Source organism: Mytilus edulis, chromosome 1, assembly GCF_963676685.1.
Source record: "Mytilus edulis chromosome 1, xbMytEdul2.2, whole genome shotgun sequence".
Classification (NCBI taxonomy): Eukaryota; Metazoa; Mollusca; class Bivalvia; order Mytilida; family Mytilidae; genus Mytilus; species Mytilus edulis.
Window position 1 is genome coordinate 63,891,402 of NC_092344.1, and position 72,089 is coordinate 63,963,490.

Sequence of the window (72,089 nt, forward strand, 5' to 3'; positions counted from 1 at the left end):
GTGTTTACATCAGTGTTTACAGGCACCTTTCTTTTCGCCCCTTTTCTATTTTTGATATTTTAATCAAAAATTAAAAAAATCAAACTTTCAAAAAGTGAAATAATCAAAATTGCACGTTAGGTTTAGTATTTTAAAAGTTGATCAAATTCCTAAACTATTAAATTTATAAACGATATTTAGAATTTTAATATTTTAATAATTTGGTTAAAATTTCAAAATTTCAAAACTTTTACACAATTTGAAATTTTGATATTTTAAAACTTTGATCAAAATTCCAAAAATCTAAAATTTCAAAACTTTGAATTGATAAGTGTTACACGGACCACGAATGCGCATGTCGTATCTATTTATTTTTAGTTTAGTTAAACTGATACTATCATTTAATTTACTATTCATTCTTAAATAGGGAATAGAAATACAGTCTTCATGATGTTCTTCCAATCTACAGTAGAACTCTTGCAAAAGTATGGCATCCGCTTGGTTGTGATGGATGTACAAGTACACAGACACGTTCAGTCAGAATTGGGACTTTAAAGCCGACGCCTGTTGTAAAAAAATGTGTCATTTTCTTTACAAATTAAGAACCATTGAGACAGCTCTGAGACAGGTCAGTAGGTAGCTTGTTGCAAGGCAAACCTACTGTTCCTATCAAGAATATCTTCATTGTCAAGTGGCAGTCAAAATATTTCCATAGATTTTTTTTCAGTTGAATACATGTAATCTTTTTCTTAACTTGAACACCTTGATTATAAGCGCTGCTTTCAGCACAGTTTGTTGTTTCGTGGCGACTGGTTTTGATTAGTGGAGGAAACACAATGATCCCCAATTTGATAAAAATATTATTGTTGTAAAACAGATGACCAAAACAAATACTCTGAATCTAGATTTTGCCCATTCCTTGTAGTGTTAAAAATAAAACATCAAATGCGTCTTTACATGTACTCTTTTAATTGTTTTTTTGTTTGTTTTTGTATCATAATAATCTACTTACTCTGAACTTGGACCTACATACCTACATAAAAACAGTGGCCATACCGTAATAAACTTATTACAAACAACAAAAAGGTCAAACACATGTAAATGTGGTTGAGTTCAACCCAGCAAACAAAATAACGTTAGAATAACGTTGGTATAACGTAAACTTTATGTTATATTTACGTTACTGAGAGACGTTTATTTTACGTCATTTTGTAGACTCCGATCAACGTGGAAGTAACGTTAAAAGTAACATTACAAGAAACATAAATCAAACGTTATAGTAACATTTCTTAGAATGTATTTTTTTTTACAGAAGACTAACGTGGTGGTTACGTTTTTGAGAACGTTTATTTTTTTTTATGTAAAACTAACATTAAAGATACATCTTTTTATAACGTTATTAATTTATGGAAGACTAACGTTTGATAAGTATTTCTTACAACGTTGTTTTTTTACAGAAGACTAACGTGGTGCTAATGTTTTTTTTAAGGCAGCAACCATTTGATTTTCTGGGGGCGAGGCTATGTTTTTTTTTTCTGGACAATCTATTTTTTTCGCGACAAGTCGAAAACAATTTTTTTCTTTTAATTTTAGCATTACATATAGTGGCAGCTGAGGGTGAAACAAACAATTTCTTTTCCCCAGAATCAAAAACAAAATATTGTTTTCTCCAAAAACTGGAAACAAACTTTTTTTTCCAAAAAAAACCATAGCCCCCCCCCCCCCCAGAAAATCAAATGGTTGCTGCCTAACAATGTTTGTTTTTACTCAAAACTAATGTCAAAGTTACATTTCTGATAACGTTATTTATTTACAGAAGACTAACGTTAGAATTATATTTTTTACAACATTATTTATTTACGTAACATTAACGTTAGAGTAACACTTCTGATAACGTTATTCATTTACTGAAGACCCACATTAGTGAAATGTTTAAAAAAAAAATCATTTACTTGCGTTTACCATAAATCAATTCCTGTCTTGTGAAATCTTAATGTTTTATGTTATTCCTGAAATTCTGTATAGATGGATATTGCAGATGTTTGTTTCTGTTTTATTCATTCACAACTAGTTTAGTGAATAGACATCTATGTTGTTGAAGACTATATGCTATATTATGTTCCCATCTAAATATAATTTGACTACTTTTGTTCATCGAGTTGCTGTTGCATTGATGTATACCTCACGTCTAAAAGAGAGGCGGGAGATACCTATGGGATAGTTAAACTAGAATAGTCGAAAAATAGCTGACAGTGCTTAAGGCACACTTAAAATTAAAGGGTCATCTTTTAATCTCAAGATTTACTTAAATGGTATTCCAATACAATTAAATGCACTCTTCTTTTTTTACCCTGCCTCTCAGCTCTTCCTTACTAGTATTTCCATTGAAAATGTAAATCATTTTGACATTACTGTTGGTTGTAAAACTTCAGATTCAGATAATAGAATACTTCAAACAAATGCATAAAGATGTGTTTTCATATTTAATTTGATCATAATTATATTATGTATATATATTATACATTATCATATATTATTTATCATTTATATAATTTGTATCATTAAAGAGTCATTTAAAGAGTCACTCAGAGTCTGATATATCCTCTCTTCTTCTTGAAGCTGGTTTCTAAAAAAACACAATAAAAAATAAATAAAGGCAATAATAATGCAAATTTTAAAATGAATTTATACATAATGAAAATAAATGTAAGTTTATTGATTTAATTAAACGAACCAACTTTAAACATGTAGTAGGCATGATTGTTTTATTAGTTGTTATTGGTTTTGAACAAGCTGATGAGTTAAGCCCTTTTCAACTGATTTTTATAGTTTGTTCTTATGTTGTACTATAACACCACTGTCCCAGGTTAGGGGGAGGGTTTGGCGACAACAAACTTAGGTTAACCCCGTCACATTCTCTATGTGCCTGTCCCAAGTCAGAAGTAATTTAGTGGTTGTTGTTTGTTGCTGTATATCATATTTGTTTTTTCATTCATTGTGTTGTACTTAAATCAAGCCGTTAGTTTTCGCGTTTGAATTGTTTAACATTTTGTCATTTCGGGGCTGACTATGCGGTATGGGTTTTGCTCATTGTTGAAGGTCATACAGTGACCTTTATTTGTAAACTTCTATGTCATTTGGTCTCTGGTGGAGAGTTGTCTCATTGACAATCATACCACATCTTCTTATTTGAATATAAAAGCAGTTAACTTTATGAATAAAAACAAATTGTTTAAATTGAATATTTTAATTTAGGTCTTGGACACACACTTTGGCTTCAAGTATCTTAAATAACTCCTCTCTACTTTCTGTTCTGATGACACTTACTGCAAGCAATAAAAAATGTCTACATTTGTAATATAGTATGGCAAATCTCATTTTGAAAAGGTTCATTTAAACATAAAATAGAATACATGTAGAAGAAAATAGAAATCCAACTTGTAGGCAAAATGCGGAAACAGGATCTGTTTTTTTTTTATCTATCAAAAATGAATACTCTGTTTTAGGTTTTGTTACAAACATCTTTCTTATAGATAGTTTTAACATGCAAGCTCATAATGTCATGCAGAGACGCATTTTTCCATTATAATTCAGCAAATCTTAACCTGATGAAGATTTTTACCCATGTCAGATTTGCTCTAAATGCTTTAGTTTCAGAGATATAAGCCACAAACTGCATTTTACCCCCTATGTTCTATTTTTAGCCATTTCAGTCATGTTGGTTGGCAGACAGGGTCATCGGACACATTTTTTTAACTAGATACCCCAATGATGATTGTGGCCAAGTTTTCAGAGGAGAAGATTTTTGTAATAGTTAACGGACGACGGACGCCAAGTGATGAGAAAATCTCACTTGGCTCTTTGGGCCAGATGAGTTAAAAATGTTGACAACTCTGTTATGTCTGAGCGTTGTTCATATCAAGGTAAACGTTGACAATTCATATGAAGTTATTTTTTTGCTTTTTAAAACCGTAAAAACACAGGATTGTTAGCTACCATTGGTACAAAGAAGATGTTTCTGTTGATTGATGCACCACTAGTTATTCTTCCAAGATTTCTGTACGAGTGCGGTAATTATTTGATGCCACAAACAGTTTATAATAAAATATATAACAATTTACCTTGTATTTAGGTCCTCCCGGCATATGAAGAGCATGCTTTAACACCTCAATCATGCAATCTTCTATTTCCTGTCTTTTGCAGTTATGCAACTTAAAACATGCTCCTGAAATAAAAAATGATATTTTCATACAAGAGTACACACGCTAAAATGTCTCGCCTGCTTTACTGACCATTGACTTTATGACGAAAGTAAAAAAGACAAAGGTTGTACAACAAGTATCACATAAACTTAACATGTTTAAAGATTCATGACAATAAGGTCAAGGTCAGATTAATCCTGTCAGACAGACATGTACACCTTACAATTATTCCATGCACCATATGTAGCTGACCTATTGCTTATGGTAATTAAAAACAGACCAAAACACAAAAACTTAACATTTACCAATGAACTATAAAAATGAGGTCAAAGGCAGATGATACCTGCCAGACTGACATGTACCCCTTACAATCATTCCATCCACAACATCTAGTTGACCTACTGCTTATAGTATCTGAGAAACGGACCTAATCATTCAACTTTATCCTTGATCACTGATACATGAAATGAGGTCAAGGTCTGGTGAAAAACATAAATCCTTAAAGACCTTTTTTTCTTCTCTGTTCATGTTTCATTCTGTCAGGTAGTTCAGGATACAAAAGCTGGATGGATGGAAGGGCCCACAATATACTGTCTACTTCAGAAAGGGGGAATAAACAAGTATTTTGATCTACACCCATAATATATTTGTATCTGGAACAGCCCTAATGATTATGTACTTACTTATAAGAACTCTGTACAAGTTGTGGTCATGAAAGACCTTTTTCCCCTTTTTTCCCCTCAAGCTGTACAAAGATAGTATATTGTTAGTCACTGTTTTCTTCAGATTCTGAATATTTCTCACTGTTTCTAGACATGTCGCTCCTCCAAAAGCAATAAGGAAAGATGCCTATTATGGAGAAAAAAGAGCAATTTTATTTGGTGTCTTCCTCGAATGCCAACATTTTATATGTTATCTATTCCTGGAACGCCAACAAAAATATTTCTATAGATGTTTATTTAAGAACAATAGGTGTTTTCATAACTATTTAAATCATTTTACAAGTATTTAAATGTAAAAAATAATTAGAGAATTTGATAAAAATGCAACATTTTATCACTTTTTGATAAGAAGAAAGTAGATTTTTGAGGTTAAAATTATCATGAATATTCAAAAAATATTAAAGAAAATAAAAACGTTTTTTATTACTTTTCATTAAAAAAAAATAATTTAGGAATGGAAAGGTTTATTAATATAAGACATGTTTAAATTTTTTTTTAAAAGTCTACTTAAATACGATTATTTCAAACTAGAGAGGATATAAAATATTTATTTAAATCCATATCATTTTAAATATTTTATTAGTTAGTATGAACTACTTATAATATGATTTTTTCACAATTAGTTAAACTTTACACTTGTAATAGACTCTTAAATGTGGAAATTGCTTGTATAGAATATTCAACAATAGTTATCAGATCACATATAAAGATTTGTGCTTTTGGTCAATCTTCTTATATGTTTACTTATGTTATATGTATTGTTTTCTGTATATAAAAATAGAAGATGTGGTATGATTGCCAATGAGACAACTCTCCACAAGAGACCAAAATGACACAGAAATAAACAACTATAGGTCATCGTTCTCTGTCTACAAACAAATAAATACTGTTCAAAATTTTCTCCTTTTTATGCTATGAAAAAGTATGAGAATATCCTCCATAACTCTACAAAATGTCAAGTCCATAAAATAGGGTAATAAGAATTCTGATGAATTGCTAACATAACAAACACCTGAACAATATATTATAAATGACTTACAATAAATAAAAAAGGGTGTAATATTAAACCCAAGAAAAATATCCTGAACAACTGAACAAAGTAAACATAGTAATCTAACATTACATACAAAGTTTCGAGAAATTCAACATAAGGATATGACAGTACACACAACCATAAAAATATTGGAAAAAAGTATCCAAGTCCAAAAACTTTGTGATGCAATAAATTTCGAAGTTTTCTTTTTAGAGAAGAGCATACTGGTTTAAGCAGTTACAGCAAAAAATGATTTTCAACAACTTTACAAACATGAATGTGATTTAGCTACCTGTAATACCTTTCTGTTTAATTAGTATAATTGTTTTGATAAGCATGCACTTTTGTTGTGATAACTACTTGCACCTATTCCTCGAACGCCAACATAATTTTACAGGTAAATTGTCGGTAGATCAAAGGATGTTGGCATTCAAGGAATAAACCTTTTATTTATATGAGAATAAAAAGGGAAAAAAATATCTTTATTGAATACAAGGATGATCAAAGAAATGTTTCTTCAAACAACTCATATTACTGCTAAAGGAGATAGTTCTATACAAAAACAAACAAACATTAATTAACAATTTTAAATATTGAGGTAGTATCATGAAGTTTTTTTACACTTTATAAATTACCACAATATTTTATCATGCAAGACATATTATTCCCCAGTTTTTCTAAAAAAAAATTACTGTCCTAATGTTATGTAGAAAAAGGATTCAAAATGGGAAATTGAAGCAAATTTCAAAAGGGGAATAATCTAATTATACCTTAAGATCAGTGGGTTCCAATATTATTTCAAAAATTAATTAGGGGATATCCAATAAGGGATCATAAATTTATTCTTAAGAGAAAGCTCAGAGCTTTTCAAGATTGCTCTTTTCAGCAGTTCATGCAACACCAATTAAATCCATAGCACTTCTATCGATAAACAAAGTATTAAAAGCATTGTGGAGTTATCACAATTTATTTATTTTAATAAGAAATATTTCAATATGACTGAGTTGTAAAAGCATACTAACTTTACTCAAAATCCAAAATATTGCCAAATAAAGAGTATTTTACCTTAATACAATTAAAATAGTTCATTTTCAAATACAATGTATGAGGCCGGCGAAGAATTTTATAATTAAACTATATAGAGTTTTTTTTATTAGGCGATGTTCTAATCTTTTCTGATATAAATATTGTGTATGAATTTGACAGGAAATTATATAAAGACAATTTAATCAAAATAATTTATCCAACTTGCCAAAAGTAGTTTAATGCATGCAGAAGAAGTGAATTATTATAATTATACCAGTTTCTTAAAAATGAATTTAATATCAATAAAAATATGACAGAAAATCTATCTCCATGTATATTATTCCTTCAAAAAATCACTCTCTTACCAATTTCTTTCTGTACTGCTTCTCCTCCAATTTAATTCCCCATTGGATAAAATCCTCAAGGGTATTTACTGGAGAGGGAAGCAAGTCTTCTATTTCATCATCTACTGCTGCTCCGGAAATGAGGGCAAGCTCTGCCTGGATGTTTTCTTGATTCTTTACCACATGTTTAAGGGTGCTCAATACTATCCGTTCAAAACCTGGAGCAATATAATTTGTATTACTAAAAAGGTTAAAAGTTTTATCCAGCCAAGAAAAGCCCCAAGCCCCCCTCCCATGAAAAAATCAAAAAGAAAACAAGAATGTGCCCATAGTACACGGATGCCCCACTCGCACTATCATTTTCTATGTTCAGTTGACCGTGAAATTGGGGTAAAAAATCTAATTTGGCATTTAAATTAGAAAGATCATATCATAGGGAACATGTGTACTAAGTTTCAAGTTGATTGGACTTCAACTTTATTAAAAACTACCTTGACCAAAAACTTTAACCTGAAGCGGGACAGACAGACGAACGAACGGATGCACAGACCAGAAAACATAATGCCCCTAAAATAAAATGGCGGCAGGGGTAGGAGTCATGAAATATTGTGTAGAGACTAAAAGTATTATAAAGAAGTTATAAGTGGTGTTATAACACAATGATTGGTTATTTTGTGAGAAACATTGATCAAACTAATGATCCAACTACATTATGAAGAATTTTTTCGGGTATGAATACTAATAAACGAAAAACAACAGATACTCCTTCCCCAAACAAACCAAACAAGATGGCTGATATGAACGAATCAGGTTCAAAACAGTACTCTTTACCTCCAACACTAATGCAAGCATGTACTAATCAATATTCAACACAGTATACACCGAACTTAAATGATACTCCGCTATCTAGTAATGTTATTTCTTCATCTAGACAAATACTTTATGGAGCAGACAATGGCTATGCATTTACCCCATATCACTTACAAGCTCCACATACAACACCAGCTCAGATGGGACATCAGACACCGTCAGTGCCAATCCCTATGCACCCTATATCAACTCCACCTCATCCTGATTTATTAATGTTTATGCATGAAGTCAGAGAAAAGTTACAAAAACTTGACATTTTGGAAGATATATATATTATCAAGGCTAGTAGATATGGAAGAACATTGTAATAACCTGGACAGTGAAATTTGTGGCATCAAAACTGAGTTAAAAGCCCAAACATCAAATATTGTGTCATTAGACAAGGGTCTTGGTGGTCTACATTCAAAACTACAAGAAATAGAAACACAAAATATAACATTAACTGATGAAAATTATAAACTGCAGGAAAAAATCATTGATCAGCAAACAAGGTCTATGAGAGACAATCTTATATTTAAAGGCATTTATGATGATCATAATCCAACAGAAAACACAGAAGAAACAGTAAAAGACTTTATTAAAAGAGAACTGGGACTTGAAAGTAAAGATATAAATTTTCATGTTGTGCACAGGCTTAGGCCCAGACAGGACAGAGGTCCACGCAATATACTTGCAAAATTTGAAAGGAGAAAAGACAGAAATAGAGTTCTGGAAGCAGCAAAAAAAGAACTTAAACAAAAACCTCAATATTATGTACATGAACAATTTCCAGTAGAAATAATAGAAAGGAGGCGTGAACTTATACCAATTCTGAAAGATGCTCGTGAAAAGGGACATGAAGCAGTATTGGTAGAGGATAAATTGTTTATCAATAAAAGGCGTTTCGATCCACGTCAATGTGTGCCTCAGATAAATCCACAACATCAACAAGGACCCCGACAACCACCAACTGATCATGGACCTCAACAGCCACCATCTGACCAACACATTCCGATGTCTGTACCTGGGAACAACAACAGGACCATGTCGAAGAATCCTATAGAGTCTATACCACCACAGAACACCACAGGACACTAGGACAGGCGTACAAGAGGACAAAGGAAACGAAACAATATTGTATTGAATGAAAATAAACACTTATCTGGACTGAATGTTTATTATCTTAATGTATGTGGTTTACAGTCTAAACTAAAATTTACTGAATTTTCAAATATCTTTCAAACATATGATGTATTAGTTTTTGTTGAAACTAAATTAGATGATTTAGATATAATTGATCTTCCTGATGGTTTTTCATATGTAACAAAGAATAGAAAGGGTGCAACTAAAAAGTCAGGTGGAATTGTAATTATATACAAAAATATTTTGAAACAGTTTATCAGTTTAATTGAAAGTGAAAGTCAATATGTACAGTGGTTTAAATTTCAAAAATGTCTACTAAACTGTGAAAAAGATGTTTTATTTGGTGCTGTTTATATACCACCGGAAAATTCTAAATATGCAAATACTGATGCATTTGAAGAAATTGAAATTGAATTATTGACATTTGCTGATAAATTTGATTCATATGTCTCTCTTATTGGAGATTTTAATGCAAAAACGGGAACACGAGATGATTTTATTGTTCCTGATGAGTCATTGATTGGTATTTTTGAGTTAGAAAGTGATGATGAAATTTTGTCATACATGTTAGATTATGAACAATTGAAGCTTCAAAATATACCGTTATCCCGAATGTCAGAGTGTCATTGCAATATTAATAATTATGGTCATAAGCTGTTGGATATGTGTAAAAAACTCAATGTTTATATAGCTAACTCCAGACTTGGTTCTGATATAGGTATTGGAAGTACTACATGTAAAGATATCAGTGTTATTGATTATTTGCTTTTATCATCCAAATTGTTCTCTATAGTAGATGAATTTGAGATACTTGATTTTGTACCACTTTTTTCTGATGTTCACAATGCAATACACATTGTTTTTAAATCAGTATTACCACATGATCAAATTACACATGATACATCACAAAACTCAACTTCAATCAAGTGGAACGACAATAACAGAAACGAATTTGTATATACATTTCACAATAGTCAAGATCAGCTGACCAATATAATGAATGACCTTGAAAACATACACACACGTGATACATGCACTCAACAAGACATAGACAACATCACCGGAGAAATAAATGAGCTTTTCCAAAATACTGCAAAGGCGACTCTTTCAAAGCCGCACTACAAATCACGAAAGAAACCGAACTCAAAACCCTGGTACACAAATAAATGTCTCACTTCGAGAAAAAAATTTCATAAAGCCAGAAAACGATATAACATTCATAAAAATGAAGTAACACGCAACCAACTACTAGAGACAAGTAAATCATACAAGATGGTTACAAACCAAGCATACAAAAACTATCAATTTGACTTTGAACAAAAATTGAGAAATACGTCAAAAAAACAAGAGAAAGAGTTTTGGAAAATTTTGAATAAATTTGTTAAAAATAAAGATGAGAAATCTGAAATATCTGTAGAAACATTACATGATTATTTTAAATCCATGAATGAAAATAATGTACATGATGAAATTTATATAGATATTGATGTTAATAATTTACCACCAGATATAGAAGAATTGTTAAATTCTCCAATAACAGTAGAAGAAATAAAATGTGCTGTAAAAAAATTAAAGAATAATAAATCTGCTGGATATGATAATATATTAAATGAATATATTAAATGTACATTAGATGATATGATTAATGTGTATGTAATGTTATTTAACATTGTGTTAGACACTGGTATTATACCAGAATGTTGGACCAAAGGAATAATGGTTCCAATTTTCAAGAACAAGGGTTCCAAATCTGACCCGAATTCTTACAGAGGTATTACTCTCAATTCATGTCTTAGTAAAACATTCACTGCTGTGCTCAATAATAGATTGAATAAATTGTCAGATGAAATAGGCTTAATTACAGGAGCACAGGCTGGGTTCAGAAAAGGGTTTTCTACTATGGATAATATTTTTATTTTACATTCACTTATTTCTCTATATTTTTCATTTGGTAAAAAATTATTTTGCTCGTTCATTGATTTCAAAAGTGCATTTGATGCAGTTTGGAGAGCTGGACTTTGGCAAAAGATGCTACAATATAATATTCAAGGCAAAATATTGAGAGTTATACATAATATGTATCAGAATATCCAGACATGTATTAGAATGGGAAAGGATATTTCTGCATTTTTTAGTTGTAATATAGGAGTGAAACAAGGGGAGAATTTATCCCCCTTTCTGTTTTCTCTCTTTTTGAATGATTTGGAGAAATTTTTACTAGATAATGATGTTAAAGACCTTGAAAATATATCTGATAAATGCAAAGAGACCTTATTATGTTATGTAAAAATATTTATAATATTATATGCAGATGACACAGTTATTTTATCTGAGTCAGAGGAGGATCTGCAACATGCATTGAAAGTTTTTGAGCAATATTGTAATGAGTGGAAACTCACAGTTAATACAAGTAAAACTAAAATTGTAATTTTCAGCAAAAAGAAATTCAAGGTTAAAGCAGATTTTGAAATCTATGGTAAAAATATTGATGTATTAGACTCGTATACTTATCTCGGTATTGTATTTAATTATAACGGCTCTTTTTGTTCAGCTAGAAAGAAATTATTGGAACAGTCCAATAAAGCACTGTATGCACTATATAGAAAGATAAGAAATATTGCAATACCCGTAGATATACAGCTAAAGCTTTTTGATTGTCTTATTCTACCTATAATGATTTACTCTAGTGAAGTATGGGGATTTGAAAATAAACAGGGATTGGAACGGATGCACTTGCAGTTTTGTAAAAATATTCTGCACGTGAGGAAAAGTACGCCAAATTTTATGGTTTACGGGGAACTGGGTCGTTATCCCATTGATATTACTATTAAGCTACGTATGGTTATGTTTTGGAATGATATGCTCTCAAGTGAGAATAAATTATCTAATACATTATATAGACTTATGATACAACTTCACCAGAGTAAACCCACACATTTTAAATGGGTTACGTACATTAAATCCATTTTTGATGAATGTGGTCTTACTTTTATATGGAATGATCAAATACCTATGAATAGAGAAATATTGAAATCTCTTGTCAAACAAAAACTTGTTGATCAGTTTATACAACAATGGTTTTCTGTAATTAATAATTCTTCTAGAGGAGAATTCTATGGTAAATTCAAAAGTATATTTGAATTAGAACCCTATCTACTTCGATTGGGAAAGACTGATAGATTGTATATGGCTAAATTTAGATGCTCAAATCTTAAATTCCCAATTGAAACGGGAAGATGGAAAAATATTTTAAAAGAAAATAGGATATGTCATCTATGTAATCAAAATATTGGCGACGAATATCACTATTTGTGTGTTTGTTCACATCCTAGTGTATCACTTCTTAGACAAAATCTTGTACCTAATTATTACCTACAATATCCTTCAAGGCAAAAATTGATCGGTTTACTTTCATTTTGCAACATAAAGGTGTATAGGAAAGTATGTACTTTCCTTAGAAAGATTACTTATTTTTTGTAGATGCAATTTTTATACATTTATATATATTTATGTACTCACAATCGCTGAACAATACGAAAGAATTCTGTATATATGTAATCCTCTAAACTCAATAGGTAATATATATAATGTATATGTCTCAATGTCATGAAAATCACGTGCTATTATCGTACACTACTCTGCTGTCGATTTATATGTATACTTTATTATGTTTTGACCTCTTGTACACGTTTGTGTCTGAGGAAATAAAATATTTTGTCTTTGTCTTGTCTTGTCCTACTACTATCGTAGGTGGGGCATAAAAAAGAAAAGAAAAAAGGAATGTTAGTCAGACTTGCCTGATATGGATTGTATAAGGTTCATCATAATAAATGGACAAATATGGCTGTATTTTCAACTCAAAAACTATTCTGTGTACAGACTTACCTGTGCTGTTTGGAAAGTTTTTATGCCTAGCATCCACTAGATATATAAAAGTTATATGCATTTTGGGTTTAAGAAAGATAAAATCTTTCTTGGTTTTTGATGGGCATTTTTTTTCCTTTCTGCAGAAGGTGTAAAAATAAACAAACACCTGAATTACTTTGATACTGTCCACTCACTGACTCAGATAAACTCTTTAACTCACCTATAGATGTGATGATACCTGTTGTCCATGTCAATTAAGGACAATCAAAACAATACAAACCGGTTTTTTACCTGAGGGAGCATCTCATAGTTGTACCACAACTCAGTTAATTTTCACGCCTTTTGCATGAATGAAAAAAAATGCCCATCAAAATCTAAAAGAGATTTCATCTTTCTGAAACACAAAATGCATTTAACTTTATTATATCTAGTGGATGCCAGGCATTAAAACTTTTCGAACTCCACAGGTAAGTCTGTACTCAGAGTAATTTTTGGCATGTAAATACAGCCATTGTCCGTTTGTTATGATGAACCTTAAACCAAATATTGAAAACTGCTATGAGAATAAGATGCCAAAAAACAGTTGACTAGTTAACCTTATTAAGAATTTCTTATTTAACATATCAAAAAAACAACTTGTAAGAAATGCAGGGGCCTTGGTGGCCGAGTTGTCTAAGTAGTCCAACTACTGTATCAATAGCCTGTCAACACTAAAGTTGTGAGTTCCAATCCAGCACGTGGCAGGTGTGCTCGACTCCAATCTTAATTGACTAGGATTGTCAGTTTTCCTACCTTAGGTCGGTGGTTCTCTCCGGCTTCCTCCACCAATAAAAACTGACAGCCACGAAATAGCACAATAGTGCTGAAAGATGCGTTAAACACCAATCAATCAATCAATCAATGTAAGAAATGCAAACTTTTCAAATTCAGTGGACATTGGGATAGGCAGGATAAATTCGATGTAAAGGAAATGCTACAAAGCTACTACAACTTTATACACATTATCACAGACTTATCATAAATAGAAGAAGACTTAGGCATAAAACTTACGCCAAATCAACCAATACTGTATATAATATGTAGTTTTTAGAACTACCAATTAAGTATATTTTTGAGATAAAAACCATAATTTTACACGGATGAATGTTCATTAAATTTCTATATTCATGTGTGGGACAGAAAAAAGTATCAAGGCTGGTTTTTTTTTTGCAGAAATTACCTGCATTTCTTTCAATATTACTTACTGCTTGTGTTTTCTGGTAAATTTAATTGACCTTCCTCTTGTAGATCTGGGAGTATGTGGATTCTCCGTCTTTCTTTCCTTCCTATGACAGATATTAACATTTTAAGATGAAATGCACTTTTTAAATATTTGTTGGATCAAATTAAAAACTTATAAACTAAAACTATAAAAAAAAAACAACCTACAATTTCAAGGCTTTATAAAAATACATGTGTTTCGATCAACTTGATCAACACATCTTTTTAGTACCTACCCAAGACTTTTTTCATTGTGGAACAAGCAATATTAAAATCAATCAGACTATTTCAACTGTAAAAGCTATGCAATTAATATTTTTTTAAATCATTTGCCTGCCTGTGGACCCTCATTTTTATTCAGAATGTTCGTGGGAACACAGATATAATTTTTTTCATCTTTGTAGAATATATAGTAGGTGTTACTTTTTTTGGTTTGTATAGAAGTGAAAGCAATATATATTATCCCAACATTAACAAATAAAAAAATCCTTTTATATAATTTGTTGATACAGAGATATACTTTAACTTGCATATAATTTAAAGTAAAATGCAAATGTTGATATTAAAATGACAGTAATTTAACATGTAAAGTATGCAAAACACCATAAATCAATGAATCATGACTGATGGTTCAGGGCCAAATCATCTCCATGAAAAATGTGTGCAGTGGCGGATCCAGCCATTTTAAAAAGGGGGGTTCCCAACCCAGAGTAAAGGAGGGGTTCCAACTATATGCTCCCATTCAAATGCATTGATCGGCCAAATAAAAAGGGGGTTCCAACACCCGGAACCCCCCCCCCCCCCCCTGGATCCGCCACTGGTGTGCATCTCTATATACCCACCCTCTTTAAGACAGGGGTTGAATTACCATGCAACATAATATTCTTTATAAACATACTTTCTAAGTTTTCCAATGCATATCAACTTAACTATTTTAGCTGACTTCATAAGAATAAGCAGGATATTAACTATAAAATAAAAGGTAGATCGGGTGTCTTTTTCTGAGCATCCCTTCTGGGCATGTTGCAAAAATACTTTTTTGTTTTAAAAATATTTTACCAAGTAGCATTCAATATACAACAAAATACCTAAACTTGAAATTTAAAGATTAAACTATCAAAAAATTAAGTGTCGTAAAGTATATTTAAAATTTCCAGAAAAAAATCCTTTTAAAATCAAGGGCAGATAATTAGACTGAATTTGATAGGACAATTTGTGTTTTGGGATTTTTCAAGAAAATAAGACTGTGACCCCCATCTTTATTTGATATTTCGGAAGTATTAATGAAAAGCAATTCTCTCATCGAATTTTAGCCAATTCTATCGTTTAATGTTTCCTCGATAAGGAAAAATTAAGTTTCCAGATTCCTCTATATAAACAATATAAAAATAACCCCAATTTTGTTAATTTCAATGTATTTTAACGAAAAAAACAAGATCCGTGACCCCCAGTTTTAGTATTGAAATTTGAAAGTACATTGACCCAGAAGTCTTTTACTGAACTTTAAGAAAAATCTATAGTTGAACATTTAGACACCCCAGCTACCTTAAAGGGAAACTTCGCAAAAAAATCAAAAATTGATATTATGTCCATTCTGTATAAAAATGCTCAAATTTATAGATATTAAAGTTTTATTCCGCTAAATAAGAGATCACCATCGATTTTAAATTTTGAGTATCAGTTCTCTACTCTCCGCCATCTTGTCACCTTCTCCGATGAAAAATCCCGATATGTCAATAAACCACAAAGGAACAAAACTACAGTAAACGATGTAGTCGTAATTGCGTGTCGATATCTTGTCAATCGTACGGTTGTTTTATCTGACTGACTAACTTGATACGGAAAATGGTCTTATATTTTTAAATAACCATATAGTCTGTTATTTTTAAACTGAAAATATTGTAATTAGTTAAAAAGTCAAAGTTCAAATCATAAAATGATAAATAAGTGTTCCGTGGAAATTGTTTTCGAAAATCTAATTCGTTCATAATTCTTTCAAGTAATAAACTTTATTTAAATAAATTCGGATCTTCCCTTATCTGATCACCAGCATGGCTAAAGGTATTACTCCCAAAGGTATTGGAAGGGGTGTAAGGTGACACGTCCAGGTATTCAATCGATTTCCTGTCCGGCGGGCTTGCAAGTTCATGCATCGTTTCACTTCTGTAGGTATTGATCAGTGTACACGACCGTTACTTATAACTTTCCATTTTGAACTATCAGGTGCATGTATAAAATACATTTTTGTCTTGCGTGTCCGAAAGTGATATAATATACTAGTCATTACTGAACTCATACGCTTGTTTATAAATAACATTTCTGGTGTAAAGAATATTATTTATAAAAAAAAAATAATACAAAAAAAAATAATTGAAGAAATACAAATCTATTTACATATTTTTCCAAGGTTTAATTTGGGAAAATGTAATATATACTCGTTGTCAATAGTTTAGGACAGATTGGAACATACCAGAATTATTGATCTAAAAAAATGTGCGCACTTGTCGACGATTCGTGTATACATACGCCTGGTAGAAAGTTACGGAACTATAGTCAGTAGCGCAATTTAAGATATGTATACATGTATACATTGAACATAAGAAAGAAACATACATTTTGTGTAAATTGTGGTAAAAGTTTTGTAAATAGACTAGTCCATGTATGCCAACAGTATGTAATCAACGAATTCGATAGACTATTGTATACCAAAAGAAGAAGAAGAAAAAAAAGAAACAATTTCAAGTTGATTTAAATACAGGTCAATTTATAACTTGCTTTGGTTCATCGAAGTTAAGAACATAGTAAACTCACAGATTTATATATCAATTAAATTGTTCTCGAATAAAGGACGAAATTCGTCATCATCACAATTGTTCCAACATTCATGTAAAATATATGCAACTGGACGTACACTAATAATCCCCAAGGAATGTGAATATTTTCTAGGAAAACTATTGAGTATCAATTTCGGGATTTATTTTCTTTCTTGATATTCAATGACAGCAATTTAAAGAATAAACTGCTTGTCGGATATTTGTCCGCTTTAGGGGTATTCTTGCAAGTTGAACAGACTTATAATAACATTCAAAAATAGGGAAAGATAACATTAAATTCGTTGTCTTTTAATTTTAAACATCGTTGATCAAATAGTTATTTAAGTATATATATACGTTGGGAGACGACGATTATTATAGTTGTCTCAGATTTTAATAAGGACGTTCCCCATTATGAATAAATTTGGTTAACGTTTATCACACTTGAAAAGAATATCTATTCGTAATTTTTCGATTCCATTACAAAAATATTTTTTTCTTTATTCGTACATATTATATTCCGCTTCGGTAGAGTTATCTTCAGATAGTTTCATATATTAATTAATACATGGCTTTCAAAAGTCTAAATGTAAGTGTTCTCGTACATTTTTTCGCCTAATAAAGACAAATAAAAATGATTTAGTAAAGCTATTTCTAATTTCTAAGTCCCTCTTTTTTATGAGACATAAATCAAGGACAAGACTTGTATATCATTTCATTCTGACATATGAATTAAGTTTCCCCGTCTTTAACCGAAAATTGTGTATTTCTTTGTAAATTAACTTATTTGAATTCAAATAAATAATAGCACCAAATATAATTAAATAATTCCACGGCGACCAATTTTTATTTGTCACCAACTTGAATATGTATTTTTAATGTGTGTATTAAATGCTACCACTGATCCGAATAGACAGTCACACCTGGCAAGGTGTGCCCTAGAGGCGTGGTTAAATACCGAAGTGCAAATAACAATTTACCTTTCAACAAGCCATCTACGAGTATTGCCACAGAACCGTGAATACACACATCGTATAAACCTAGCCATAGCAGAGATAGTAAAAGGTCAATAATAGTACACCATCATATTGTCTTTACAGATTATTGTACTTTAATTTGTTCACCTTATCAGTCCGAAAATGCATTTATTAAAAATAAATTTATAACTTTTTGTGTTGTCTACAAAAATTATTCGAATATATACGTTTAACATAGATAATTTATCTCACGAATGAGTACAACTGAACGTCTGTGCGTTTTATCTTCTTATTATCGGATGGTTATTAGATAAAGCATAAGTCATCGGCGCGCTTACGATTACGTTAACATATGATTAAAAACCAAGACTTTTAATGATTGTATTTTAAATCCCGGCATGCAAAAATCAGGAGAAAACGTCACGACCTACAGGAAGTAGTTGATATTTTTTCATTAATTATTGAATTTCTCCTTTATTACTGCACATATAGCGATAAAACTTTGTGAATATATATATTATGTCATAATGAACATATTTAAACCATAAGTAAAAAATCGTGAATTTTCCCTTTAAACTAAAACTAACTTGACTTAACCATGGTATTACACATTGTTTGAATTTCCATATTCAATTTTAAAAGAATTTGAGAGATTGTTTCCAGACTGCATTCTATGGCATTGTCAATGTGTTCTCCTCCTGAATGTGTATGAAATACTAGCCTTGTGATGTTAAGCAACTGACAATCAATTGAGTGCATGTTACACTGAATTAGACAAATACAAAATTAATAAATGCAGAATATATCATTGGTGTGATTTTAAGGTATTTACAAAAGAAACTGGGATACCATTACAATCTAAACCATTACATACATGTATCTTCCACACTCTGATAAAGATATTATGTTCTGTAAAATCTTACTTTCTGAATTTCCTAACGGCCCGATAGGTGTACTTTCATTGGCTATCCTGCTGATGATCTAAAAAAATAATAAAATCATTAGATTTATATCATGCATATCAGTTGTAAAAACTTTTAATACCTGAGAGTTCCCTGTCTGATAAAGAAAAAAAGAATAAATCCCTGACTTCAGATATTAATATTAAGAAAGAATAATGATTTTTGGGGAAAGACGGCTTCAAGCCGTCAATCCCCTATGGGGTTGACCAGAGTGATATTCCCTCACATCATTCATTTTGTTTTTATAGTGTGGAAAACCCCCAACTAATCTTACTTAGATTCAAGAGAAGGTGACCCAGAAATGTATAGTTTGACTTTAAACACTTTTTTACACATTTCCCTTCTGTTTCTCAAGAAATTATCATATCTTGAGCTCTCCTTTACACTATTTACGTTTCTTTTACAATCCGGAAAAATTAGTATGACGAGATATTCTAAATATATCCAACCTACATTGTATTTTATAGTGACGTCATTCTTGGAAGAAGCAGGGATATCCTTCACCAGTTCACTGGTTATTTAAATCATTCTTAGAGATCGTGCACTAATTACAAATTAGTATTTGTTAAATCTAAACATAATAATGTTTGCTGTAGATGATTCAAACATCAACATGCAATACTTTAATTTGTAGGTCAACAACTTTCAAAACATACAAAGATCGTGGGTTTACATGAGATAGGGGAAAGAAACGATTTTATTACTTTTTTCTGTAAAAAAATCTGTTTTGAGAATCTTCCTCCAATTCAGGAGCACCTCAATTGATGAGTAATTATCCCCTTAAATAAAAGTTAATGTATTTAAACACTTAAAATGTGACATTTCATTGGATTAGTAGTCTTCCATTAAAACTAAATTTTTGTGTACCTACATAATCATTGTAATGGTGAGAAAAAAAAATGTTGCATTTGTAGTTTTAACATATATTTATTCATGGAATTTACAAATATTTCAAATTTAGGATTTGGAAACAAGCTTCACACAGTTTACATCAATCATTTTTTTTTTTATTAGTACCTGTTTCCCTGTGATAAGAGTTCTAACTGGGAACTTTAACAATGGAAATTTAAATCTGAATAGATTTTTCAGTCTACACTTTCTTAAGAAAAAACTTTAAAATCCAAGAGTACTGTCACAAAAAATGGAAAATGACCCTAGCCTGCAGTTCAGTGGTACACAATCAAGATTTCAAAAAAGATTGTAGTTGTTGTGAAATGACAGAATTCAGTTGAATTTTAGATAATTAGCTATCAACTTTAATCAAATGTTTAGATTTAGAAGATGCAGATCTCTTCCATTGGTCCAAATTGAATCCTAAACTAAGGAAATGAAATTACATAAACAACAATTGATTTCAATATTGTCAACCTTTCTACATGTTCTAGCTGTTCTCTTTTTCATTCTTCATATGAAAACTATCAAAAGAGACCCCCCTTCCAAAAAAATAATTAAATAGAAACTAGGGCCGTCTTTCCCCTCAGAGCTATTCAGCTCTTTGATTAATCAAAATTATTTGAAGTTTATCAATCAGTTTGTGGTGGGTCAGAAGGAACTTAATATTAAATTTGGATAGATGGTTGATGTTTTAGAAAAATTGCCTGAACAATAATTTAAAACGATATTAACGCCTTATATGTTCTGTAAAATCTTACTTTCTGAATTTCCTAATGGCCTGATATATAGGTGTACTTTGGCTATCCTGCTGATGATCTAAAAAATAATAAAATCATCAGATTTATTTCATGCATATCAGTTGTGAACACATTTATATATATATTTTTTTGTTTCCTATCAAATATTACTTAGGGCTATTTCAGAAAAAATACATGGGGGGTTGGAAGGCACTTTAATTATTTTTGTATGGGTGGGGGCATGCAAAGTAAAATGCAATTATATGATGGCCATAAAAAAGTGCCTTCCAACATAACATAACTCTTTCGGTTGTTATATTGATCTACAAATCGAATAACAAATCAATTATAATGTGTGTCACCTCCATTCACTTGAAACATGTATGTAAATCTATCCCTGGATGTGGAGCTGCAATCATTCCTAAAATTCTGATTCAAAGCACAGTATCTATAATTTGTCTTTTGTACTCAATAAACAATGCTAAGGTTTGCTCAATTTAAAATAGAAATTCAACTAATTTAACTAAAAGTGTAAAACAAATGCAGGTCAAAACACGGTGTATATTCATAACGCTTCCTTTCCGATAGAATCGGCGTTTCTGCTCCCTTTCCGATACTTTAACGCTTCCTTTCGGAGTTCCGATGACGACACCCCTGGGGTTGAAGGCATAAAACTTTGCTCAGTGCTCGGAGCACAAAAATCATGCTCGAAACATGAAATCCAGCAATTTGATTGGTTAATTTTCAAGTCTGAGTACAAAAATCATGCTCGAAAGTTTTATGACCGTGAGGCCTGGAGCACGAGCTAAACATGAATAATGCAGCGGTCAAGAGGTAAGTTTAATAAAAATGTGTAGCTCACGGAACATTTGAATGTGTTGTCTTAGTCCAAGTTGATTTCATTAAAAACATAGTATGAAATCAGTTTAAACAGTTCCACAATATCAGCGTCGTTGACGATTACAGATAAAAAATACATTTCTTTCCTCAGAAATTATATTAAAGAGCATGAAGCATATTGATTCGCAAACTTTTCATTATATTTTAACTTATCAAATGATTTTACCTTGTGCCGCTAACCTGGAATCCAGGCTGAGCCATTTTGGCGTTTAATAGGAGCGGTGGAATACAAGGAGAAGACCTATTGGTGACCTTCTGCTGTTGTCTGTTCTTTGGTCGGGTTGTTGTCTCTATGACCCATTCCCCATTTCCAATTCTCAATTTTGTGCTTGATTACTTTTATATTGATTTTATATTTGGCATCTATTTTTCACAATTTATTTGACTAATCCTGTGTACCGGTATATAGTATGAGAACAGATTTACCAAGTACTGCGCAACAACACAGTGTATTGCACAACAGCAAGAAATCTTAACTTGAAAATAAATTCAAATCAATTTCATGTTTGTTGACTACCTACATTTATTCTGTGTCAGATCTTATAATGTGCCAAATATTTAATTACAGTCCAAATTCAGATCTGTTTCAAGTTTAAATATTGAACATATTTGTCCCAACTGTTCAGGGTTTGACCTCTGTGGTCGTATTCAGCTGCGCTCGGCGAAGCATATTTTTATTATTACTTTGTAAAGAAAATGGAAATTTCTAGTCTTGAAAACGCTGTCGGTTCAAGTGCACTCTCAATTATTGCAAGTACCATTTCCCCTAGCATCCAAAGCATCTACTGGAATGTATCGGTCAATGTGGATTTGTTTTTCTATATAATGTATCTTAAACCTCTAGATCTCTCTAAAATGATATGCATCAGTGTAAGTAAAAGTAGAAAAAAGATTCGATATCAATTATTACAACTTGAAAAAAGAATTTATTATGGAGCTCATGTTGTATTACTTTATGTTGATAAATTTTCAATAATGTGTGTTATCAACATTAGGGGTTGGTTATTAACAGGGATGCACTGATTATTTAATCGTGAGTTAAAAAAAATACGGAATTTCAATACCATCAATGTCTCAGGATTTGTAATTATCTTAGAATGTTTGCGTGGGTGTTATCACGACCGCGCTGAAATACGTCCATTATTCATAGTTCATTATTCAACAATTTGCCTTGATTAGGGACTGAAGGATTGCAGCAGTCCATTTCATTATTCAAAATAAGCTATTTCTCAATGTTCAAGCTTATGTCGATATTCAAATCCTTCGTTACTCCTCTAATATTCGTTGCGGAACATATTGACTATAAACATTTTTACTTTCGTAATAATCTTTCGAATGAGGTATGAGGTATATCTATAATTAGGGGCTAAAGGGTAGCAGCAGTCCATTCCATTATTCAAAATATCTATTTCATTATTCAAAATTGGCTATTTCTTACTTTTCACGCGTATTTTGGCATTTAGGTCCTCCGTAACCCCTCTAATGGTCATTGCGGCACATATCGTTTATACTCATTTTATTCCTCTATCAATAAGCTTTAATTTGGTGTATAAATTCTGCCTTGATTAAGGACTGAAGGGTTGCAACAGTCCATTCCATTATTCAAAATAAGCTATTTCTTAATGTTCAAGCGTATTTTGATATTTAGGTTTTTCGTTACTCCTCTAATATGCGTTGCGGAACATGTTGACTATATACCTTTTGTTACTCTCGTAATAAGCTTTCGAATGAGGTATGAGGTTTATCTATAATTAGGGACTAAAGGGTCGCAGGAGTCCATTCCATTATTTTTTTTTTTTTATATATATACAGTATTTCTTCAAAATATCTATTTCATTATTCAAAATTGGCTATTTTTCAATTTTCACGTGTATTTTTGCATTTAGGTCCTCCGTAACCCCTCTACTGGTCATTGCAGCACATATCATTTATACTCAGTTTATTCCTCTATCAAAAAGCTTTAATTTGGTGTATATATTTTGCCTTGATTAGGGACTGAAGGGTTGCAGCAGTCCATTTCATTATTCAAAATAAGCTATTTCTCAATGTTCAAGCGTATTTTGATATTTAAATCCTTCTTATTCCTCTAATATTCGTTGCAGAACATATTGACTATAAACATTTTTTTCCTCTCGTATTAATCATTCGAATGAGGTATAAGGTAGTAGTAACCCCTCTAATGGTCAGTACGGCACATATCGTTTACACTCAGTTTATTCCTCTATCAATAAGCTTTAATTTGGTGTATACATTTTGCCTTGATTAAGGACTGAAGGGTTGCAGCAGTCCATTCCATTATTCAAATAAGATATTTCTTAATGTTCAAGCTTATTTCGATATTTAGGTCCTTCGTTACTCCTCTAATGGTCATTGCGGCAAAATCGATTTGTTTTTTGCTATAATTTATTAGAGAATGAAGAATAGGAAAGGTCCAGTTAAAATTAAAAAAGAAAAACCATTTAGAGTATTTCAATTATAAATAGTGTCTCATGAGTCGTCCTATAGCTAAATATTTAGTTGGCACGTGCTAAACTTAACGATCTGTCATCGAATCTGTGTATTTGTATATTCTGTCATGTCAACCGTAAAGTGAGTGTGTGGTAATGAAGATATTAAGCTTTAATTTTAGGACACTTTTTATGAAATTCATCTATTATCGAATGAATGTTTTTATCTTTTCCCAAAATTTAATGCTAAAACTTAACAACAAATTATTACAACAAAAAGTAACAATCTATTCAACTTTCGATTTTGATTTGAAACAAATTGGTCCACAAGTTGAGACATAATAAGTAACTGTCCTGGCAAATTTTTTTATTCACTTTTTTTGTTTTTAAATTTTATGATTTGGTCTAGCTTTTACTTAATGGTAGTATCAAAATTGTACTTTAAACAATCGCATAAAAGAAACTATTCCAATACTAATTTTTATATTTAAAAAAAAATAATTGCGTTGTTAATTTCTGCAATTAATTCAGAAATTTAACGGAGTAGGCTACTGTCCTGGCAATTTTTTTTTGGCTTTAAGAAAATAAATGTCCATATTATTTTATATTTTCAAAACGCTTATATTTCAAACTTTTAAATGAACTAAAATTTGTTTACCGGACTTTCATTTTAAAGAAGATATTAAACTTTATATTTTGATTTTGAACATGATATTTCAACAAAATTTCTAACGTAAGAGGCTTCTGTCCTGGCAGATTTTTTTACCTTTAAAAGACGAAAAAATATATTAAATCATAGGTTTTTAGAAAGATTATTCAATAATCTTTATAATCATACAAAAATAGTATGCCAGACAGTTGTACTGAAGAAAATATAACAATTATAGGTAAACTTTTCTCGACAATTTCAGCCATTTTTTTCTTAAAATTTAGCGGAGTAGGCTACTGTCCTGGCAGATTTTTTTGGGTGTTAATGACATAAAAGTTCATATAATTTTATATTTTCATAAAGCTTATATTCTAATCTTTCCAATGAACTAACATGTGTTTACGAGACATTTATTTTGAAGAAGATATTTAACTTTGTATTTGTATTTTGAAATAATTTCAACAAAATTTCCAACGTGAAAGGCTACTGTCCTGGAAGATTTTTTTACCTTTAAAAGCTGAAAAAAATATTAAATTATAGATTTTTAGAATGAATATTTCATGATCTTTATAATCGTACAAAAATATTATGCCAGACAGTTGTTTTGGAGATATATTTCAATTATAAGTAAACTTTTCTCGGCAATTTCAGCCATTTTTTTCATAAAATTAAACTGTCCTGGCAGATTTTTTTAAACTTAATTATTATTCATTTTTATATTTTTTACAAATAATATAAGTAAATACCATGTTCTTTATTATGCAATTTAAATTTTAACAATATGTTGAGTAAAACAAAAGTTACAGATAAAAACGTATTGAAAATAACTGTTCTGGTTTTATCTTTCCTGTTAATAGACCTTCCCTAAGTCTGGCTAAATTGACGAGATGGTGCAAATGTATATAGTTTGTTTACGTTATTAATACACTTTTATCATTAATATCTCATAATTCATCCACTGTACAATTTTCGTATGAACATTTGTCAAAACAGAATCTTAAATGAATGTAAATCCAAGGCAAACAAGGTAAATAACGATTAAAATTCCATGAATTAAATGCAGAGCTATATTTATGACATGTATCTGAGACTACGATAACAGTAGTCTCAGCATGTATGAAGAGACTGTTAAAAACGGGGAATGAAGAAACGTAAACAATGATGTTTCCTATGCAATCTTATAAAAATATTTCTCCGATGAGTTGGATAACCTCCTATTCACTTCGATATTTACATACATGTAACGTATGATCAGAAAGAAATATAGAAAATCTGCTATTATATAGCAAAGTAATTGGAAGTGATTATTTCTTCTAAATTCTAAAGTGCCCTTACTGCAGTGACGTCAGTTTAGAACTGTTCTACAGTCCTGACTGATTTAGTCAGTTCTGCTGACAGTTCTACGGTTAGAACTGATTTGGACAGTTCTACCTAGAACTGATTTAGACGGTGCTACCCTAGAACTGATCCTGACAGTTCTACCTAGAACTGATTCGACAGTTCTACTTAGAACAGTTCTAGGATAGAACTGTTCTAGCTAGGACAGGTTAGAACAGTTCTATGACAGTTCTCCTGACAGTTCTAATGAGAGGTTAGAAGTGATCTCCACTGTATCAGTAACTGACTTTAAGTACAAGCTCCATATGGTTAACTTACAGCAAGTGAAAAGAAAATAAGCAAGTAATGATAAATTTTATATTAATCAATGACTTGTAAAATCTCTACCAATTAATTATAATTATAACAGGTAAACCATCACACATTGTTTTTAAATGTTCATTTAGGTGCAATCCAATATTGTGTAAATATAAATATAAAAAATATGTAGATATACATGTACATATACATCAAAATAAACATACATAGTGTTATAAGGTAACCCAAAACCACATCTATAATACTAAAATTACGAGGTCCAATTTGTTAGCCGTCATCACGTAAAAACGACGAATCACAGAATTCAACTTTATATATAACTAATGTAGTACAAAGGTGTAGATTAAAAATTACACCACTCCAGGCCCTTTTGTTTTCCATGTAATTAATATTGCCAATAATTAAGAAGTTCCGGGTCGAGTCCGCTACCGATACCAATAGTATATTCACCTGTTACCTATTACCTTATCTGTACGTTCCGCATCTGACAGGCGCACCACCAAACGTTGTTTTCAGGATTAATATGCTATATACACGGGTCATAACCACAGGGTTGACACTACTAAATTGTCAAATTGTTACCTATTGTGGTATTTTAATTAGTAAGACTTTCTAAGATAACAATACGAATGCTAAAAATCTGGACTAAAAATAAGGCGTATAGGTACAGTTTTCAATTTGTTAGTGGGCATGACGTAAAACAACGAAGCAAAGAATTCAACTGTATTTATAACTTATATAGGACAATGCTGTTGATTAAAAAATACTCCATTCCAGGACCTTTTGATTTCCAAATAATTAATATTATTGTTTCAGTTCGACGGGTTCAAACAGAAAGACTTGAAAGCAGAGAAAAACTGTGTATCTTATAATCGGCATGACTTTATCAGATGACAATACTAATACTTAAATAAGGCTTGCGCATAGTTATATACTATAATTCAGTCACGTACCCGTGATATCACGGGTGTGGTCTAGTTTATATAATAATCAAGTCTAATAAAAGAACACAGTTCTAATGTCCCCGGTGTTGCACATATTTTATCTATTCAAGGGTCAAAAAATTTTATTGTTTGGTTCTTTAAATTTTTTATAAATATCTTAAGAGAAATGAAGTCAAGCGAGCAAATACAATGCAATTTCCAATAAATACATAATATTTCCAAGGGGCATAACTCTTTTAAAAATAATAGATCAAGACCAATTTTCAAACTTTTTCGAGACATTGCTGATATACATGTAAACCTATGATATAAGTTTCATAAAAATCTGGTAAGAATTGTACACATACATGACATAAGAGCACTAACAATGCAATTTTCAATATAATGAATATTTCAAAGGGGCATAACTCTTTTAAAAATAATTAATCAGCACTGATTTTCGAACTTGTCCAAGACATTGTTATTATAAACCTATGATATAAGTTTAATGAAAATCTGGCAAGAATTGTACACTTGAGAGCGCTAACAAGATCGCACGGACAGACGCCCAGTATGTCTATGTCGCGCAGGGCACAATAAATCTTAAGAGCCTGAATTGCTCACCTGGAAAAAATATGCCATTTTATATTCTAGTTTTACCTTTATTCAAATTAGTTAAACAATATCTTGTAGATCTTGTTTTGCTGATCATTTTTGCAGTTAATAATTTCTATTATCACATATTTGTTACGAATACGTCTGGTTTAGCATATGCAATAACCTCAAAATTGCCCGGGGCAAAAAAGAGCATATTGATATTGTGCCCTGATTCTAAATGATGTGACGTCACTGCGTCCTTAACGACACGTTTGTGATAAAATGTTTAAGATTTTACCTTTTATCTTTCATTAAATTGTTATAATTGACCTTTTTTTCTCTTTTCTGCAGAAATTAAATATGTGATAAAAAGATTATAACATGTCTTTTCCATATTGGCCCTGGTATCATCCCTCGACACATATCGACCCTCGGCTAAAGCCTCGAGGCCGATATGGGAGTCTCGGGATGATACCAGGGCCAATATGGAAAAGGGCATGTTATAATCTATACGTACCTATTTATGTTACTTTTTGGGGCTTAGTACATGTATTGGGAAAAAAGCAAAAATATTTTTTGTATATATTTTCAAGCGAAGCATGTATTCAAAGTATCAGTGAACAGGATACAACCATTTTAAAATTTGTGTTGAAAATTTTATATACATTGTTTCAACTTAAAATAGTTAACCATTTACATAATTTGCAGCCAGAAAATGTACAACAAAATAATAATGGAACTATGTACTCTAATACAATGCAATTTTATTTGTATATAGCTAATAACTTTGCAAAGCAAGCAATGTGTACAATAGTCCATTGCTTGCATATAATTAGAATTTTTGATAAAGACAGTTTTTAAATTTCCAAAAACTTATATATAATAAATAATAAATTTTTACTTTTACTTGAATACTTTATTTAATAACAGTTAAATCTTTTTTTGTTCACTGTAAATTTGATACAATTACAAACATAATTATTTGTTTTTAGTGTACAAGTTTTTCTTAATACTGCAGACCCAAATTTAGCAGAGTAGATCAATCTGCATCTCATTATTTTTTAATATATATATATACAGATATTTTCAGAAATTCTGGTGTACACATGGCCATATTTCTTAAGAACTTTAATCCTAACCCTTACCGAGCTATACCTGACCCTACTGCTAAAGTTCCTCAAGTTAATGAAGGTACTGGATTATTGTGTTGTGCGCACATAAATATATATATACATATATTAATTCATGTCTGGTTGTGGGAGGTTTGGACTGAAAGTTTTAAATATCAGTATTAAATTTCCAATTTATATTTGATTGATTTGGACTGACTCTTTTCAAGAACTCTAAATTAATTGGGTGAGTTTACTTTTGTCAGTTTTGTGTCAGTTCAAATTGTGACTTCTTGGAATTCTTTTAATTTTTGATCTGATGCCTTAGGCTTAAATTTAATTTCTGTGAATGACTTGGGGAATATTAAATATCAAACAAAAATATAAAATACCCTCCGCAGCAGAGTTCTTGAAATCTTCTTTTTCCCTAATAGTCCTTGAAGAATTAAAATCTGATGGTCCTCACTATTACTTCTATTGCAAAATACAAAAACTGTGTTGGTTCTTGAATAATTTTGTTGGTCAAAGCCTTCGGACCACCACTTTTTGAGAACTCTGCCACAGGCGTCATTATCATCTTCACTAGTCTAGTCCAAATAATTATGATGTCTTGAAAGGCTATTTAACATTTTTTGCTCTGACGGGGACGGCTCACAGCAAAAAACAAGTTGCTTTCTTTAAAAAAAAGAAAAGCAATACATGAACCTAAGACTGCTGACTGCTGGTTCACCAACAGATTGTTGCTGAATTTGTGTTTGCTTTTGAATTGAAATAATTGACTGTGTTTAGAAGAGGTCAGTTGAAAGTGTATACGAAACGTTCAGTGTCAGCTGTATTCACAGTTGACACTGAAACATGAACAAATTTCCTCCATAGAAAACATTTTCCAGGGAAATAATATTATAGTCAATTTGCCTGTTGGGTTTGGAAAGAGTATAATATTCCATGGGTTGCCCAGTGAGTATTTCCATCAACTGATCAAACATCGTGAAATATATTTTTGTACTAATGGCATTGGCTATTTTGCAGCCAAATACTACATTTTCCCTACTTTCATTATAAGTCGACCTTGCCGGCTCTTTTAAATATTTGTCCAGTACTAAATCGGGCTTGGAACACCACCTAACAAAAGAATCCCTGAAATCAGTAACTGTCCCTCGGCTCAGACAAGGGCCAAATCTGCAAGTGATTATCTAAAATAATTTTTTATGTTAAAAAGAAAACATAACTTAAATGTGGAAACATTCATCATATCTGGAACAACTTTTCTAAATGAGAGGTCTACTTGTTTTTGAAAAAATAATAAATAAATCAAGGAAAATTATAATTTATAAAAGTCTTGTACATGTTTGCACTACACAAATTATACAAGATACACGTAGATGAGGTTAAATAATTTTGAGGTCTGGCAAGGCTTTTTCATCTTGCTTTAAAAAACACAGATTTGTGCCCTTTTGTAACATAAATGGGCTTTTACAACAAGATTGAAATGTACCCCTAAATATAAGAGGTATATATGTATATATATGAAGGGTTGTTCCTAACCTGTTAATTTGTGGTTTAGTTATAATAGCTCTCCCCTGTCCACAGTAAGAAAATAAAATTAAAATTAATATTGAACCACATAATGTTTTATCATTCTCGATTCCTGGCTTTCTAATACATTATTAACCTAGATGTTTGTGTTATACATGTGCATATGTACATTGTATGTAATCAGTATCTTCCATAGGTTTGATTTTCAAAAGTTAAAAGGGTGAAAAATAATTCCTTTTATGTGTATCCATGGCAACATTCTGCATTTATTTACCATGGAATATTGCGAAAGGGGGGTAAAAATGATAGTTTAGCGAAGCAACGTCACCACTGTTTCGGAGTTTGGATTTTGTGAAGTTCTAGAATGTTTTTAGACATTCGGAAGTCGGGATTGAAACAGTCATTAGAAAATTGGCATTTTTTAACAATACTTGAGAACAACAATGAAAACTTAACATTAGACATGTTTTTTTTATTTAAAGAGTAGAAAAAAACGTACTTTGTAATAATTTTCTACGCTGGAAGTAGCGTAGTGACGTCAATGCGTAGTTGCCTCGTGTGTTAAGTTCAAACACAAGTATTGAACGAACTAACAAGATGACCGATTTTAGACTACGGTAGGAAATAAACTCACCCTAGATACCAGGATTAAAATTTTGCATTTTCATCACATAAATGAACGAAAGTAACACTTAGGTGCATCCGATTACTTTTCTAAGATTCGTCGTCTTATAATTTAATACAAAAAAATAACTAATTAATAATTAATAAAGTACTTATCGATATCAGGATTATAATGTCGTCTACAAAAGACTCACCAAATACGCTCGAAACAAAAATGTTAAAAGGAATTACGAGCTTTTTGACCAAATTTTAACGTAACATATAATGAATAGCAAAAACTACCAAAGTCTTACTTTGTCTGGGGGAGTTGAAACCTTAATTTTTGAAAAAGATCTAAATTTATGAATGGAGTATTGCAGGAAGATAATCAACTTGTTAGTTTATTAGCCTCACGTGCTTTTCTATAATTGACTTCATCGATTAGTAACGCTGAAATCTAAACATTTGAAAGCTATTGAAGCAGGTTTCTTGTATAAAACCCCAATCTCCTGTCTAATGCCATTTGATGCATTCAGGAGGAGTTCGTCCCCCTATTTGATCGGTAATATATTTTTCTGGCTTAAAATCGTTCAAAAATATATGCTGTAGTGGTCCAATATCAAATGTGTCTTTTACATAAAAATATTTTTTATATCATAATAACCTACTGACTCTGAACTTGGACCTACATAGAAAAAGTGGCCATACTACGCACTACACACAACAAAGGTCAAGGACGTGTAAATAAATGTGATGAAAATTAACATCAATGTTTTAAAATTTAATGTAATTTATCATTATAATAATGTACATTACATGAAAAATATTACAAACAGGTAAAATGAAACATTGTATTTCAAATCTCATACTATAGTTTCTGTAGTATTTTCAATGTAAATAATATGGAAAATTAAATCATTGTTATTAAAATAATTATCAAGCAACACTACTAAAATTTAATTAGGCCTTAATATGAAGTCAAAGTATATACAAATATACATCACAAAACTACATGAGACCAAACAAATTAAAGAAACTAGAGGTGTCTGAAAGGTGGAACATCACATAGATCTGTCTAAATACGCAATATTCGGAAGTGTTCAGGTAGAGGAACATAAATTATAAATTAATAGTTAAGATATACTGTTCCAAGGTTCAGGGCATAGATGCATTTCTAATTAGAAACAGAAACAGGTTACGTCTATGTTTATCTTTTTAATTCTCTAGAACATACTTTGCAGACGTTACGTGAAATACCTAACGTTGTCAATTATTTATCGAAATTTTGATCACCATTTTTCTTGGTATCAAGACTAAGGGAGCTACCATTTGATTTTTATGGGGAGGGGGGGGGGGGGGGGGGGGGCTAGGATGAAATTTGAAAAAATAGGCAGGACAGGAGTTTTGAGTAAAAAAAAAGGCAGGATGAGACACTTGCAAAAAAAAAGAGTCAGGACGACAATTTAGGTAAGAAAAAGTCAGGATAAACTAAAAAAAAAAAGGCCGGACCGAACAGAGTAAAAAATAAAAAGGCAGGACAGAGATTACAGCTAAAAAAAATGCAGAACAAAATTTTTCATCCTAGCCCCCCCCCCCATACAAATCAAATGGTAGCTCCCTAAGTGACACGTAAGACAGCGTTAACAATTTGAAAATGAAATCACTTAAACTATGAACACGATGTTCGCAAATATAATACTGACCAACTATACATTTGTTAAGCGTATTGTAATTTGCTTACGTTGTCAACGTATAATTGTTCCTAATAATATTTGTTCCTGAAGGAAACAATATTATAATAATATTTGTTCTGCGGAAATTATGTCATGGAATATTTTTTCCTTCTGTATTATATTTGTTCCACTGATATTATGTATATTTAAACAGTCTTTATGTAACATCATCAGGGTCATCAGGGTCAACTAAATAGGTTTGAGTTGCTCGCTCAAAACGTGTAGAGATGTAAAGACGATATATTATGGCAAGATTAATCATCATTTTGAAATTGACATAGAATATACTTGTAATCTGGTGTTCACTTTACACGTCCAGTTTAACCAACATAGAACTGCATGTTCGGTACATTTCACGAATGTCTATTTAGGAAGTTTAGTCGAACTACTTATGGTTCGTCTAGAGCTACTCGTGGTTCGTCTACAGAGTTTTTGTTTTATGTTGTTTGTTTTCATGTGTGTTAACTGTTTGAGCTTACATGATCTTTTATTATATTATAGTTACCTTATTTCTATTTTATATGAGTATGTGAAACGTAAACAAATTCTAAACGGAAGGTCCCTAAACAAATGGCAAAATGTAAACGCATCAAACGAATGCATAACAACTGTCGTATTCCTTACTTGTATACTGAAATGCAGTCGACTTTAGCGTTTGATAGTTCATTGATAACATTCTGGGGTATCACAAACAAACAACTTGTTACGTCTCGTTTCACTGGCCGAAACATTTAAATACAACAACAATGTAATAAGTGTGCACGTGAATTGACACAGGTGACCGACAATGGAATTTACTATGTTACTACAAACGTAAAAACAATTATTTGTTATAGTTTACAAACCTTTGGTCAAAAGAAATAAATAAATGTTTTATTAACTTCAAATAGTGGGGTCGAAATATTATACTGATAGTTATTAACTTCAAATAGTGGGGTCGAAATATTATACTGATACTTTGTTTTAAGTTATATTCTAAGTTCTTTGCATGCAGCAACTCAATTATCTTGAACCCGGCATGATGAGAACTATAAGGATAAAATAAAATACATGTGCCGCTTTTATACAGATGAATATATGAACCACTTTTAATTTCTTTCATACTGACGATAGGTTATAATCCTAACAAAGTCGTAGTAGTCACTTATAATAAGTATCTCATAATACTGATCCATTACAATCATTAATCAGGGGTTGGACTGACATTCCTCTTTTATTATTTTCATGCTATAAAACATACATACAGTACAAAAATGTAGCTATAAGCGTACCATAAACGGAGGAAATTGTCCCCCAAAGATAGAAACAAAATAACTTTAATCGTATCATTGGTGCACCTGAATGAATTCAGTGAAGGCATGTTGTTGTAATAAATTGAAATGTTACATCGGCGAAGATTATTTCTTATGCATGTGTGGAACTAAATAATAAATTAATACTTGTGAGAAATTGTAGTTTATAAGGAACAATTCTCTTGTTTGAATTCGGGGCCTTTTATAGCTGACTATGCGGTATGGGCTTTGCTCATTATTGAAAGCCGTAAGGTGACCTATAGTTGTTAATTTCTGTGTCATTTTGGTCTCTTGTGGAGAGTTGTCTCATTGGCAATCATACCACATCTTCTTTTTTTAAATATAAATGTACTGTTTTCGATTTTAAATGGATGAACATTTATCTTTCAATTTTATACTGTAAGAATAGAGCTGCATAACATTGTTGAACTATCCGCTAAAGTATATGTAGTATGTATTCGTATTTAAAATGAAATACAAAACGAAACGTGTATGATAAACTGATAAACAAAATATCAAGAAATTAAGGATGACTAAATGCATGCACAAGAAACTCACCTTTCTATCGATACATTTGAATGATTTAATGAATAAACACTTTTTTAAAAACTATTTGTGTCTATTTACATAGATATAGGAGGATGTGGTGTGAGTGCCAATGAGACAACTCCCCATCCAAATAACAATTTATAAAAGTAAACCATGATAGGTCAATGTACGGCCTTCAACACGGAGCCACTGAACAACAAGCTATAAAGGTCCCCAAAATTACTAGTGTAAAACCATCTAAACGGGGAAAACCAACGGTCTATAAATATTTACAATATATAATTTACGTTCGTTTTTCAACCGAGAATAGCAAAACCTAATCGGAAGTATATCGTTGGAGTTTATAAACTGCATTTAATCATCCCCTGTGCCATGATTGGCCATCTCCGTTTTTCTTAATAAAGCATGGTTGGTTACATGTTATGAATTTACTTACAATTTCGGGATTTTTTTTTTCTTCAAGTAAACGGAATCAGAAAAAAATCGCTATCCTATGTCGAATACATAAAACTTGGAAAAGAATATGAAGTGTTTGTAGAAAAGTACGGTTTTTTCATTTTTCAAGTACAACGTTAATTCATCGAGTCCATTACGTAAAAGAAAATGCAGGATAAGCAACTTGGGGGGGGGGGGGGGGAATAAATGAACAAATATGTGAATTGAGTTTTTTTTATCCTACATTGAACTTTTGATGTCGTCCCTTGATCTAGAGGAGACATTTAAATTGAATATTTAGATGTGAAAACTGTTAAGATTTTAAACTTTACTACCAATTGCAGAAAACTATAAAACCAATGAATTTCACATGCACATTTATAAAAGCTAGAATTGTGATTGGAATCATGTATGAGAATATGTCGATGGAAGCTTTAAACGACCTTGACCAGATACGTGAATATTAATCAGTCCATTCAACGTTATAGTATGTGTGTTCTATTTTCGAAGGTGTGAGGTCGAAGGTTTGAATTGACCAATGGAGACGATCGTTCCTTAGAGAGTTAATCTAATACAGTTTGTTTGACTGATTACGTCGCACTACCTTTCGCTAAGCTAAGCCGCATATGAGTGTAACAGGCATTTTCTTATGGTTTTCCGTTTGCTTTTGTTGCAGTTCAGTGTTTCTGTTTCTGTTGTTTTGTTTAAGTTTGTTTCCCGGATTTGTGTTTTTCTCAATCTTATTAAGTCTATTGAACAGCGGTAGATTACTGTTGCTTTTATTTGAGGGGTTCATATGTGAGCTATTGAAAGGTAAACCGTCCATTCCCCCCATAGAAAGTCATGCAAAATTACCGCCTATCAGCCTCGTTGTACAGTATTGCAGAACTCACCTACTAAATATTGTATTAGTTGCATGTATGAAATTATAATGCTAAGACAGTAGCGTAGTATTACTAAATGATTGAACATTTTAGCCTGAGGAGTGCATAACTAATATTTAATTCGTTTTATCAAGCACGTACGCACTAGTAACCTTTAAAGATGAGTATGAGGTTATGTTTTCAAATTTGTGTTTTTTCTTTTATTTTCTGCCACTATGTTAACGCTCAATTCCTTGCGGAAAACTCAGGGTAGCCGCAAAGTGGAAATGTTATACCCCGTGTAACAGCACCAGCACGTGAGTAGAAAATAAAAAATAATAAATGACTTTATTCTAATGAACCATTAACATTTATATATTTTCGAATGTAGCGTTCTTGATTTTAAAAGAAACCAAACAATTGCGAGCAGCTTGAAAGATTGGTAAAATAAAAATAAAATGTCAAATCAAGGTAGATTACAGAAATGATATTCAATTGAGAAATTCTGGTTTTGTTGCGTTAAATTTATTCTGAACTGAACTAGTATACACATTTGTTCGAGTCGCGGCGATTTTACCGGGTCGGTCGGGGAGGGGAAACAAACAATATTTTATTTTTGGCCTCATCGGAACATGCCTAATTTATGACATAGCTTTAGACATTCAGTGAAATTATTGGAAACAAAAATGCCGACTCCCTGAACCATACTGTCCCTATTTGTATTTGGATAATAATGTAAGGTCCACTCGTATTAAAATACAAATATACTTGGTCTTCAAATAATTCAAGATTTTGAGCGTTCCCAGTGAATTTCAATCCAGAAATGCGATCCGTGTGTTTAAAAGTATAAAGTGTTATATTCAAAATATATCAGAATATATATTTGGGGAAATATATATTAAGAAACCTGTTTTTATCACAAATGTTTTTTTAGAACGCACCAAATATCTACACAAATGCATACACATAACGGTGTTTAGTGTGATTTGAAACATGTATTGACAAAATGTCATTTTCTCAAAATTTACCAGATAAAAGTATAATTACAAAAATACTGAACTCCGAAGAAAATTCAAAAAGGAAAGTCCGTAATCAAATGGCAAAATGCAAAGCACATATACATCAAACGAATGGATAACAACTGTCGTAAGCCTGACTTGGTTCATACATAATCTTATCGCGAATGGTAGATTAAACTTGGTTTTAAACCCAGCTAACACATAATATTTTCATGTTATTATTGACTGGTTATATATATGTTTGTCAAAAATATTTACCAAAAAATATTTTATAGACATTATTTTTTACATCAGAAATTATGCATGAATGATATTTTAACAATAATATTTCATCCCAATGTTTTTTTGCTAATATAAAAACATTGATTGTAAATATTTTTTTATAATAAATAAATAAATATTCTTTGCTGATGTTTTTAAAACGTTAAATAGACAGTTTTATAAATGAGAACAATTGTATGTCGAGGAGATATTTCTTTGCAATACTCAATCAATATCTGATGAACATTTTTATATTACATTTAATATATATATATATATATTTGAGATGTGTAAAAGAAATATTTATAAAACATTTTTGATTAAGTTTGATGCATAATAAAATATTTTTTTTTGATGTAACATCAATATAATTTTCTTGTCCTAATTAAAAATATAAAAATGGTAATATCTAATAAATATTTCAATAACATCATAACAATATATTTTTTCGATTTTATTTAGAAAATATTTGTTAAAGACTGTTTCATAAAAACGTTTTAAGATGATATGTTTAATAGATATTTGTAAGATATATGATAGAAATGTTTTCCAAATAATTGTTAGTGATATTTGAGTGAAGCACATGTTTGATATGAAAAAAGAAATATTTTATAAACATTTTTACATTATATTTCTAATTGATATTTGTAAGATGTACAACAAATGTTCTTCTAATGTTTGTAAGTGATATTTGTGTGGAGCCCATGTTTGATATGAAAAAGGAAATATTTTTTATATAATTTTTTAATCAGATTAACATGAATGTCTCCTCATTTTTGATAGAAAAGTTTTAACAATTCTAATCTAACTTAGATGAAAATTCCAATCAAGTCAAAAGAAAAATTATCTAGCGAATAAAGATTGTGTTTGAAGAGCATTGAGGACTCAGTAAAAACTCAAATGATAAAGTCATACCAAATAGGACTACGATAATATGTGCCTAGAACTAGAAAATTCTTTGTATTTTGCCTAATTCAAAGTTTTTAAAACAGTGTTTATAAAAAAAATATTATTGCTATTTCATGCCAATAAAGAAATATAAGCCAACATTGTGCCATGCAACAATACGCCAACGTATTAGGTACTTATCTCCCCCTTTATACAACATAATTGAAAATTTATTTTTTATATTATTCCAACGTTCTAACAAAAAAGAAATGTGCTCTTCATTCTCTTTATCTAACATTTTCAAATCTGTGTAGTCATTTAAATGTATTTACTTAAATGATTGAACAATTTTATGCACAAACAAAACATATTTAAAACCAGCCCAAAACAACAAATACAATTTGAATATACTTTAATTTTTTCATCTTATTTCAAATCAACAGATGATTGACACTACTGAATTTTCTTGCACTCCAATGTGCAGTTGTGAAACTACTGAGTATATATATATAATATTACATCTACTATTCTAATATGACGTGCTTCTTTAGCTTTGTAAACAAACCCCTGCTCTATTATCATGATTATCCAATAAAATTAGTTTGCACATGCGTATATTGACTATGGCAGAAAAATGAATTTTATCAAATTGGTATGCATTTAATTTAATTTAATTTAATTTAACTTAAAACACTTTCAAACATTAAAATAATACACATTTTGTTACTAATACTTTTACAATGACAACAATTCGAAATTGACATATTTGAACTATATACCGCAACGTTCATGTTGGCTGTTTTAACTTCAAAATCCCTCCCTCTGAAAAACACGTTTCATTTATCCTGTTAAAAAGGCATGCAATATATATATAATAATTTCATTGAAACATGATCTGACGATAAATATAAAATAAAGTATAGGTTATTACAAGGAATTGTATATTTAAAAGGAATGGAAACGTGGCTCGAGATCAATCGGGATACCCGCAGAGCACCTGCAGAGCTATAATCCATGTCTGGCTCAGGCGGAAGTATGATGAATAATATAAAAAATCATGACGGTGGTCCATTTCCTGTCATATAGATCGGTCTTTAAATTCACGGGGTCATCTTGCTTGAGACGATATAAATGAAAGATAAAGCCGAAATCAAGAATAAACTTTTATTCCTTGAAAAAGGAAAGACCTTAGGTATCATTTTAATGCTTCATTAAACATAGGTTTGTAATTTTGTATTGAGTAAATTCTCATTAGAATAGACCTGTCTTGACACTTGAGGGAGTTTCATCCGGATAACAAAACAAAAAATACGGTGTTTTGATTTTTTTCTAAAAACTCGACAACTACGAAGCGCAAAACAAAACAGTTGATATCATTATGAAGCTGAAACCTTATTATATCGTTAGGCTCTTTTTAAAGTTTCTTGTTACTTTTCATAGTTTTCTACGATTTTTCGAATTTTCTGTTTTGAGTTTCATTATTCTGTCAAAATTTGTCTATCAATCTGGGAGTGCACTACGATTTCTTTATAATATTGAAAAGTAGAGAGAAAAAAGTGAGAAAATGAGAAATCACTTTAAAGAAGAAATATTTTCCTACAATTTGGTCTAAATTACGAATGCTAAATATAATTGGTACTATGTAAAGAATTTTATTTCGAAACATGTTGAAAATTTGAAGTTGTGCGTCAACAAATACATTGACACTTTGTATTTTGGTATGAGTTAAATAACTGCTTGAAATAGATGTGACATTGACATACAATTTTAAAGCCTAATATTTTTTCTATCAAATAGTGTTGGTTTTATAAAAATGGTGTTAAAAACGAATTTGCTATGATTTTTCAAAATCCCATGTATATAGTTCACATTGACGTCATTTTGTTCAGTCAAGTTCGACACCGACGAAGTTGGAAATAACAGACAAGAAATATATACAAAGACTTACGATTGGGATTGATTGTGCTTTTTTATATACGACATGTACAATGTTATTTTTTATTTTTTTTTAAGAATACTTTTTTTTTTTTTTATACTAAATCGTTGTTTGGTAATGCAGTTTGCCATTATTAAGCGTTGCCGCAAATTACCATACGCAACAGCAAAACTGCTCCTTCCTTTTTTCTCGCAGAGCAGTAGTCTATAGGTCGCAAAAGTATTCCTTTGGTGTTAAAATACATAAAATGCGAATGTTGGAAAGTTTTAACTGTTTCTAATTAGAATATTTATTGCATCTCTGCATAATTTAGCATTAATTAACAGGTGAGCTCGGCGTTATTAATTTTTAACATCTTAAGTATCTTAGACACAAATTAGCGTATCATTGATACATGAAATATTATACCTGCAAATTGGAACATCCCGCATGCCGTTGTTTATTATAACACCTGTAATCTAAGCTCTTTTATCTAGATAATATACTGCAGTTGTTTACTTTTTTCTTCCCGTCATAATGATTTATTAACTTCTTTCTTTATCAGTCATATTTTACAATTGAAAAGTCATTTAGTACATTTTTAAAATTTCCTTTATTTTGCATGAAAACTATTTAAAACTCGTAAAATGTCCGATATCATCTGATTGTGACATACCTTTAGGAAATATCAAGATAAAAAAAAAACTAGAATAAAAGATTTTTTATAAGTAACTTTGCATGTGGTTGTATTGTTATTTTTTTTTTTTTTTTGATTAATTTATTTTTGGTTTCATGATTTATCACCTACTATACCACGTTCGTACTGCACAACGCAACTTGCACAATGTAAGTACCATTTAATACTCTACAATAAAATGTGTATATGAATTATCTTCTAAAAAAAAAACAATTATGATTTATCAGGCCTCTACAATAACTTTTTTTTCAACTTGTCCTGTAGGACAAGTTACATACCAAAATTTACTTGTCCGAATGAAATTGTTACGTGTCCAAAAATTTCTATTAAAAATTTGATTAAAGGAGCAAAACGAATTTAAACTATATAACAGAATTTGGTGTGTATTTTTTTAAATACTTGAGGTAAGTACAACTGCGAAACTAGTCATATCACAGGAATTAGGTTCTAGTTTCCATCAATGCTAGTCTCATCAGACTCTAATCCTGAGGCACCATCTGATAGGACTGTACACTCATTGGATTTGTATTCTGTTTGGTTTTTTTTAAGTTAAAAAAAAGTGTATTCAAATGCAATCAATAAAAAGAAGAAGATAAGCCATCATAAGGTCTGATTGCCAATGAGACAACTCTCTGCAAAAAGCCAAATGACACAGAAATTAACAACACTAGGTCACCATAATGCAAATATTGTTTTTTTTCTACTTATGATAAAATATGATTTTGTGAATTTTATGGTAAATAAAAAAAAATATTTTTGTGAAAAAATTACCGGTATGGTATTTATTTTAAGGAACAGAATAAGGTAGCAAAATGAGGTACTGATTTGTCTTGATCCCGAAATGTCTCCTGCCTTGTCAAACTGTCTATCAATCATGTCTACTAAATATGTCTCCTACGGTGCCAAACTGTCTCTTAAACAATTGGAGCTGAATCTTTCGAGGTGACGAACTGTCCTGTAAAGTTACCTAATCTACAAAGCGCATCATTGATTCGGATCAGTAAGACTGGTTTCCGAGAATAGTATACCTTTAACCTGTTAAAAAGTACCTGACAAAGAACCAGTTAAAATTATCGATTGCAAGTAAACATCTTAAAGAAAAAGGTTTTGCATTTGAATAAACATAATACAGAAACATGTCAAATTAATATTTGTTTTCTTGTTTTTTGTTTATAATAAATTACTTTGTTCATCAAAGTTGGATTAAAATTATTTTCTGTGAATAATTGTGCTTGTCCCGACGGACAAGCTTGATACAGCTTTTACTTGTCCGACCTTTTTTCCCTCTGGTACCGGACAAATGGAAAATGATTGTCACTCAGTTTTAATTTTAATCATCATATAATACAGCATTTGAAATCGTCAGATGCACAAAGGCGTGTCCTTTCATCAACTTTACAGGGTGTAGCCACCGCAAGTATAGTCCAAATAATTATGACGTCTGGCAAGGCTTTTTAAAAATTTTTCTGGGACGCCACAAGGCTATTTTAATTTTTTTTTCTGGGACGCCGTCGTAGGAAGGCGTCCCAGAAAAAAAAAAATTAAAATAGCCTTGCCAGACGTCGTAATTATTTGAACTATCGCAAGTATAAATGAATCTCTGTCAAAGGGCCCCTCCTACCAAGTCTCGAATGTCAGCAAAACTTTATCAAGAAATCCTCTATCAGATATGAACATATTTACCAATGCTACCATAACCGGAGGAACATTTACGAGTAATTTAGTAAGTAAAGACCTACCCGATTCTCCTTGTGCGTCCACTGCTATTGACAACTGACTTGAAAATGTGCGTGTCAGAAATTGACTTCAAAGGAAAAGACGGTTGAATTATAACTTTTCTGTTATATTGTGAAACAAATATTGTTTTAGTTAATAAATTTGTTAATTTCTGTTTCAATTTTGAATTTTATAAATACAACTTTGCGAGATTAAACTGGTTTGAACTAGTTGGATAAAAATCCAAGTGGATAGTTGACCTTCCTATGGATGAAACAAGTGCCTGTGTACTGTACACGTATACACAGCGAACATAGAAATTACCGTAATTGTCCTAATCAGAATCGAAATAAAAAGTAAAATCACAAAAATACTGAACTTTTTTAATATTAATAAATATGTTTTATTTTCTTATATTAAAAAATATTTTTTTAATATTAAAATTTCGATTTATTAATATTAAAAAAATAATATCTAATATTAAAAAATAGATTCTATTTATCAATATTAAAAAATTATTTTTTAATATTAAAAAATCAACCTGAATATTTAATATTAAATATTCATTTTTAAATATTAAATATTCATTTTTAAATATTAAATATTCATTTTTAAATATTAAAAAATAAGACCATTTATTGATATTGGAAAATGATTTTTTAATATTGAAAAATGATTTATTAATATTAAAAATGATTATTTAATATTAAAAATGATTATTTAATATTAATAAATAGGATCTATTTTTTTAATATTAAATACTATTTCTTAATACTTATAAATCGAATTTTTAATAATAAAAAAATGATTTTTAATATTACAAAATAAAACCTTTTTTTTATGTTAAAAAATTACTATTTCATGTGTGAATATTGTAATTCGTTTTGCCCATTTTTTTTAGATTTTTAAATCAGAGCATATTTTGTTTTTACCTCTATTTGATGTTTGCATTTTTTCTATTTTCTATTGTTTTCCATTTATACCCTATTTTTTTCTATTGTTAAATTGTCCATTTATTCTCTATTTTCTTTTTTTCCCCATTGGTCTCTATTAATTTCGGTACCCCTAAGTTTGACATTTTTACCTATTATGTCTGTTTGTTTTGTTCACGCATCGTTGTCAATATAATGGAATTTGATGCGACTGTCATACAAGTGAGGAGTTAAGCTAGCATCCCAGGTAGCACAAAAACATTTTACTGATATTTTTAAAATATATTGCAAAATGTCACCAAAATATCATTCAAAAACATGTTTTTGACGTGATATGTCTGGCTTTACTCATGTGAATAGCATATTTTCTGGAAAAATTTGTTCTGAATGTTTAAAGAGCATTATTTTTAAATATCTTGATTTTATATTGAAATAACATAATTTTGATATTATTCAGTGTCAATTGAAACTATACAGACAACATATTTCAAACATCTGAACAAAATATTCTTCTCATGTCTAGGATATGTTTTATGGATGTCTACCAAATGTTTTTTAAATAGTCTGTCAACCATATACCCATTTGATAGATATATAATTAATATTACTTTCACTGTTAAGTCTGTTTTTTTTTAGATATCCTTTTGACGTAACTCGGTGCTTATGTATCCCATCATACTTTGAACGACAAAATTATTTTATGATGTGACTCTGTACCTATGTATATTGTCATACTTTGAATGACAAAATTATTTTATTTATTAATATTACTTTAACTGTTAACCAACTTTTTTTGTGATATACATTTGACGTGACTCTGTACTTATGTATCCCGTCATACTTTGAACCACGCTATTATTTTATTTATTATTATTACTTTCACTGTTAAGTCAGTTTTTGTTATATCTATTTTGCGTGACTGTATTTATACATTCCGTCATATTTGAACGACAAAATTATTTCATGTCTACCTGTGCGAATTTCAAACGCGCAATTTTACACCAGTACTCAAAAACCCTCCTTCCTTGATGGGTGCATTTTACATAGACAAATAAAATCGTATATTATAATCAAAATGAGGATGTTAATTTGATGTATGCCTTTTTGTGCTTCTTCGTTACATTTGTTGTTTTTATAGTGATTAAGATGATAACACAATGTTGACTGCTGTACCCCTATTTTTGACATTTTTACCTATTGTGTCTGTTTGTTTTGTTCACGCATCGGTGACAATATAATGGAATTTGATGCGACTGTCATACAAGTGAGAGGTTTAGCTAGCTATAAAACCATGTATATTAAAAAATATTTATATATATTGAATATTCTATTTATTAACATTAAAAAATAATATTTAATATTAATAAATGATTTATTAATATTAATAAATAGGGAATAAATTCCACAACGGCTTGCCATAATTTATAGGTTGTTAGCAACCTACTCATTCAAATATATGTATTTACTTTTTATAAAATAGGTGATCATAATTAAGGTAAATGAATATTTTTTCTTTACCCAAATTTGCGCATATAGGTTCATTTGCGTAAAGAGTAATTTTCGGATTTTCAATGCTCTTCAACTTCTAATGGTCCTTGACTTTTTTAAACTGTTTTTATTCAAACGAACCTGATATGTCGAAGCATTGCATCTGATGTACACAATCTTAAGGCTGGTATCTTTGTTGATATTATCCAGTGCTATATTCTAACAATATTTTGTGACAGTTTATCTATCAATTTTGACATATTATAATTTGGAAATTTTCTTAATTTAAACGTTTTTTCATATTAAAGTAAACGAAGTGTTTCAAGAATTCAAGCTATCTAGGAATTTCTTGACAACTTATGTACTGGTCTATCTTAAATTTGCGTTTCTGTAATCACTCGATTTAAATTGTGTTCCAAAAAGTGTTCGATGTATGCTATTCATGGGGAACTTTTGTACAAAAACTAATCTCAATACCACCAAACTTACATGGTTTTTGATGTGTCATGTTCATAAAGTACATCTCAACCTTTTTCTTATATTTATATAAGTAGTAAGATTTGTCACGGACTAATCTTTCTCATAAATATCACCCAGATTTGAGACATAAACACCTTATTTCTAAACAACGAATATTTTAACCAACATATAGTTTTAGCCCGTACCAATTGCCATACGTTGCAATTAATAATTATAAACAAAATCACGTATAAAGGTGACGGTGCCATACGTTGCAATTAATAAGTATAAACAAAATCACGCATAAAGGTGACAGGAAAATAGTTGAACATTATGACTAGATAATCATTTTTGTTTTATCTCAAACGGTCATTTTGATCTTAACAGCTCTTAAAAGACTGCACAAGAAATTATTAAGACATTTCAGTCTTTCATATAAAATTTGGTTTTAACCCAACAGTTTTTACATAAGGAAAATGTCAATTGTTTTCCATTCGTTTTCTGTTTTTGAGTTTTTAATTTCGCCAATTGATAATGGACTATCTGTTTTGAAATTTTCTTTTTTCAGGACATTTTCAGACTTATTCATTGCTGTAAATTCAGTACTCTGCAGACAATCCATTTGCGGCCAATTTTTAACATATAATGAATAATCAGTCTATATCCAGATTGTTCAGTTGTGGTTATTAACTTGTACACATAAACATTATACTGAACTGTGGGGAAAAAAATCACAAAAAAAATGAACTCCGAGGAAAATTCAAAACGGAAAGTCCCTAATCAGTTGAAAAAATCAAATGACAAAACACATCAAACGAATGGACAACAACTGTCATATTCCTGACTTGGTACAGGCACTTTCAAATGTACATAATGGTCGATTGAACCTGGTTTAATAGCGCTAAACCTCTTACTTGTATGACAGCCGCATCAAATTCCGTTATATTTACAACGATGCGTGAACAAAACAGACATATAATAGGAAAAATAGACACAATATGGGTTCAGCAGTCTTCACTGTGTTACAATCTCAAAACAAACAAACATTTACAAAAAAGCACACAAGCAACTATCAAATTAAAAAACACATTCACTGCTTCGCGTATCTGACGTCAGAAAATGTAAACGTCACATAGTAAGAAATTTTGTCGTTCAAGGTATATTTAAAAAAAATCACATTAGGAATGGTGGTATTCAGGGTTAAAAAATTTAAAGTTATGTTGGAATTATTTTTAGAATTTTTAAGAAATCACATATTGGTAATACCACTACGCGAGTATGTTAAAAAATCTGAAACTAGAGCTCAAAATTTGAAAAAAATGGCAAAAAAATAGGGGGGTTGGTCTATTCCAGGGCTTCTAGAGAAAAATAATGAGGGGTGTCACGGGGTATGACTATATAGGTCTTTTAGAGGAGAAACAGGCGCTTCTTTTGCGCAAGGTATCGAAAGGCCCTATGTTCAAAAATCTGAAACTAGAGCTCAAAATTTGAAAAAAATCGCAAAAAAATAGGGGGGTCGGCCTATTCCAGGGCTTCTAGAGAAAAATAATGAGGAGTGTCACGGGATATGACTATAAAGCTCTTGTAGAACAGAATCAGGCGCTTCTTTTGCGCAAGGTATCGAAAGGCGCTATGTTCAAAAATCTGAAATAGAGCTCAAAATATGAAAAAAATGGCAAACAAATAGTGGGGTCGGCCTAATCCAGGGCTACTAGTGAAAAATAATGAGGGGTGTCACGGGGTATGACTATATAGGTCTCGTAGAGGAGAAACAGGCGCTTCTTTTGTGCAAGATATCGAAAGGCGCTATGTTCAAAAATCTGAAACTACAGCTCAAAATTTGAAAAAAATGGCAAAAAAATAGGGGGGTCGGCCTATTCCAGGGCTTCTAGAGAAAAATAATGAGGGGTGTCACGGGGTATGACTATATATGTCTCGTAGAGGAGAAACAGGCGCTTCTTTTGAGCAATGTATCAAAAGGCGTTATGTTCAAAAATCTGAAACAAGAGCTCAAATTTTGAAAAAAATGGCAAAAAAATAGGGTGTCGGCCTTTTCATGGGCTTCTAGAGAAAAATAATGAGGGGTGCCACGAAGTATGACTATGTTGGTCTTAGGCGCTTCTTTTGCGCAAGGTATCGACAGGCGCTATGTTCAAAAATCTGAAACTAGAGCTCAAATTTTGAAAAAAAATGGCAAAAAAATAGGGGGGTCGGCCTATTCCAGTGCTTCTAGAGAAAAATAATGAGGGGTGTCACGGGATATGACTATATAGGTCTTGTAAAGGAGAAACAGGCGCTTCTTTTGCGCAAGGTATCGAAAGGCGCTATGTTCAATAATCTGAAACTAGAGCACAAAATTTGAAAAACATATAAAAAAAATAGGGGGAACGGTCTATTCTAGGGCTACAAGTGAAAAATAATGGGGGTGTCACGGGGTATGACTATATAGGTCTTGTAGAGGAGAAACAGGCGCTTCTTTTGCGCAAGGTATCGAAAGGCGCTATGTTCAAAAATCTGAAACTAGAGCTCAAAATTTGAACAAAATGGCAAAAAAATAGGGGGTCGGCCTATTCCAGGGCTTCTAGAGAAAAAAATGAGGGGTGTCACAGGGTATGACTATATAGGTCTCGTAGAGGACAAACAGGCACTTCTTTTGCGGAAGGTATCGAAAGGCGCTATGTTCAAAAATCTGAAACTAGAGCTCAAAATTTGAAAAAAATCGCAAAAAAATAGGGGGTCGGCCTATTCCAGGGCTTCTAGAGAAAAATAATGAGGGGTGTCACGGGATATGACTACATAGCTCTTGTAGAACAGAACCAGGCGCTTCTTTTGCGCAAGGTATCGAAAGACGCTATGTTCAAAAATCTGAACTAGAGCTCAAAATATGAAAAAAATCGCCAAAAAATAGGGGGGTCGTCCTAATCCAGGGCTACTAGTGAAAAATAATGAGGGGTGTCACGGGGTATGACTATTTAGGTCTCGTAGAAGAGAAACAGGCTCTTCTTTTGCGCAAGATATCGAAAGGCGCTATGTTCAAAAATCTGAAACTACAGCTCAAAATTTGAAAAAAATGGCAACAAAATAGGGGGGTCGGCTTATTCCAGGGCTTCTAGAGAAAAATAATGAGGGGTGTCACGGGGTATGACTCTATATGTCTCGTAGAGGAGAAACAGGCGCTTCTTTTGTGCAAGGTATCAAAAGGCGCTATGTTCAAAATCTGAAACTAGAGCTCAAATTTTGAAAAAAAATGGCAAAAAAATAGGGGGGTCGGCCTATTCAAGGGCTTCTAGAGAAAAAAAATGAGGGGTGCCACAAAATATGACTATATAGCTCTTGTAGAACAGAAACAGGCGCTTCTTTTGCGCAAGGTATCGAAAGGCGCTTTGTTCAAAAATCTGAAACTAGAGCTCAAATTTTGAAAAAAATGGCAAAAAAATAGGGGGGTCGGCTTATTCCAGTGCTTCTAGAGAAGAATAATGAGGGGTTTTACGGGGTATGACTATATAGGTCTCGTAGAGGAGAAACAGGCACTTCTTTTGCGCAAGGTATCGAAAGGCGCTATGTTCAAAAATCTGAAACTAGAGCTCAAAATTTGAACAAAATGGCAACAAAATAGGGGGTCGGCTTATTCCAGGGCTTCTAGAGAAAAAAAATGAGGGGTGTCACGGGGTATGACTCTATATGTCTCGTAGAAGAGAAACAGGCGCTTCTTTTGTGCAAGGTATCAAAAGGCGCTATGTTCAAAAATCTGAAACTAGAGCTCAAAATTTGAAAAAAATCGCAACGAAATAGGGGGTCGGCCTATTCCAGGGCTTCTAGAGAAAAATAATGAGAGGTGTCACGGGATATGACTATATAGCTCTTGTAGAAGAGAACCAGGCGCTTCTTTTGCGCAAGGTATCGAAAGGCGCTATGTTCAAAAATCTGAACTAGAGCTCAAAATATGAAAAAAATCGCAAAAAATAGGGGGGTCGGCCTAATCCAGGGCTACTAGTGAAAAATAATGAGAGGTGTCACGGGGTATGACTATATAGGTCTCATAGAGGAGAAACAGGCGCTTCTTTTGCGCAAGATATCGAAAGGCGCTATGTTCAAAAATCTGAAACTAGAGCTCAAAATTTGAAAAAATGGCAACAAAATAGGGGGGTCGTCCTATTCCAGGGCTTCTAGAGAAAAATAATGAGGGGTGTCACGGGGTATGACTCTATATGTCTCGTAGAGGAGAAACAGGCGCTTCTTTTGTGTAATGTATCAAAGGCGCTATGTTCAAAAATCTGAAACTAGAGCTCAAATTTTGAAAAAAATGGCAAAAAAATAGGGGGGTCGGCCTATTCAAGGGCTTCTAGAGAAAAAAAAATGAGGGGTGCCACGATGTATGACTATATAGGTCTTGTAGAACAGAAACAGGCGCTTCTTTTGCGCAAGGTATCGAAAGGCGCTTTGATCAAAAATCTGAAACTAGAGCTCAAATTTTGAAAAAAATGGCAAAAAAATAGGGGGGTCGGCTTATTCCAGTGCTTCTAGAAAAAAATAATGAGGGTTGTCACGGGGTATGACTATATAGGTCTCGTAGAGGAGAAACAGGCACTTCTTTTGCGCAAGGTATCGAAAGGCGCTATGTTCAAAAATCTGAAACTAGAGCTCAAATTTTGAAAAAAATGGCAAAAAAATGGGGAGGTCGGCCTATTCCAGGGCTTCTAGAGAAAAATAATGAGGGGTGTCACGGGGTGTGACTATATAGGTCTTGTAGAGGAAAAACAGGCGCTTCTTTTGCGCAAAGTATCGAAAGGCGCTATTTTCAAAAATCTGAAACTACAGCTCAAAATTCGAAAAAATGGCAAAAAAATAGGGGGGTCGGCCTATTCCAGAGATTCTAGAGAAAAATAATACGTGGTGTCACGGGGTACAACTATATAGGTCTTGTAGAGGAGAAACAGGCGCTTCTTTTGTGCAAGGTATCGAAAGGCGCTTTGTTCAAAAATCTGAAACTAGAGCTCAAATTTTGAAAAAAATGGCAAAAAAAATAGGGGGATCGGCTTATTCCAGTGCTTCTAGAGAAGAATAATGAGGGGTGTCACGGGTTATGACTATATAGGTCTCGTAGAGGAGAAACAGGCGCTTCTTTTGCGCAAGGTATCGAAAGGCGCTATGTTAAAAAATCTGAAACTAGAGCTTAAAATTTGAAAAAAATGGCAAAAAATAGAGGGGTCGGCCTATTCTAGGGCTTCTAGAGAAAAATAATGATGGTGTCACGGGGTATGACTATATAGCTCTTGTAGAAGAGAACCAGGCGCTTCTTTTGCGCAAGGTATCGAAAGCCGCTATGTTCAAAAATCTGAACTAGAGCTCAAAATATGAAAAAAATCGCAAAAAATAGGGGGGTCGGCCTAATCCAGGGCTACTAGTGAAAAATAATGAGAGGTGTCACGGGGTATGACTATATAGGTCTCATAGAGGAGAAACAGGCGCTTCTTTTGCGCAAGATATCGAAAGGCGCTATGTTCAAAAATCTGAAACTAGAGCTCAAAATTTGAAAAAAATGGCAACAAAATAGGGGGGTCGTCCTATTCCAGGGCTTCTAGAGAAAAATAATGAGGGGTGTCACGGGGTATGACTATATATGTCTCGTAGAGGAGAAACAGGCGCTTCTTTTGTGTAATGTATCAAAGGCGCTATGTTCAAAAATCTGAAACTAGAGCTCAAATTTTGAAAAAAATGGCAAAAAAATAGGGGGGTCGGCCTATTCAAGGGCTTCTAGAGAAAAAAAATGAGGGGTGCCACGAAGTATGACTATATAGGTCTTGTAGAACAGAAACAAGCGCTTCTTTTGCGCAAGGTATCGAAAGGCGCTTTGATCAAAAATCTGAAACTAGAGCTCAAATTTTGAAAAAAATGGCAAAAAAATAGGGGGGTCGGCTTATTCCAGTGCTTCTAGAGAAAAATAATGAGGGGTGTCACGGGGTATGACTATATAGGTCTCGTAGAGGAGAAACAGGCACTTCTTTTGCGCAAGGTATCGAAAGGCGCTATGTTCAAAAATCTGAAACTAGAGCTCAAATTTTGAAAAAAATGGCAAAAAAATGGGGAGGTCGGCCTATTCCAGGGCTTCTAGAGAAAACTAATGAGGGGTGTCACGGGGTGTGACTATATAGGTCTTGTAGAGGAAAAACAGGCGCTTCTTTTGCGCAAAGTATCGAAAGGCGCTATTTTCAAAAATCTGAAACTACAGCTCAAAATTCGAAAAAATGGCAAAAAAATAGGGGGGTCGGCCTATTCCAGGGATTCTAGAGAAAAATAATAACTGGTGTCACGGGGTACAACTATATAGGTCTTGTAGAGGAGAAACAGGCGGTTCTTTTGTGCAAGGTATCGAAAGGCGCTTTGTTCAAAAATCTGAAACTAGAGCTCAAATTTTGAAAAAAATGGCAAAAAAAATAAGGGGATCGGCTTATTCCAGTGCTTCTAGAGAAGAATAATGACGGTGTCACGGGTTATGACTATATAGGTCTCGTAGAGGAGAAACAGGCGCTTCTTTTGCGCAAGGTATCGAAAGGCGCTATGTTCAAAAATCTGAAACTAGAGCTTAAAATTTGAAAAAAATGGCAAAAAATAGAGGGGTCGGCCTATTCTAGGGCTTCTAGAGAAAAATAATGATGGTGTCACGGGGTATGACTATATAGGTCTTTTAGAAGAGAAACAGGCGCTTCTTTTGCGCAAGGGATCGAAAGGCGCTATGTTCAAAAATTTGAATCTAGAGCACAAAATTTGAAAAACATATCCAAAAAATAGGGGGAATGGTCTATTCTAGGGCTACAAGTGAAAAATAATGGGGGTGTCACGGGGTATGACTATATAGGTCTTGTAGAGGAGAAAGAGGCGCTTCTTTTGCCCAAGGTATCGAAAGGCGCTATGTTCAAAAATCTGAAACTAGAGCTCAAAATTTGAACAAAATGGCAAAAAAATAGGGGGGTCGGCCTATTCCAGGGCTTCTAGAGAAAAATAATGAGGGGTGTCACAGGGTATGACTATATAGGTCACGTAGAGGAGAAACAGGCACTTCTTTTGCGCAAGGTATCGAAAGGCGCTATGTTCAAAAATCTGAAACTAGAGCTCAAATTTAAAAAAAAATGGCAAAAATATAGGGGGGTCGGCCTATTCCAGGGCTTCTAGAGAAAAATAATGAGAGGTGTCACGGGGTACGACTATATAGGTCTTGTAGAGGAGAAACAGGCGCTTCTTTTGCGCAAGGTATCGAAAGACGCTATGTTCAAAAATCTGAAACAAGAGCTCAAAATTTGAAAAAAGTGGCAAAAAATAGGGGGGTCGGCCTATTCCAGGGCTTCTAGCGAAAAATAATTAGGGGTGTTACGGGGTATGACTATATAGGTCTTTTAGAGGAGAAACAGGCGCTTCTTTTGTGCTAGGTATCGAAAGGCGCTATGCTCAAAAATCTGAAACTGGAGCTCAAAATTTGAAAAAATATCAAAAAAATAGGGGAGTCGGCCTATTCTAGGGCTACTAGTGAAAAAAATGAGGGGTTTCACGGGGTATGACTATATAGGTCTCGTAGAGGAGAAACAGGCGCTTCTTTTGCGCAAGGTATCGAAAGGCGCTATGTTCAAAAATCTGAAACTAGAGCTTAAAATTTGAAAAAAATGGCAAAAAATAGAGGGGTCGGCCTATTCTAGGGCTTCTAGAGAAAAATAATGATGGTGTCACGGGGTATGACTATATAGGTCTTTTAGAAGAGAAACAGGCGCTTCTTTTGCGCAAGGGATCGAAAGGCGCTATGTTCAAAAATTTGAATCTAGAGCACAAAATTTGAAAAACATATCCAAAAAATAGGGGGAATGGTCTATTCTAGGGCTACAAGTGAAAAATAATGGGGGTGTCACGGGGTATGACTATATAGGTCTTGTAGAGGAGAAAGAGGCGCTTCTTTTGCCCAAGGTATCGAAAGGCGCTATGTTCAAAAATCTGAAACTAGAGCTCAAAATTTGAACAAAATGGCAAAAAAATAGGGGGGTCGGCCTATTCCAGGGCTTCTAGAGAAAAATAATGAGGGGTGTCACAGGGTATGACTATATAGGTCACGTAGAGGAGAAACAGGCACTTCTTTTGCGCAAGGTATCGAAAGGCGCTATGTTCAAAAATCTGAAACTAGAGCTCAAATTTAAAAAAAAATGGCAAAAATATAGGGGGGTCGGCCTATTCCAGGGCTTCTAGAGAAAAATAATGAGAGGTGTCACGGGGTACGACTATATAGGTCTTGTAGAGGAGAAACAGGCGCTTCTTTTGCGCAAGGTATCGAAAGACGCTATGTTCAAAAATCTGAAACAAGAGCTCAAAATTTGAAAAAAGTGGCAAAAAATAGGGGGGTCGGCCTATTCCAGGGCTTCTAGCGAAAAATAATTAGGGGTGTTACGGGGTATGACTATATAGGTCTTTTAGAGGAGAAACAGGCGCTTCTTTTGTGCTAGGTATCGAAAGGCGCTATGCTCAAAAATCTGAAACTGGAGCTCAAAATTTGAAAAAATATCAAAAAAATAGGGGAGTCGGCCTATTCTAGGGCTACTAGTGAAAAAAATGAGGGGTTTCACGGGGTATGACTATATAGGTCTTGTAGAGGAGAAATATGCGCTTCTTTTGCGCAACGTATCGAAAGGCGCTTTGTTAAAAAATCTGAAACTAGAGCTCAAAGTTTGAAAAAAATGGCAAAAAAATAGGGGGCTCGTCCTATTCTAGGGTAACTAGTGAAAAATTATGAGGGGTGTCACGGGGTATGACTATATAGGTCTGGAAGAGGAGAAACAGGCGCTTCTTTTGCGCCAGGTCTTGAAGGGCACTATGTTCAAAAATCTGAAACTAGAGCTCAAATTTGAAAAAAATGGCAAAAAATTAGGGGGGTCGGCCTATTCCAGGGCTTCTAGAGAAAAATAATGAGGGGTGTCACGGGGTATGACTATATAGGTCTTGAAGAAGAGAAAAGGGCGCTTCTTTTGCACAAGGTATCTAAAGGCGCTATGTTCAAAAATCTGAAACTAGAGCTCAAAATTTGAAAAAATGGCAAAAAATAGGGGGGTCGGTTTATTCCAGGGATTCTAGAGAAAAATAATGAGGGGTGTCACGGGGTATGATTATATAGGTCTTGTAGAGGAGAAACAGGCGCTTCTTTTGCGCAAGGTATCGAAAGGCGCTATGATCAAAAATCTGAAACTAGAGCTCAAAATTTGAAAAAAATGGCAAACAAATAGGGGGGGTCGGCCTATTCCAGGGCTACTAGTGAAAAATAATAAGGGGTGTCACGGGGTATGACTATATTGGTCTTGTAGAGGAGAAACAGGCGCTACTTTCGCGCAAGGTATCGAAAGGCGCTATGTTCAAAAATCTGAAACTAGAGCTCAAATTTGAATAAAATGGCAAAAAAACAGGGAGTCGGCATATTCCAGGGCTTCTAGTGAAAAATAATGAGGGGTGTCATGGGTTATGACTATATAGGTCGTGTAGAGGAGAATCAGGCGCTTCTTTCAATATTTTCTCTTTTTTCAAGATATGCGCAGAATTTATCTTTGTTTCAAATAAAAAAAAACAAACATTACATTTCGTTGCATATAAGAAAATAACCATCACTGGCAGTTAACCAAAGGAGTAGGTCCGGTCAGAGCCGATTTTGGCCTCAAATTTCAGGATCTTCTGAGGACATATTTTGGACACTTTTTAAACATTTAAGTGTCTATTTCAATTGATTCAATTAATTTATGTGAAAGATTTTAAAAGATTTACTCATTGAAAACGCTCCGATTCTAGCTTAATATGACACTTTTTATAGGAAAAGAACCATTAATTCAGGCCATGTCGGAAAGACCATAAAGGGATATTGATTTTTTCATCACAAGTCAGGATAAGATGCAATTTTGACATGAAATAACTGCCACTTTATTTGAACTTAAGACAAAGTAGCCATTAATGCTTGAAACTGCAGAATTTAGCATAGAAAGCAATGGGGCTATGCATGAGTGGTTTTATACCTATTAAATCTGCCCAAAATTGTCACTTGTCAGATGGCTTTTGTCAAAAATGAAAGTGGCCGCATCCTTGCTCATCCTCAACCTTTATATATGTTATGTATTATAATCAAACACAACTTACATTTCAATATTAAGAATGAACACGAATGCATCCACTTTCATTTTAGACGGGAACTGTCTAAAAATGTAACTAAACTGCTAAAATTTTGAAGATTTTGAAAATTTTAGCATGACTTTATGATGTTAGTACCCGATAGATGTGCATTGTATTGTCTAAAACAACACATATGTATGTAACAGAAGCATTGTTCTTTCCGATAAATAACAAAAAGTTAACATTTTATCAATTTTGTAAAACAGCTATATTTTGGGACCAAAAAAGGATCTTACAGGACGTACTCCTTCCCCCTTTATTAGCCTTTGGACAAGCTTTATCCACCATGTAACCTTAAGTTTCCAAAATATTCTATAGACACCCAAAATAAAAAAATGATGCTTTGAAATTCCTTAAATGCATGTTTATTTACATACTTGTTTTTCGTTCATTTTTTTACATAAATAAGGCCGTTAGTTTTCTCGTTTGAATTGTTTTACATTGTCTTATCGGGGCCTATTATAGCTGACTATGTGGTATGGGCTTTGATCATTGTTGAAGGCCGAACGGTGACCTATAGTTGTTAATGTCTGTGTCATTTTGGTCTTTTGTGGATAGTTGTCTCATTGGCAATCATACCACATCTTCTTTTTTATATTATGTTTATGACCCAAAAAATGTTATACTACAATAAAATGATGGATTAATTTCCTACAACTGTCAAACTCAAGGGACCATATTTTCAACCTAATAGTATTTTCGTATGCAAGAGGATGTGATGTACCATGATTTGGTTGTATTACATATATTTAATGGCTTCTAGAGGGAAACAAAGGTGGAGTTTCATGGGGTAAAGCTATACACAAATACAAAAGTTAAGCACTCCCAGGTTTTTTTGATCAATTGACAAATATTACGATAAGGGACATGGGCCCGGGATCGTTGGACAATTGGGTCCTTAATTAGTAATGCAGACTGTAAGGACATGACATTAGCTTTAAGAAATACACAACAAGTTGCAAAAAATAGACACTTTAATGAATAGATTGTAAAACCACAGGTCCAGTTTAAACACTTTAACGTGTCCATTTTAAGTATGGACCTTCTGCGTTCGTTATGCATGATACTAATGTCATTTAACTTAGAACATGTCCATTATAAGTCTGTTAACGTTACCCATAGTTCAATATTTAATATCGGGTAAAACCACCACGTGATTGGATGCAGGCATCCACCCTGCGTCTCATCCATCCAGTAAGTCATCGGATTTCCTGTTGTGATATTTGCCGCGATTCTAGGTGCAACGCTGTTTCCAACTGACGTAAATTGTGTACAGGTGGTTCGGTTGCCTGTACTTGACGGCATAACGTGTTCCAAATATGCTCTATGGGATTTAAATCCGAGCTCATGACAGGCTATGGAAGAGCAGTTACTGCTTTGCCTTGCAGAAATGTGGTAACCGCCCTTGAACGATGCGGCCTAGCGTTGTCTTCCATAAGAACAGGTATTGCAGGTAATGGGTGGTTATCAAAATGAGGTACAACTACTGGCCGAAGAACGTCTCTGACGTATTGATAACAACTAAGGTTTCCTCGTAGAGTGACCAAGTATAATTTGCAGTCAAATAATAAATCCCAATACCATCACAGAGCCTCCACCGTAATCTTCTCAATCTTGCATCTGTTACATTCAGAAGAAACTGGTTCCTGTCTGAACAATTGATCTTGCACCAATCAAGTTCCAACCACGACGAGCGAAGCACCATATCAAACGCAGTTGTTAATGTCGGTCAGTTAACATTGGACGTCTTAAGCTTATTACCCATCTTGACTTTAGTCCTGATTTTAACCGGTTCCTTACGGTTGATAGCTGTCTATGAATTAACCATTCTCTTTTAAAAATGTTTAAAAACAAATATGCATTGCAGTGCACTGTCTTCACGATGCGATGTTACCAATTAGTTTGGCAAGTCTTTAACGATTGGTTTGGATGTGTTTCCGCACAAGCCTGTTGACTACAGTATAATGGTAGCCCATCTGGCATCCAATGCAATAGCTTATATAACCCTGATGACCGCCTGTCGATAATCTGCCTTCTTTGAGCCTCTGATATTCGTCTTCGTACCATTTCACAGAGTGTGAATAAAATGTTCAAATCGCCGGACTTAAATACTCAAATTTGAAGCACGTGGAAACTGCATTTTATAATTTGAATGGGATGCATTGTTCACGTGTATGATACGTCAATATCTTAATAACCGGTCAAACCTGTATGGTCACATCTTCTGAAGAACATTGATCAAGTTAAAACCTATGTTTATATTCAAATTGGCATTTTGTTAACAGTTAATTTATAATTATAAACATATCAATGATAACTCAAGTCAACACAGAAGTGCTGACTACTGGGCTGGTGATACCCTCGGGGAAAAAAATATCTACCAGCAGTGGCATCGACTCAGTGGTTGCAATTAAACGCATCATATATACCAGGATTTAAATTTGATATTTACGCCAGACGCGCGTTTCGTCTACAATAAACTCATCAGTGAATGTCATGAGAAGGGCAAACAGGCGCATTGTTTGCGCAAGGCTTCAGGAGGTGCTATGTTTAATTATGTCGAAAGGAACTAAAATTTAATGAAGAACAAATTGAACACAACTGTCAGACAAGAACGTGAAAACCTTAAAAAAAAAACATATCAGAGTCAGCAAAGACTAATTTTGAATTTCTTGTCATATAAAGTCAATATTTCCCCATCCGAATTACATGATAATAGAGATTGTAAAATGTGTAATGTAAGTACTGATAAAGAGAATGCTGAATACTGACTGATTTTTTTTCTCCAAGGGAATGTCGAAAAGAAAACGACGAAGATGAAAGAACTTAAATGGGAAGGCCAGCTGGTATACAACCTAAAGGTTTATATACACTTACAGAATTAATTAATTATTTCAACAGTTTATTCATATCAGAGGTTTTGTACCAGAATAAAACAAAAATAGCAAAGAGTACTGCATTGTTAAAAGGATATGATAGTTAAACTACATACAGACCAGTTAACTTTATTAATGACAATACAAGCGCCACAACCTTAAAGACGGTATAAGTACCCTCGTTAACGTGCGGTCATTGTCTGATAAAAATAAATGTATACTAGGCAAGAAAGAAACGTTACATTGGTTTTTAATTTGAAAATATCACATATATTAACTTCAAATATTTTCATGATTAAAACTAGTAACCTGAATGATTTATCTATCAAATTTACTCATTTATAAAAATATTGGAAATGACGTGACGTCATTTTCTGATTTCAAACAAATAACCATTTTTTTTTAATTTTCCTGTTTAGAGTTGGAATTGAGTTGTCCTTTTTGTCATTTATTGTGTCGAACACGATTGTTAACTAAAGGTCGCATTAAAAAATTGAAAAACTTACACGTCTACGCCAAAATGAGAGAGAACGAGCTTTTGGGATGTTGCTAGAAGGATTGACTCAAGTGCAGGTTGCAAATCATTTTAATGTCTCTAGAATGACTATTGCAAGGCTTAAGACTAGTTTTAGAGATACTGGCACAACAAATGATCGCCCCCGTATAAGTGGCAGGCCACGTGAAACGACGTTACGTCAAGACAGACACATCCGCATCATTCATCTCCGGAATCGATTTGTAAACGCGTCACAAACTGCACGACAAACCCACGGAAGACATAAAAACAGAATATCTGCTCAAACAGTTCGTAATCGATTGCGTCAAGTTGGTCTAAGAGCTCGTCGTCTATTGAAGGGACATATCCTTACGCAGCGTCACATGATGGACAATGGACACGGGTACGGATTCGATGGAATAGGCAAACATGGAGACAGGTTCTTTTTACCGATGGATCTAAATTCATTAAACGATTTTCTAATGCGTGCGTGCAGGAAATAGATCGGTTTGGTGGTGGCGGAATCATTGTATGGGGCGAAATTACCTACCAGGAACACACCAAGCTCAAAATCGTCGTTGGTAACCTAAATGCAACAAGGTATAGGGACGAAATTCTGGCTCCAGTTGTTCTCCCGTTTCTCCGAAGACATCGTTGTAACCACTTTTTTCAGCAGGACAACCCCCGTTGTCACGTGGCACTCATTTCGATGACCTTTTTGGAGAATAACCATATTCGGGTATTGCCTTGGCTACTGATGTCTCCAGATTTATCACCAATTGAACATCTTTGGGACGAACTTGAACGACAAATCAGAAATAGCCAAAATCCACCGGAAACGCTAGCCCAGCTCCGAACTGCACTTTTCAGGGAATAGAACAACATCCCTTAAGATTTTATTCGACGTCTAATTGATTCCATGCGTAGGAGGTGTCAGGCGGTCATAAATGCAAGAGGTATTGACATCTTAACCCGAATTCTGAACTCGTCCTGTTAAAATTGTCCGAAAATGTGCAATATTGTTTTCAATAAAAAAAAACTTGTTATTGTTCTCTTCAAAATTATGTTAGCTAACTATTCCATTAAATTTTTGTTATCAATTTTTTGTTATAAAAAATTTAAATGATCTTATAAGCATGTAACGTTTCATTTTTTGCCTAGTATATATATATATAAAGAAACGTTACTTTGCTTTTTATGTAAATATATTAATTTTGGATAGTACATAACTGGATAAATTCGATATATAAATTGAGGAAGGCACAGGTATTTTAGATTCCGTGTCACAGAAAAGTGATATTTAGATAGGTCTTAATGATAAAATTGCAGAAGCTTGCTCGGATGAAAAGGTGGTGGAAGAGATTCAGCAAAGTCTTCGAGAATCACCAAGAATATAGACCTTCTAGAGAGGTTAGTTTAAACAAAGTTATTTTAAGTGGATTTGGAAACAAGTTATTGTAACTTAAATTAATCATACCCCTCTCTTCTTTTATTGTGCGAGTGCTGCCTTGTAGCGGCATTATCCTGCTATATTTCGGAAGCTACCAGGTCTTCTTTTACGTGCAAGTGGTATGGCTCTCTTTTAACACGTGGTCAGCCGTTTATCCTTCCGACAGACTATCGTCGTTCCTGAAGACAATACTCGCAAAAGGTGTCAAGGAAGAGCCGAAAATTGTCATTGAAATTGTCTCCCAGAAACAGAGATGGAACCACGAACCTTTGTGTTTAAAATTAGAGGTTGTGACTCCATGTCTAATTGTTTGAAATAAATCGAATCGCAAGAAATAAATGACTGAGATCATTTACATCACCCCGATTATACGATTATCGATGAGATACGAGGTGTTCAGAAGCTCGGGAACCCTGTATTTCCTCATTGTTGAAATCTTTGGAATTGGTAATCACGCGGAACTGACCCTGCTGTATAGTAAGTATGTCTGCATACAAGTTATACTACACCTTATTTTCTTTCATATTTCTTATGACTTGCGGCCACAGGTCTTAAGTCGATCTCTGTTTGGTGGTGTTTTTGTTGGTTAACGAGATCATCTAAAGTACCAATCAAGCATGTGCGCATATATTTGGCTTTACAGTATTTGATCATCTTCCCCATCATGGTATCAGTGGTCGTGAATAACTCGGGTTTTCCCCATTCGTGCGGGATCGATAGAGTAAACATCAACGTCGTGCTTAATGCATAGTACTTTGATCTCTTTATTGTTGAATTCTGTAACCTTTTCCGTCCATAGTTTTATGAAAATGCTTGACTTGAATATGGTATATAAAAAAAAAACATGGACCGTCACAACTTCTTGGTTTTGGGCGGCACTTAGTCATATTGGCAATTAAAACATAAATGATGCGAAGAATAAACGTGAAATCTTTATTCTGTTGAAATAGAACTGTAATCCAAGTATCACTCAAACGAACAACGATCAAGCATCGTTTCTCGAATTTACGTCGAAATGTTTTACCCGTTCAACAAACTTTTCTATTGAGACGCCAAGACCGATTTGTACTTTTGTGAAGATGAGGTTTGAAACGATGTCGCGTTCCATCTTCTTTCTCATTGTTGGATTTTATATAGTGCACAGTTAACAATCCATGTTCCTTTAACTCACATAGTTGCGAGTCGTTGTATTTTTATGTTGAGTATCGACTGCTCATTTGCAAGGCTTGGGTGACAAATCACAAAAAAATAGGTATCTTTCATAAGGAATACACAGCTTCCGTTGGAACATCCACTGGTGGTACTTATAATGTGGAATACCCTCGATCCACCCCTCCGTCGTCGTCCCTCGCTAGTCGTAAATTGGAAACAGCTATTGTCTTCGTATATTTATCTACACTCCAGACTGCCTTAAGCCATAAGCCGTCGCTGTTAAAAAATGACTCCTCCGGTCATGTGTCAATTAACGTTTATGTAACAATAGTTTGGAAAATGTCTTCACCGACCTATCTATCTACTCCTTCAAAACGCACTGGGGAAGAGGTTCTTACAAATCACTTAAGCGACCTGATATCCGATATAGGTAAATGTACCACATCACTCATCAATGCCATTGTTCGTCTTCGGGAAATGATACTTGCAGTAAGATCATCAAACGCTGTTTTTACGCTATTGAACACTTAGTCTAGATGATGTTTTCTTAAACGCTTAAGGGTAATTTTTGCAAACGCTTTACATAAAAGGATGTTTATAATACAAATGTATTTACCGTGGTTGAGAAGATAAGAAGATTTGTTCACCAAAGAAAATTCTTATTTCACGAGGGATTTGCCCGCGGGAAATATCATTGTTAGAGGGTGAACAAATCTTCATAACTCTCGAAGCTAAGGCAAATGTATGCTTTATTCCTCTGCATATGTTTTGTTTACTTTCTGAATATAAGATATTAATTTACATACGTTTGTTTTCAAATCCACTTGATAACTAAACACGGCATGAACATTGATAAACAGTACTGATCAAAAGTAAATGAATAGTCTTTTATATTAATTAACGCAGGAATAAATTAATTTCTCCTCTTCAAGACCTATATAGTCATACCTCGTGACACCCCTCATTATTTTTCACAAGTCCCTGTTTGTTTACCATTTTTTAGCTCACCTAGCCCAAAGGGCCAAGTGAGCTTTTCTCATCACTTGGCGTCCGGCGTCCGTCGTCGTCCGTCGTCGTCGTCGTCGTCGTCCTGCGTTAACTTTTACAAAAATCTTCTCCTCTGAAACTACTGGGCCAAATTTAACCAAACTTGGCCACAATCATCATTGGGGTATCTAGTTTAAAAAATGTGTCCGGTGACCCGGCCAACCAACCAAGATGGCCGCCATGGCTAAAAATAGAACATAGGGGTAAAATGCAGTTTTTGGCTTATAACTCAAAAACCAAAGCATTTAGAGCAAATCTGACATGGGGTAATTTTGTTCAACAGGTCAAGATCTATCTGCCCTGAAATTTTCAGTTGAATCGGACATTTCGTTGTTGGGTTGCTGCCCCTGAAATGGTAATTTTAAGGAAATTTTGCTGTTTTTGGTTATTATCTTGAATATTATTATAGATAGAGATAAACTGTAAACAGCAATAATGTTCAGCAAAGTAAGATCTACAAATAAGTCAACATGATCAAAATGGTCAGTTGACCACTTTAGGAGTTATTGCCCTTTATAGTCAATTTTTAACCATTTTTCGTAAATCTTAGTCATCTTTTAGAAAAATCTTCTCCTCTGAAACTACTGGGCCAAATTAAACCAAACATGGCCACAATCATCATTGGGGGTATCTAGTTTTAAAAATGTGTCTGGTGACCCGGTCAATCAAACAAAATGGCCGCCATGGCTAAAAATAGAACATGGGGGTAAAATGCAGTTTTTCGCTTATAACTCAAAAACCAAAGCATTTAGAGCAAATCTGACATGGAATAAAATTGTTCATCTGGTCAAAATCTATCTGCCCTGAAATTTTCAGATGAATCGGACAACCTGTTGTTGGGTTGCTGCCCCTGAATTGGTAATTTTAAGGAAATTTTACTGTTTTTGGTTATTATCTTGAATATTATTATAGATAGAGATAAACTGTAAACAGCAATTATGTTCAGCAAAGTAAGATTTACAAAAAAGTCAACATGACCAAAATGGTCAGTTGACCAATTTAGGAGTTATTGCTCTTTATAGTCAATTTTTAACCATTTTTCGTAAATCTTAGTAATCTTTTACAAAAATCTTCTCCTCTGAAACTACTGGGCCAAATTAATCCAGACCTGGCCACAATCCTCTTTTGGGTTTCTAGTTTAAAAAATGTGTCCGGTGACCCGGCCAACTAACCAAGATGGCCGCCACGCCTAAAATTAGAACATAGAAGTAAAATGCAGTTTTTGGCTTATAACTCAAAAACCAAAGCATTTAGAGCAAATCTAACAGGGGTAATATTGTTCATCACGTCAAGATCTATCTGCCCTGAAATTTTCAGATGAATTGGACATTTCGTTGTTGGGTTGCTGCCCCTGAAATGGTAATTTTAAGGAAATTTGCTGTTTTTGGTTATTATCTTGAATATTATTATAGATAGAGATAAACTGTAAACAGCAATAATGTACAGCAAAGTAAGACCTAAAAAGAAGTCAACATGACCAAAATGGTCAATTGACCCCTAAGGAGTTATTGCCCTTTATATAGTCATTTTTTTTTAACAATTTTCACAAAATTTGTAAAATTTTACTAACATTTTCCACTGTAACTACTGGGTCAAGTTCATTTTAGATAGAGATAATTGTAAGCAGCAAGAATGTTCAGTAAAGTAATATCTACAAACACATCACCATCACCAAACCACAATTTTGTCTTGAATCCATCTGTGTCCTTTGTTTAGTATTCACATAGACCAAGGTGAGCGACACAGGCTCTTTAGAGCCTCTAGTTTCAAATTTTGAGCTCTAGTTTCAGATTTTTCAACATAGCGCCTTTTGATACCTTGCGCAAAAGAAGCGCCTGTTTCTCCTCTACAAGACCTATATAGTCAAACCCCGTGACACCACTCATTATTTTTCTCTAGAAGCCCTGGAACAGGCCGACCCCCCCCCCTATTTTTTTACCATTTTTTTTTCAAATTTTTAGCTCTAGTTTCAGATTTTTGAACATAGCGCCCTTCAATACCTGGCGCAAAAGAAGCACCTGTTTCTCCTCTTCAAAACCTATATAGTCATCCCTCGTGACACCCCTCATTATTTTTATTTTAGAAGCTCGGGAATAGGTCGACCCCCCCCAATTTTTTGCCATTTTTTTCAAATTTTGATCTCTAGTTTCAGATTTTTGAACATAGCGCCCTTCAATACCTGGCGCAAAAGAAGCGCCTGTTTCTCCTCTTCAAAACCTATATAGTCATCCCTCGTGACACCCCTCATTATTTTTTTTTTAGAAGCTCGGGAATAGGTCGACCCCCCTGTTTTTTTGTCATTTTTTCAAATTTTGAGCTCTAGTTTCAGATTTTTTAACATAACGCCTTTCGATACCTTGCGCAAAAGAAGCGCCTGTTTCTCCTCTACAAGACCTATATAGTCATACCCTGTGACATCCCTCATTTTTTCTCTAGAATCCCTGGAATAGGCCGACCCCCTGTTTTTTTGCCATTTTTTTCAAATTTTGAGCTCTAGTTTCATATTTTTGAACATAGCGCCTTTCGATACCTTGCGCAAAAGAAGCGCATGTTTCTCCTCTACAAAACATATACAGTCATACCCCGTGACACTCCTCATTATTTTTCTCTAAAAGCCCTGGAATAGGCCGACACCCCCCCTATTTTTTTGCCATTTTGTTCAAATTTTGAGCTCTAGTTTCAGATTTTTGAACATAGCGCCCTTCAATACCTGGCATGAAAGAAGCGCCCGTTTCTCGTCTTCAAGACCTATATAGTCATACCCCTTGACACCCCTCATAAATTTTCACTAGTAGCCCTACAATAGGCCGACCCCCTGTTTTTTTGCCATTTTTAGTTTCAGATTTTTGAACAATGCGCCCGTCAATACCTGGCACAACGAAAGAAGCGCCTGTTTCTCCTCTTCAAGACATATATAGTCATACCCCGTGACACTCCTCGTTATTTTTCTCTAGAAGCCCTGGAATAGGCCGACCCCCTGTTTTTTGCCATTTTTTTCAAAATTTGAGCTCTAGTTTCAGATTTTTGAACATAGCGCCTTTCGATACCTTGGGCAAAAGAAACGCCTGTTTCCCATCTACAACACCTATATAGTCATACCCCGTGACACACCTCATTACTTTTCTCTAGAAGCCCTGGATTAGGCCAACCCTCCTATTTCTTTGCCATTTTTTTCAAATTTTGAGCTCTAGTTTTAGATTTTTGAACAAAGCGACCTTCAATATCTAGCACAAAAGAAGCGCCTGTTTCTGCTCTGCAAGACCTATATAGTCATACCCCGTGACACCCCTCATTATTTTTCACTAGTAGCACTAAAATAGGCCGACCCCTGGTTTTTTGCCATTGTTTTCAAATTTTGAGCTCTAGTTTCAGATTTTTGAACATAACGCCTTTCGATACCTTGCGCAAAAGAAGCGCCTGTTTCCCCTCTGCAACACCTATATAGTCATACCCCGTGACACCCCTCATTATTTTTCTCTAGAAGCCCTGGAATGGGCCGACCCCCCTATTTTTTTGCCATTTTGTTCAAATTTTGAGCTCTAGTTTCAGATTTTTTAACAAAGCGCCCTTCAATACCTGGCACAAAAGAAGCGCCTGTTTCTCCTCTTCAAGACCTATATAGTCATACCCCGTGACAACCCTCATTATTATTCTCTAGAAGCCCTGGAATAAGCCGAATCCCCTATTTTTTTGCGATTTTTTTCAAATTTTGAGCTCTGGTTTCAGAATTTTCAACATAGCGCCCTTCAATACCTAGCACAAAAGAAGCGCCTGTTTCTCCTCTTCCAGACCTATATAGTCATATCCCGTGACACCCCTCATTATTTTTCACTTGTAGCCCTAGAATAGGCCAACCCCCTGTTTTTTTACCATTTTTTTGCCATTTTGAGCTCTAGTTTCAGATTTTTCAACATAGCGCCTTACGATACCTTGCGCAGAAGAATCGCCTGTTTCTCCTCTACAGGACCAATATAGTCATACCCCGTGAAACCCTTCATTATTTTTCTCTAGAAGCCCTGGAATAGGCCGACCCCCCTTTCATTTTGCAATTTTGTTGAAATTTTGAGCTCTAGTTTAAGATTTTTCAACATAGCGCCCTTCTATACCTGGCACAAAAGAAGCGCCTGTTTCTCCTCTTCAAGACCTATATAGTCAAACCCCGTGACACCCCTCATTATTTTTCACTAGTAGCCCTATAATAGGCCGACCCCCTGTTGTTTTGCCATTTTTTTCAAATTTTGAGCTCTAATTTCAGATTTTTCAACATAGCGCCTTTCGATACCTTTCGCAAAAGAAGCGCCTGTTTCACCTCTACAAGACCTATATAGTCATACCCGTGACACAACTCATTATTTTTCTCTAGAAGCCCTGGAATAAGCCGACCCCCCTATTTTTTTGCCATTTTTAGTTTCAGATTTTTGAACAAAGCGCCCGTCAATACCTGGCACGAAAAAAGCGCCTGTTTCTCCTCTTCAAGACCTATATAGTCATACCCCGTGACACTCCTCGTTATTTTTCTGTAGAAGCCCTGGAATAGGCCGGCCCCCCTATTTTTTTGCCATTTTGTTCAAATTTTGAGCCTTAGTTTCAGATTTTTTAACATAGCACCCTTCAATACCTGGCGCAAAAGAAGCGCCTGTTTCACCCCTACAAGACCTATACAGTCATACCCGTGACACAACTCATTATTTTTCTCTAGAAGCCCTGGAATAGGCCGACCCCCCTATTTTTTTGCCTTTTGTTCAAATTTTGAGCTCTAGTTTCAGATTTTTTAACATAGCACCCTTCAATACCTGGCGCAAAAGAAGCGCCTGTTTCACCCCTACAAGACATATATAGTCATACCCGTTATACAACTCATTATTTTTCTGTAGAAGCCCTTGAATGGGCAGACCCCCCTATTTTTTTGCCATTTTGTTCAAATTTTGAGTTCTAGTTTTAGATTTTTTAACAAAGCGCCCTTCAATTCCTGGCACAAAAGAAGCGCCTGTTTCTCCTCTTCAAGACCTATATAGTCATACCCCGTGACACCCCTCATTATTTTTCACTAGTAGCCCTAGAATAGGTCGACCCCCTGTTTTTTTGCCATTTTTTTCAAATTTTGAGCTCCAGTTTCAGATTTTTGAACATAGCGCCTTTCGATACCTTTCCCCCAAAAAGCCTGTTTCTCCCCTACAAGACCTATATAGTCATTCCCCGTGACACCCCTCATTATTTTTCACTAGTAGCCCTAGAATAGGCCGCCCCCCTGGTTTTTTGCCATTTTTTTCAAATTTTGAGCTCTAGTTTCAGATTTTTCAACATAGCGCTCTTCAATACCTAGCACAAAAGAAGCGCCTGTTTCTCCTCTTCCAGACCTATATAGTCATACTCCGTGACACCGCTCATTATTTTTCACTTGTAGCCCTAGAATAGGCCGACCCCCGGTTTTTTTGCCATTTTTTTGCCATTTTGAGCTCTAGTTTCAGATTTTTCAACATAGCGCCTTACGATACCTTGCGCAGAAGAATCGCCTGTTTCTCCTCTACAGGACCAATATAGTCATACCCCGTGAAACCCTTCATTATTTTTCTCTAGAAGCCCTGGAATAGGCCGACCCCCCTTTCATTTTGCCATTTTGTTGAAATTTTGAGCTCTAGTTTCAGATTTTTCAACATAGTGCCTTTCGATACCTTGCGCAAAAGAAGCGCATGTTTCTCCTCTTCAAGACTTAAATAGTCATACCCCAGGAAACTCCTCATTATTTTTCTCAAGAAGCCCTGGAATAGGCCGACCCCCCTGTGTTTTTGCCATTTTGTTCAAATTTTGAGCTTTAGTTTTAAATTTTTGAACAAAGCGCCCTTCAATACCTGGCACAAAAGAAGCGCCTGTTTCTCTTCTTCAAGACCTATATAGTCATACTCCTTGACACCGCTCATTTCTTTTTACTAGTAGGCCTAGAATAGGCCGACCCTCTGTTTTTTTGCCATTTTTTTCAAATTTTTAGCTCCAGTTTCAGATTTTTAAACATAGCGCCTTTCGATACCTTGCGCAAAAGAAGCGCCTATTTCTCCTCTACAAGGCCTATATAGTCATACCCCGTGATACTCCTCGTTATTTTTCTCTAGAAGCCCTGGAATAGGCCGACCTCCCTATGTTTTTGCCATTTTGTTCAAATTTTGAGCTTTAGTTTCAGATTTTTTAACATAGCACCCTTCACCTTCTGTTTTTTTGCCATTTTTTCAAATGTTGAGCTCCAATTTCAGATTTTTGAACATAGCACCTTTCGATCCGTTGCGCAAAAGAAGCGCCTGTTTCTCTTCTACAATACCTAAATAGTCATACCCCGTGACACCCCTCATTATTTTTCACTAGTAGCCCTGGATTAGGCCGACCCCCCTATTTTTTTGCGATTTTTTTCAAATTTTGAGCTCTAGTTCAGATTTTTGAACATAGCGCCTTTCGATACCTTGCTCAAAAGAAGTGCCTGTTTCTCCTCTTCAAGACCTATATAGTCATACCCCGTGACACCCCTCATTTTTTTTCACTAGTAGCACTAGAATAGGCCGACCCCGGGTTTTTTGCCATTGTTTTCAAATTTTGAGCTCTAGTTTCAGATTTTTGAACATAATGCCTTTCGATACCTTGCGCAAAAGAAGCGCCTGTTTCCCCTCTGCAACACCTATATAGTCATACCCCGTGACACCCCTCATTATTTTTCTCTAGAAGCCCTGGAATGGGCCGACCCCCCAATTTTTTTGCGATTTTGTTCAAATTTTGAGCTCTAGTTTCAGATTTTTTAACAAAGCGCCCTCCAATACCTAGCACAAAAGAAGCGCCTGTTTCTCCTCTTCAAGACCTATATAGTCATACCCCGTGACAACCCTCATTATTTTTCTCTAGAAGCCCTGGAATAGGCCGACTCCCCTATTTTTTTGCGATTTTTTTCAAATTTTGAGCTCTAGTTTCAGATTTTTGAACATAGCGCCCTTCAATACCTAGCACAAAAGAAGCGCCTGTTTCTCCTCTTCAAGACCTATATAGTCATATCCCGTGACACCCCTCATTATTTTTCACTTGTAGCCCTAGAATAGGCCGACCCCCTGTTTTTTGCCATTTCTTTCAAATTTTGAGCTCTAGTTTCAGATTTTTCAACATAGCGCCTTACGATACCTTGCGCAAAAGAATGGCCTGTTTCTCCTCTACAGGACCAATATAGTCATACCCCGTGAAACCCTTCATTATTTTTCTGTAGAAGCCCTGGAATAGGCCGACCCCCCTTTCATTTTTCCATTTTGTTGAAATTTTGAGCTCTAGTTTCAGATTTTTCCACATAGTGCCCTTCTATACCTGGCACAAAAGAAGCGCCTGTTTCTCCTCTTCAAGACCTATATAGTCATACCCCGTGACACCCCTCATTATTTTTTTCTAGAAGCCCTGGAATAGGCCGACCCCCTGTTGTTTTGCCATTTTTTCAAATTTTGAGCTCCAGTTTCAGATTTTTAACCATAGCGCCTTTCGATACCTTGCGCAAAAGATGCGCCTATTTCTCCTCTACAAAACCTATATAGTCATAGCCCGTGACACTCCTCGTTATTTTCCTCTAGAAGCCCTGGAACAGCCGACCCCCTTATTTTTTTGCCATTTTTAGTTTCAGATTTTTGAACAAAGCGCCCGTCAATACCTGGCACGAAAAAAGCGCCTGTTTCTCCTCTTCAAGACCTATATAGTCATATCCCGTGACACTCCTCGTTATTTTCAGATTTTTTAACAAAGCGCCCGTCAATATCTGGCACTAAAAAAGCGCCTGTTTCTCCTCTTCAAGACCTATATAGTCATACCCCGTGACACTCCTCGTTATTTTTCTGTAGAAGCCCTGGAATAGGCCGGCCCCCCTATTTTTTTGCCATTTTGTTCAAATTTTGAGCCTTAGTTTCAGATTTTTTAACATAGCACCCTTCAATACCTGGCGCAAAAGAAGCGCCTGTTTCACCCCTACAAGACCTATATAGTCATACCCGTGACACAACTCATTATTTTTCTCTAGAAGCCCTGGAATAGGCCAACCCCCCTATTTTTTTGCCTTTTGTTCAAATTTAAAAATCTAGTTTCAGATTTTTTAACATAGCACCCTTCAATACCTGGCGCAAAAGAAGCGCCTGTTTCTCCTCTTCAAGACCTATATAGTCATACCCCGTGACACCCCTCATTATTTTTCACTAGTAGCCCTAGAATAGGCCGACCCCCTGTTTTTTGCCATTTTTTTCAAATTTTGAGCTCTAGTTTCCGATTTTTCCACATAGTGCCCTTCTATACCTGGCACAAAAGAAGCGACTGTTTCTCCTCTTCAAGACCTATATAGTCATACCCCGTGACACCCCTCATTATTTTTTTCTAGAAGCCCTGGAATAGGCCGACCCCCTGTTGTTTTGCCATTTTTTCAAATTTTGAGCTCCAGTTTCAGATTTTTAAACATAGCGCCTTTCGATACCTTGCGCAAAAGATGCGTCTATTTCTCCTCTACAAGACCTATATAGTCATAGCCCGTGACACTCCTCGTTATTTTTCTCTAGAAGCCCTGGAATAGGCCGACCCCCTTATTTTTTTGCCATTTTTAGTTTCAGATTTTTGAACAAAGCGCCCGTCAATACCTGGCACGAAAAAAAGCGCCTGTTTCTCCTCTTCAAGACCTATATAGTCATACCCCGTGACACTCCTCGTTATTTTCAGATTTTTTAACAAAGCGCCCGTCAATACCTGGCACTAAAAAAGCGCCTGTTTCTCCTCTTCAAGACCTATATAGTCATACCCCGTGACACTCCTCGTTATTTTTCTGTAGAAGCCCTGGAATAGGCCGACCCCCCTATTTTTTTGCCATTTTGTTCAAATTTTGAGCCTTAGTTTCAGATTTTTTAACATAGCACCCTTCAATACCTGGCGCAAAAGAAGCGCCTGTTTCACCCCTACAAGACCTATATAGTCATACCCGTGACACAACTCATTATTTTTCTCTAGAAGCCCTGGAATAGGCCAACCCCCCTATTTTTTTGCCTTTTGTTCAAATTTTGAAATCTAGTTTCAGATTTTTTAACATAGCACCCTTCAATACCTGGCGCAAAAGAAGCGCCTGTTTCTCCTCTTCAAGACCTATATAGTCATACCCCGTGACACCCCTCATTATTTTTCACTAGTAGCCCTAGAATAGGCCGACCCCCTGTTTTTTGTCATTTTTTTCAAATTTTGAGCTCTAGTTTCAGATTTTTTAACAAAGCGCCTTTCGATACCTTGCGCAAAAGAAGTGCCTGTTTCACCTCTACAAGACCTATATAGTCATACCCGTGACACAACTCATTATTTTTCTGTAGAAGCCCTTGAATGGGCCGACCCTCCTATTTTTTTGCCATTTTGTTCAAATTTTGAGTTCTAGTTTTA

General features: G+C 33.7%; 1 long non-coding RNA gene across 2 annotated transcripts; it reads right to left on the reverse strand.

The window, feature by feature from the left end:
• Nucleotides 1-2,524: 2,524 nt before the first annotated feature.
• LOC139486756 (uncharacterized) lies at nucleotides 2,525-42,875 on the reverse strand. Of its 2 annotated transcripts, none has more exons than XR_011655629.1 (6): nucleotides 42,620-42,875; nucleotides 20,830-20,887; nucleotides 19,139-19,196; nucleotides 14,410-14,490; nucleotides 4,101-4,204; nucleotides 2,525-2,605 (listed from the first exon to the last, which is right to left on the reverse strand). It is a non-coding gene; the product is annotated as an uncharacterized lncRNA (long non-coding RNA). The 2 variants fall into 2 exon arrangements; XR_011655630.1 differs by lacking the exons at nucleotides 2,525-2,605; nucleotides 4,101-4,204 and adding exons at nucleotides 4,948-5,030; nucleotides 7,328-7,524.
• Nucleotides 42,876-72,089: the final 29,214 nt, after the last annotated feature.